At 40.0% G+C, this 72,089-nt stretch overlaps 1 long non-coding RNA gene across 1 annotated transcript; it reads left to right on the plus strand.

The window, feature by feature from the left end:
• Window positions 1-11,051: 11,051 nt before the first annotated feature.
• LOC114095334 (uncharacterized) lies at window positions 11,052-54,118 on the plus strand. The gene is made up of 4 exons (XR_003583229.2): window positions 11,052-11,112; window positions 42,063-42,246; window positions 44,734-45,051; window positions 53,895-54,118. It is a non-coding gene; the product is annotated as an uncharacterized lncRNA (long non-coding RNA).
• The last annotated feature ends 17,971 nt before the right edge of the window (window positions 54,119-72,089 follow it).

Genomic DNA, 72,089 nt, shown 5'->3' on the forward strand with positions numbered 1-72,089 from the left:
ACTTTTTAAAAATTGGATTCTCATCTCTATTTTTTTTTTTTTACTGTGTCATTGACATTTTTTAGTGTTAGGCTGCAACATTCACTTGTGTTTTTGTTTTAGAGTCAGGGTATCTCTATATTGCTCAGGCTGGCCTCTAACCCCTGGGCTCAAAAGATCCTCCTGCCTCAGCCTCCTGAATAACTGAGACTGCAGATGCACACCACTACACCCAGCTAGCCAGTCACATTTTTTTTCCCTATAAGCTCTGCAGTTGTTATTGCACAATGTGGTTGTTATTGCACAATGTGGTTGTTATTGTACAGTGTGGTTGTTATTGTGTATATTTTGCATGACACGGCAATTTTTAGGAATATCAGGTCATATGATTACAGAATGAACTGTATGGTACTTAAGACCATAACACTAGATAAGATCATTCAATGGTGAGTTTAGACATAGAAGAAACCAAGGGTTTGTCCAAGGACACTCCAACCTGATCAGGCTAAGGACAGGAGGAAACAGCCAAGGGACTCTCTAGTGAGGCAGCAGAGAACCCAAAAAACTATGGAGTTCTAGAAGCCAAGTGAAGAAGGGGTTTCAGAGAAAACCCAACCAATTACACCCAGTGGTGCATGGTGCAAAGTAGAAAACTCACTGAGAAGCGCTTACTCAATTTAGTAACGTGGAGGTCTTGAGTGATTTTGATTAACACAGCTTTGGTCAAGTAGCAGGGATGAGCCTTATTGAAGACAGTTTAAAAGAAAAAAGAGAAAGAGCACATTTTAAAAACAATCATAGAATAAATTTGATTTTACCAGAAGTCTGTTCAAGTATACTTCTTTGTGTTTTGCATAGTATTTTATAGTTAGGGTCTGTTTATAATTTTTAAAGGTGCTATGAGTTCTTACCTGTCTGATTGTACTGCTTGAAAGAGCAAATGCTAGAACTGAGACAGACTTCACTAGTGAATTCTGGTTCCACTGCTTACCTAGTTTTCTGAAGGAAGCCTTACTCTTTGGTTTTCTAAAATGAGGCTCATATCCTAACTCAACAGGTCACGGTCAGGGTTAGGTAAGAGAAGCCCTGAGAATGGTGTAGAACACACAGGATAGGCTCACAAATGTTATTCTTAATATTTTCACAGTGATGTACAGTGAAGTTTGGCCTTGAATTTACATGAATTTGGGCAGAGAAGATAGGAAAAAAATTAAGGAAGTATATAAAAGTACAACTAGTACCAAAGGGAAGCTGAGACAGCCCGGATCCCAGTAGCCAGGCAAAGTGAATATTAAAATGGAACTTAAAGGAGGAATAGCTCTGAGGAAGGATGTGTGCACTTTTCCTAAACACCTGCCACTCTGCATAGGCCACATCTGCCACTCTGTGTAGGTCACACGTACTGTCACTTATTTGACCCTCACAACCGCTATGAGGAGGCATCTTCCCTCCAGTTAATAGAAGAGAAGACTGAGGCTCCCAGAGGCTCATTATCTAGTTCCAGGTCACCAGTGAGTGGGATGGCTGGAGTCAGTCTGTGTGTGTTGTCTCCAAAGTCTATTCTTGGTGACAGAAAGCACAGCTGCAGGGAGGTGTGTGCAGTTCTACTCCCTTCCTCTGCTACCTGAAAGTGATAATAAGAAACAGTCGACTAATCAAGAACTCCACCTCATTGGAGCCTGGCATTACATCATCTAATGAACCACATTGAAGCCACAAACCCAAAGGGAAGCAAGTCGCACATTCTTCTTCTTGACCTTTTAGTAAGCATTAGCTATGTGTCGAAAGGGGTCCCAGGGAAGGCAAGGGAGGGCCAAGTTGGGAACTCTTAGCAGGTGCATATCAAGAGGTGATTTTGCTTACAGGAACCGCTGCAGGGTGGGTGTGCATTTGGGTTTCTGAACAGGCTGAGCCTGTCATTCAGGCTCAAGTTGGAGGGACAGTTGTAGTCCTGCAAGCACTCTCAAGCACTCTCCACTCACAGCTCATCTGGAAGAGATATATTCTGTTGCCTGGCATCACTTGGCTGATGAAAGCATAAGCAAAGAACTCAGTCCATGTACCTTCTCTCAGCTTGTAAAGGCTGTGACTTGGAAGAATAAACCCAGAATGGATTTTTTTAAATTATTTTATTTGGGGGTACCAAGGATTGAATTCAGGGGCACTCAACCACTGAGCCTCATTCCCAGCCCTATTTTGTATTTTATTTAGAGACAGGGTATCACTGAGTTGCTTAGCACCTCGCTTTTGCTGAGGCCTGGTTTTAAACTCTCGATCCTTCTGCTTCAGCTTCCAGAGCCACTGGGATTACAGGCATGCACCACTGTGTCCAGCCAGAATAGATAAGTTTGGATGGGCTGAGAGAAAAAGGAAACATGGGTCTTTGGAGGGCATGTGTGGGTCTTTGTAGGAGGGCCTTGATGAGGGGGTATTCGCTGCCCAGGGCTGTCATGACAAATCACCACCAACAACAGGGTGACTCAACACTACAAAAATTTAGTCTCTCACAGTTTTGGAGGCCAGAAGTCTGAGATCAAGTGGCAGGGCTCGTTCCTTCTGGATTTTGTGAGAGAGAATCTGCTCCATGCCTCTCCCCTAGCTTCAGGTGGTTGCCAGCAATCTGTTTTTCCTAGACTTGTTGACCCATCACTCCAGTCTCCGTCACTGCCTTTAGGGGCTATTTTTCTTCTGTCTCTGTGTCTCTTCTCCTCTTCTTATAAGCACACCTACTGTATCCCATTAAAAGCTTACTCTCATGATTTTATTCTCTTTTATTGCTGAGTAATATTCCATTGTGTATGTATGCACATTTTAAAAAATCTATTCATCTATTGAAGAGCATCTAGGCTGGCTCCACAATTTAGCTATTGTGAATTGTGCTGCTATAAACATTGATGTGGCTGTGTCCCTGTAGTATGCTGTTTTTAAGGAGCATGGGAGAAATAGACGAACTCTAGATAGGGCAGAAGGGCGGGAGGGGAAGGGAGGGGGCAGGTGGTTAGCAAGGGTGGTGGAATGTGATGGACATCATTATCCAAAGTACATGTATGAAGACATGCATTGGTGTGAACACACTTTATATACAAACAGAGATATGAAAAATTGTGCTGTATATGTGTAGTAAGAATTGTAATGCATTCCGTTGTCATATATTTAGAAAATAAAATCAATTATTAAAAAAAAAAAAAAAACAACTTTCTCTCCACCAGTATGACCTCATCTTAACTAACTGCATCTGTAATAAGCCTATTTCCAAATAAGGTCACATGGTAAAGTTCTAGGAAGGATGTGAATTTTGGGGAAGACATTAATCAACTTAGTAAAAGAGGGAAGCATCAAACCTTTAGGTGCTATTGTTAGGGAGTGGAGAATAGTTAGGAAAAATCAAAGAGTCTTAAAGGCATGGCTGAAAGGTAAAACAGGCAGAAGTGTAACAGGTAACAAAGGCCCCATCAAATGCAGAGACTGAGAGCTTAAAGAGGACACACCCAGTAAGTGTCCAGGTTAAGTAAAAACAAACAGTCAAACAAACAAATGGGGTGGAGATGCACCCAGAGCAAAGATGGCAGGATTTCCTTCTCACACATCTTCTCTCCCTTCTCCTTCCCAGAGATGCTCTTCCTTGCCTTTTCCAGTGGTCTGCTCCCTGATTCATCTCAGGACCCAGCCTGGCCTACTGTGATGCTGTGACCTGGGCCACCTCTGGAACTCTGCTGGCCTTTGAGTGTGCCTGATCTGGATGTGTGGGGGAGTGAGTAGGGGCAGACTGCCCTCTCCCAGGATGAGGGATGTAAGCCAGTGGGTGCATGCTTCCCCCATTTCTTCCCCACAGACTGTTCTGAGTTGTATTTCATAAGATTCTGAGGAATTAACAGTGGCCAACTCAATAACTCACCCCCCTCCTTTTTTTTTTTTTTTTTTTTTGCTTTTAACCTTCTTATTCATTCTCTGGCTCCTTATTCCTGTTCTCAGGGATAAGTTCCCAAATAAACCTTGTGCCTACAAGGAGTTTGAGGAGTTACTGGGAGGGAAGAGGCTGAGGGAGAGAGCAAGAAGCGTGTTGGGGAATAAAACAAATGGAAGGCTTCTTAGGGGCGTAGCCACTCAGCCCTCCCGCCAGCAGACCATAGGCTGGGGAGACACATAGCCCAGATGAACTCTCCTCCCACTGGCTATCTCCTGCTGCAGCTTTCTGTGGATGCACTGAATCCCAGAGTGTGAGGAAGGGTTGATGTTGATGCAGTTCACGGAGGTCCAACTCCTGGGTCCCAGAGCAGGTGGAAAGAATGGACTATAGAACTGGAAGCAAACAGAAAATTTCCAACACAAGGAGGTTTGTTCACACTCCGGTTTTCTCTCCCACTGACCCTGGATCTTATATAATTGGTACAGTGTGGACATTATTAAAAAGTGCTTCTAAGATGAGCTGACTTTCCCACTACATCAGAATATCTAGCCAGCTATATACATTCCTATTTACCAGGAATGAGTGTAATGATCATAATAATCTTGTTCATCCTTGGGATTAGACAACCTAGAATATTAGTAAAAACATGGACTTGAATTTAGAACATCCTTAGGTCAAATTCCAGCTCTACTACTAACAAGTGATGTGCCCTTGAGCCAGTTTCCTAGTCCCTCTGACCGTTTCTCATCTGTAAAATGGAACTGAACTCTCAACCCTAAATCACAATGTTTTTGCAAGGATTCAGTGAGTAAGATATTGCATATGGCAGCTGTTTTAATTACTGCTCATTTGAGTAAGTGCCTTTGTTTTCTATGTATATCTATATACGGTAAAAAACGTTGTTAGTAAATTGTACAGAATTGGATATAATAGTTTCAGAAATCTAAACAACCCTCTAAACACGAGAGGATTTTTTTTTTTACAGTTGGTTCATTGCAATCTTTGTCACCCCTCCTGTCTTTTTGTTATATTTGTATAAAATGCTCTGGAGTGAATAGTAAGGACGGAATGAGCTAGGTATCCCCCAGTTGCAGTCACACTCCAAATGGTCTTTCAGTCAGCACCAACAGGGGTGAAGTAACTTTTGCTCAGACTTTATGCAACCCTTTGTCTGATTGCTGTCGGGGATGAATCATAGATGGAAAGGCCCACATTTCTGTGTTGTTGGAGGCTTTTCCTGAACTCTTCAGTCTGCTGGGCTATGTACAAGTTCACTGGCAAAACGACTTCTGCTTTGTGATCTGGCACAAAGGTGCTTCTCACAGGATTTGTCCTCAGGTTAAAATGTGAGACTCTCTGACTCGCTGTGCCTTAATGGAGGAATGTGCTCTGTCTGGGGTGCGATCCATCTTCTTGCACCCAGGAATTTGTAACTTTGTAAAATAGAACTTATTGAGCTCTTTTCTTAGCCTTTGAGAAAAATATCCACAATGCTTGTTGAGTAATGGTACCATGTGAAAAAAATACCTCTCCTGCCTTAAAACATTTGCCCTCTTATTTTATACCTCTTTCTCAAATAATATATTTTAATGTGAGTAAAAATAACAAGAAAAAGAGAATTTAATGAAAAAAAACATGGATACATGTTTATAATACTACTCATCTTAGTTTTTCAAAAAGGAAAATAATGAAGTTGAAGCAAATTGGACAATCCAAAAGAAATTCAATGTATTATCAAAATAATAATGTCTATGCTTTCTCTCTGGATTATACAGTTGTTAAATGATATACTTAATTTGCCAATTATTTTGTGGTTATTGCTTTGTTTGTACAAATGATTGCCAACTTGATGTCACTTAGAAGAAGTAGCCAGGAGGCCTGTAATTGATAGGTACTAATCTAATCCTAAAATGGTATTGAAACCTGGGGGCCCCTTAGCAGGTCTTGGGTGTTATAACCAAACCTTAAGCTACCACAGAATTCAGAATGTACCTTACATAGGAAGTTTGTTCTCAGTTGCCTACATTTTGAATCTGTTTTCAATGAGCAGAGAGGCAAGGTGCTAGGGGATGCATTTCTAATCAGGGAACTCTGAATGGACATATGGAAGGAGACAGGTTAGGAGAACAATCAAATCTCTCCCTACTTGAAATTGCAGACTGGGCACAAGGAATACTGTTGCCTTTGGACTTTGGTCTACAGGACTCAATTTACTACCAATAATAAAAATTGCTTATGCTTATGTTTATATCATGGTTTGAAGTATATATACATTGTAGAATAGCTAAGTGAGCTAAGTAACCTCGATAGTACCTCATAGACTCGTAATTTCTTTTGTGGCAAGAACACTTCAAATCTACTAAGTAATTTTTCCAGAATACAATAGGTGATTAACTATAATATTCGTGTTGTACAAGAGACCTCTTGAGCTTATTCCTCCCATCTAACTGAAATTTTGTATCTTTGGCCAACATTTTCATGTTGCAAAAATTCAACAGGAATTTTTTAAGCATGAGTACTCAGGAAATAAAAAAAAATTGACCAGGCTCTTCACTGCCCCAGACCGCTCTTCTGCACAATAGTAAGTATGGGCTGCCATAGAATTGGTTGGCTCCACTCTGCTTCTTGGATTTTGAGAGCCATCGTGGGGAAAAAAGCAGGTGTAAGGATCCACCCAAGGCTCACTGGAGCTACTGCAGCACAGGGTGGCACCCAAGAGTTGGCGCTTCTTTCTGTTTTGCTTCCTAGTTGCTTCTTCTGCTTCACCCTGGTTCTGGCCCTGAACACCCAGCATTGTCTAGAGGTCTGAGATTTAGGCAAGACAACAATTTGGGCATCTCAAAAGTGCAGGAACTGAGGTGAAAGCACCCCAGCTCAGGAGCTGCAGCAGCTCCAGGAAGAGAAAGTGCCTGTTGCTGTGACTTGACCTCAAATGTGTAAAGTGGCAGTTTACCCTGTGACTAAAATGCTCCTAAAACACCCCAGATGCACCTGCAACTGATTAGATCTCCCAGAGTCAGCCCCTGGCTAATCCACTGCCTGCCTGAAAACTTTCCACAGCTGTCTAGAGAGACTGCTTCTCAAGAGGTGCACAGATGGCTGGCTGGGGCTTCAAGTACAGCCTGCCTGGCCCCCATTTGTCCCACTTCTGTCCATCTGACCAATGTAGGGGTCCTGAGACCCACTCCTCTGTTCTGTTTGGTGATCTGGTCATAACCCTTGACATCCAGAAGGCTGGAAGCCTAGAAGTCTGTGTCTTCCCCATCTGCGGGAATGAGGTTATTTCTGGAAGACTGTAGCACTTAAATGTCCTGACTTCTTGGAGTTAGACAAGTCTTTTCTTATACCCAGATAGAGCTCCTTCCTCTCTTCCCTGAGCATTTTGACTTACTGCTTTACCCACAGTGTGTGGCTTACAAGCCTTGCCCTCAACAGACCAAGGCACTGAGAATCCAGGGCCAGTGTCTCCTTTAGCTTGGGTCTGCACAGCATGGAATCCAGCATCTGGGGACTTACTTCAGAAAGAATTCTTGCCAGAATAGAAGAGTGAATAACTGAGTGTTGAACTAACAAGGAGAATTCACAGGAATGTCTGCTTCTCATTGGACAGGAAAGTGTTCTTGGTATTCATGCTTCTCTTTTGCTAGCATAGGAACTCACTGTGAAGACTGAGGCATGGCCAGAGGGAACGTGAACACAGATCCCAGGAAGAGACATTGTCATGAGTCACACATGGGCCTAGTTTAGATGATAAAGGGTAACACAAGTTAGCAATGGGGTAGACTAGACAGTCACAAAAGTACAAAATGAAGAAATAATTGTTAGTTGGGAGCCTGTTGCTTTAGAATATATGTAAAATGTGGGCAAATTGTATTTATATTGGATGAAACCCTTAGGCTCTATTATTCAATATATATTATAATTTTTTTTTTTTTTTATGACTTAGTGTAGTGTATCTGTGGGGTTGAGAGAAGTACCGCAATGCAGGGACATTCTTCAGTGTGTGCTCCACCAGCATCTGGTTGGCTGTTCTTGAATGAGGCTCATTTTTGATATAGGAAAAAAAAAATAGAATAGGCTAATTGATGATCTTTCCAATCTCTGAAATGTAATTATTTTACACTTTTAAATGGTTTCAAACAGCGCATGATTATTCAGTGTTCTTTACTTAAAAAAAAAAATCCAAGTGTACTTCTTTCCATAAATATAATGTAAATGTAATTTGTTACATGTTCAATGACAGATTTTAAAATAGTAATATTAATGAGAAATTAATTAGAAACTCTGCATTACGACAATCTCATTACAATTTTCTGGGTACCATTTTCTAGGGCTGGCAGGAGGGGGTCACTTTCTCCGCTCTGGAACCTTAGCAGCCTCTGCTGGAAAGCCTGGAAGGGAAAGTGACGAGCATGTCACAGGCATAAGTAGGCAAAGGGGCAGAAGAGAAAAGGAGCCATTAATGCCTGAATCCCTCGGTGGCCTTGTTCCTCTGCCACAGACACCTCCATAGGGTCAGGAGAAACCCCAGAGAAGACAGATGAGTCACCCATGTGTCATAAACAAATGAAACCCACTGATGCCCCAACCTCTGTCTCCCATCATTTCCCTGGTGGTTCCCATCATCAAACATGGTGTCCTAACTTCAGACACACAAGGAAGAGGGAGTTTTTCACTGACTTAAGAAAAGCTCCTGGGGAAAATATAATTAATTTTGCTTTACAAAAAAAAAATACATATGTTCTGTACAAAAAAAAAATATATTCTTATGGTGTACCTAGAGTGTTAAATTCCATCGATACACCACAGGTGCTACAAAGTTGTTTTAAAAGGATATTCTGAAGGTTTTCTAAGCTTGTTTAATAATGAGGAAGATGGTCAGGCTTGGCTTTTCCCTGTCTTAATGCTAAAACTGGCTCTGATCAAAACAATACAAATCGACTTCTTCTTTCCTATGTTTCTCCTCTTTCGGAACTTTGGAGCCTTCCAGAACATCTGTCATTTCAGATTTGGGTGAGATTCCTTTGAGACAACCCCACACATGGAAAAGTAAACTTTTGATGGTTTTTCATCTCAAGACAGTTGTGTTAAATGACTTGTATTCATGAGCTCATGATTGCCATGTCAAGATGTTTATGTGGTGTGAGGTCTCCGTGATTGGAGTCAACATCTTATGTTTATGTCTATGACTTTCTAACCACTATTCTTTTCCAGGCAATTCTGCAACTGACATAGGATTTTGTTTCAGAGGGAACCTGAGATATGCATGCATTCTTTGTTAACAAATTCTCCCTGAAATCCCAGAAAGTCCAAACCATCTGACCTATGGTTGCCTTGGCTTAAGATCTGTGATTAACCTGGTGTTATCTGATGAGTTGCTCAGAGTGTAAATGAAGGTGTGGCTAGGTGGCTGATACAGGTAGAAGGCAATTTGATGAATGATAGTTGTAAAACAAACAAGGAAGGAACAGCACAAATTTGGTTCAAGCTACTCTGTGCTGTGAGGAGGGGGCCCTATCTTGTCAGCAACAAGCTGATAGGGTCAAAGAAATTAACTACAAACTTTGGAAATGTCAAGGTTGGCCAGGGTTCTCTCTGAAAATAAAAGCTTGATTGTACCATCAACATTGATTGGAGATAGAAAGGAGGTAGAGTTGGATGAGCGTTCAGAGAAAAATTGACTTGGTTTTACCAAGTAATCAACTTGGTATTACCTTTTACCAATTAACATAGGCCATCCCTAGCAAAACTCTTGAGAAAAATCACACTCTCTCTCAAGTTTCCCCTCCTAATTTGCATTGTCTATCAATTTCATGATAAATGTGGTTTTCTTTGTCCTTTGTTATAATGTATTTTCCCTTCTTTCTCTTGATGAGTACTTTATGGAAGAATGGGAAAGAAATGAGAGTCTCAATTTTTCCTTAAGGTACAATACAAAAAGTGAAAGCTTATCAATTCCATGAAAACTAAAATACTGAATCTGTGCCATTTTTTTAAAAGAGAGGCGGGGGGGAAAGAGAGAGAGAGAGAGAATTTTTTAATATTTATTTTTCAGTTTTCGGTGGACACAACATCTTTATTTCACTTTTTGTGGTGCTGAGGATCGAACCCAGTGCCCCAAGCATGCCAGTCGAGCACGTTACCACTTGAGCCACATCCCCATCCCCTCTGTGCCATTTTTTTTTAATTTGTTTTGTTTGTGTATGCCAATCATAATGGTGAGGTAGGTACTTCAAATGAGCTTGCAAATTCATTGCTTTGGGCAGAAGAATATTTGGCCTGCTCTCTCTCCTGACAGCTGAGGAAGACATCCAACCTACAGCTGTGTGAAACAAGGTTAGTTGGAATAGACACAATGACACCCACACCTTCCTGTCACAGTGCTGTCGCTCTCACTGGTGGCTCCTTCTGCTCTTATTATAAGCTTTCTAAATCTTCTTTGCCTTCTCTGACTAACAGGCACTTCCTACTCTCTGCCCTCCCCCAGAGAACCATTTTCTCTATAGTATGTTTAGACTTTGTGTATATCTCAAAATATTAAAATCATCAATATGCCTTTTGCTTATCTCTATGACTCTCTCTCCTAGTAGCATGCAAACCCCAACAGAGAATAGATGCTACTTTGCTAGTAGCCTCACCCCTCACAGTGAATAGCAGATTAGGAGCCAAATAAGTGTATGTTTAAATGAGCTGGCTGTAGTGATTTTGGCATAGCGCATAGGCAGCTCTTTACCAATATATTATTCATTTTCAGACTGAGCAAAGCTCCTCAAAACCAGCTCTGATCTATTGTGAAATGTCCTCTTGAGCCACTTCCCCTTCCATCCCGTGAACACACATATACACATACTGCAGGCAGAATGCTTCTCTGTGGCTTCTAGGCAGTGACGGGAAATGAAAATACCATATTGCATTAATTCTAAAACACAGATTTTTTTTCACCTTTTGAATTGAAATTAGGAAGTATTTCATAATCAATGACGGTATAATGATTGGTAGTATTTTTTCTTTCAGAATAGTACCTAAAATAATGTCTTACAATTAAGACTATCTTAAATTTTCTGACATGGTGTACTTACAAAAGAAGCTCTACTGGTGGCCAACTGAGACCTACCAGGTTATATAGCAAATTCTGGATACATTCTAAGCGCCCCATTAAAAGCAAACCAGAGAAGAAAGAGACTTTGTTTAAGAGAGTGAGGGCATCAGACCCGAAGGATCAGAGGGTAAGTTCATGATATTGATAGGTATGTGTCTAGCATTTCATCTACTACATCTCTAGCAGATGTTGGTCACTTAATGCATAAAAATCATTGCTAACAGCTTTTGAGTGCTTTAAGTGTGGCCATGCATGATCCCACTAAGTTCTCAGAACAACTATTTTTAGTGGGTTTGATTCTGACTCATTTTCAGATGCATAAAGTGAAGCTGAGAGTAGATAGAGTTGTTCCAAGAGCTAGAGATGGTAAATGGCTGAGCAATGCTGGGTCCCAAAGACCATGCCCTCTTGTTCTTTATGGTGCTTTCTCCCAATGGATATTATTATTATTATTATTATTATTATTATTATGTGTGTGTGTGTGTGTGTTACCAGGGATTGAACTCAGGGGTGCTTAACCACTGAGCCACATCCCCAACCCTGTTTTTGTATTTTATTTAGAGATAGGATGTCTCTGAGTTGCTAAGGGCCTTGCTAAATTGCTGAGGCTGGCTTTAAACTTGCGATCCTCCTGCCTCAGCCTTCCGAGTTCCTGGGATTACAGGTATGCACCACTGCGCCTGGCTGGATATTGATTACGAAAATGTGAATGGATATTGATTTTGAAAACATAGGATTTCTGCTCTTTCTTGAGGACCTTTCTTTTGTTAGCATTGTTGGTTATCAATTTTCTTTCCAAACTTTGAAATTTCAAACTTCCAAGTGGTTTTCTAACCAAACTTTTGGGCCCCTCTCCATTGATCATTAAATAAGATTTAATATTTACGTGAATATTGCTTACTTGCAAAAACTAGCCTGTTAGGAGAATATTTTCTTTATTTAATAGTTACAGGCAAAAATCACACAAAAATCAAAGGTCTCCTAAGAGCCATTTGTGATTATGATAGTGTGTATTTCACAGTTATTGTGAAGGGTGAAAGTAAAATAAAAATTTTCCTGGGTAGAAAAAAATTCAACCTCCATTTCATAGGATTGTTACCCTTGAGTTCCATGAGAAAAAAATTAACTTCCCTAAGTTTAACTTGCTTGACTGAACTTTTGGGACTGAGACCTATTTCTCTTTTAAATACCACAAATCTTAAGTATAATCTTAAGAGGTTACTGGAGAAATTTCATTCAGGTACAAAAGATTCTGTTAGACAAGTTCACTTTCTCTTTTTATTCCTTGCAGCGAGGCAGAACTAGAAGTGGTTGAGGGACACTTTGTTAGCCTAGACCACCAGCATCCTCTAGAGGGCCAGTTCAAACACAGTTTGCTGGACCTATCCCTAGATTTTCTCATTGATTAGGGCTGGGTCCTGAAAATGTGCACTGGAAAAAAAAAAAAAAATCCCAGATACTGTTGGTCCAGTGCCATACTCTGAGACCCACTGGTCCCATTATTAGAAACTCTGGGTTTGAATGCAGGACCCCTCACTTTACTAGCTGTGACTTGAGGGATTTAAATTATCTGGATCTTGATTCTTTATTTGGTAAACTAAACTTTCAACTACCTGCTCTACTAATTGTATAAGACTTTTGTGAGAATGAAATGAAATAAAATATATGAAAATTATTTTAAAGTTTATTAATGTTCTCATTATGTGTAATGTGGTGAAAGAAGATATAGGTGTCTGTCAGCCCGGCTAGGAGATAGGACATCCTATCTCTAAATAAAATACAAAAAAAGGGTTGGGGATGTGACCTGCCAAAGGAATTCACAGAATTCAAAGTGGATGTTGCATCCTTCAGTGTACAACACAGAGGTCCCGGGAGTCAGGTCCGAACACATATGGAAGGAGCGTGAATTCTATTTTTCTTCAAACCTACATGTTTTATTTTCCTCCAAACCTGACTTCACAGAACTTGAGTCTGGTTCCCACGTAGACAATGGAAAAAGGAGAACCCACTGTCCCTGCCTACAGTGAGGGCTATTTGAGAAAATGCATTGAAAGAACTAGCACAGTGCCTGGCACACAATAAATATTAGATCTTAATGCCCTTATGAGAACTAAAGCCAATAGGGAGAAAACACAGACTAATTTGGTGACATAGGCATGTCCTAAACACCATATTCCAGCAAGGCTGGAGTAAGCAAACTGGACTCACTCTCCTCCAAGTTTATCTCCAAATGAGATTCTAATGTCAGTACAAAGCAAATGCATAGAGTCAGTTGCCAGCAACAGGGGCTCTTTCCCGTCATCTTCCTTAACGAGTGACCCACACCACTCATTTCTTTGCCACGACCTACCACGTAATCATTATGCAACACTTTCTGGAATTCCCTTGCACTAACAATAGAAAAATGGAAATTACATGGAGATTAGTGCACAGAGCTCTTCATTTTCCCCCTGGATTATGTGACACTTGAATCAAGCCTAAACCAGACAATGCATGACAGTACAGTGATCTCTGCACTAATAAATGCCAGATAAGCTTCAGCAATCTGTTCTGGGTGGTTGGAAGTTCCAGGCTTGCAAAACCCTGTAGTTAATAGAAGCAACAACTGGAGTGCAATTGCTGACCCAGCCGCCGAACCTGATGTCATGTCATGGGGCTGGAATGCAGCCCATGGTGCCACCCCAGACAGGCTTCTCTCTTACACCTGGTTCACTCAGGCTGCATGTCTTTGCACATTACCTGCACTGACACTTGGCCCACTCAACGTGACATCACAAGTGGTATAGCTAGGGAGGGTGCCCTTGACCTTGAAAGCTAGTTTCCATGATAGCAAGTGATTTACAATAAAAATGGGAGAGAATTTTCTCAGCTTTGGTCTTTCCGTTCTTCCCTGGGTGTATGCAGACTGGGTGGGTCACAGGACAGGTGGGGAAGGGTGAGTGAGATGGTCCAATGATATATGACAGTATTAGTTTTCTCTACTTGACTTCTCTTGCAAGCAAATATAAATGTAGATTTTTATGTGACTTTCTAATGTCTGATTCTTTTCCTAATTTTTAAATTAGGGCTGAGATACTCCCAATTTTTTTTTTTTTTTCTGATGGAAAAGGTTCCATTGAGCGCAGAGCAATGCATTGTTTAGACAACTCTTTTCCTCCAACTCAACATAAACTGACTTCTCTTCCCTTTGTTCTGTTTCCAAATCACCCTTAATTACCTCTGATTCTGAGGGATTTTTCTCATATTCTTCAGTGGGTTCAGACTCTGGAGAGCTGACTGCCTTTCCAAGTAAGTTACTACCAGCTTCTCTGGTGACTCCAGACTTATGATCTTCTGGTTTCTTCCACTTGGATGCGCTGTTTTTGCTGCTCTCTGTCCTCCTCCCCAGGAGGCCACACTATGTGCCTGGTAAACTCAGATCTGCTGTACTTTCTTGATGGCAAAATCTGAAATCTCCCTCTGCATTAGTTCATTTTCTGTTGCTATTAACATAATACCACCAACTGTTAGGTTTTATAGAAGAGATTTATATTGGATTAGTGTTCTGGCCCAACTTTGAGTGACCTCCTATGGTAATGACCTTTTGGCATGGCCTTGAGATTATCTCATGGCAAAGACCAGGAGAGCATGTGTGAAGCTATCCTCTGGTCTCTCTTCCTCTTAAAAAGTCACCAGTATTCAATCATGAAATGCCATAGTTTGGATCTTAAGTTTCCCCTAATAGCCCATGTGTGGAAGGCTTGACTCTGTTGGGAGACTATGTAACCTTAAGGAGGTAGAGACTAGTGGGAGGAAGTCAAGTCACTAGGGATGTGCCCTTGAAAGGAATATTGGGGCCCTTACCCATTCTTTTCTCTCCTTTTGCTTTCTGGCAGCCATATTGAACAAGCCTCCCTCTCCACACACTCCCACCATGGAGTACTTGCGGTCAAGAGCCCAAAACAATGAGGCCAAGAGACCATGAGTTGAGACCACAGCTGAAACTGTGAGCCAAATAAACCTTTTCCATTATTAAGTTTATTGCCTCAGGTATTTCACCACAGTAACAGAAATATGACTAAGACATGGGGCTCCACCCTGATGACCTTATCTAATCCTAATCATCTCCCAAAGGCTTTACTTATAAACAACATAGTTGGATTAAGTTTCCATTCCTCTTTGTGTTTACAATAGGGATAAAATCCCAACATGAGTTCCAGGAAGGATAAACCATATTTAAAACTTCATCATGTTTCATTTCCACCTCCTTTCTTTACTTCTACTTTGGCTTTCTTCTTTAATAAGACCAGTAACTCATGATCTCTCTCAAATCAGACCACTCAATTGCCTGGATTTTGTTTCTTTTCTTCTACATCAATATGAATTCTTCAGTGAGTCATTTCTCTTCTGTACCATTCTATAATCCCCTTCTGTGATATGTCTCAAATTTATCTTCCCTTTCTATTCCTGCTGGCCCTCCTGGACACTTGCCAGTGTCACCTACTGATCTCTCCATCTTCCAATCTTCTTGGTCTAATCCATACTGGTTACAACTTCCAGGACAGTCATCCTGATTTTAAGGCTCCAGGAAATCTTGTCCAACTCTTACCTCCAAATCCCTTTCACTTTTACTTCCAAGTTTTCCTTTTCTTTTTCATTGAAATGTTCTTTCTCATCTCTATTTGAAAAATACCATCTATTCTTTCTAAAGTCCATCTCAAAGAACACCTTCAGATTCTCCCTACTTTACCTGATCCCTTCTCAGTATTATACGACCATGCTAGCTAAACTGATTTATATATTTGTCTTACCTTCCCTGCAATGTGATCCAGTATAAGGCATATGGACTTTGGATTTAGAAAGAAATCTTAGTTAACTCCCTTGTATTTCCCAGTTATGAGAACCTGGACAAGTCACTCCACTTTGCCAAGACTTTGAGTTTTCTCCTCTGTATAAAGGAGATGATATTATCTGCCTCTTGAGATGATTATGAGGATTGAGTGAGATAAAATGACTGCCTTGAAGTATAAGAACAAGTCAAATTCATTTTATATCCCTTAGACTGCCAAGTGTTTGGCCTATAGTAAGCCATCAGTAAATATTTATTGAATTCACATACCATACCATGTATCTTTTTTTCCTTAATTAAAGTCAGAGCTCCAGAGAAAACACATTTTTCATTTGCAGTTTATTTCCTACTTAATTCCAGTAAGTTTGAAAGACAATATTATTTATATCATGAGTATATGGTTAACAGATCACTTTAATGCCAATAATTCTCTCTTGTCCATTGAGAAAGACTAGCAGCTATTTTCCTCACTATCTGGGCTAGTGTTAGCCTAGCTTATAAAGAAAGGGGATGTATTTGGCTCATAATTCTGGGGTCTAGAATGTCCAAAATATTTCACTGGTATCTGATGGCCTCCACCTGGCTGTGTCACATCATATGGTGGGAGCTTGAATGCATGAGAGAGAACACATAGTGAGAGAGAAAACAAGAGACCAGGGAGGGTCCAGGCTTGCTTTTTTGTAACAATTCATTCTCCCGGGAACTAACCCACTTCATGAGACCTACGTGGAATTCCTTCACAAAGGTAATCATGACCCAAGCACTTCCCATTGAGTCCTACTTATTGATGGTCCCACAACCTTTCAATACCATTTTATTAGGGATCAAGTTTCCAACATGAGAACATTGAGGGGACAAAAAAATATCCAGACCAGAACACTGGTGATACTATAGAATTACTGACTAAGAAAGTGTTTCTTTTTGGAAAGCAAAGCTTCAAGTGGATGTCTTTGTTAAAGATGTCATGAGGTAGTAAAAACGTCATTGAACTTGGACTCGTGCAGAGGACTGGATTCAAGTCTGAGCTCCACTACCTACTAGCTGTGGAACCTCATGCAAGTTACTGGGGCCTATTTACATTTAAAAGGTGATCACAGGGACTGGGGTTGTGGCTCAGAAGAAGAGCATTTGCCTAGCATGTGTGAGGCACTGGGTTCGATCCTCAGCACCACATCAAAATAAAAGTATTGTGTCCACCTACAACTAAAAAAAAAAAAAAAAAAAAAGGTGATGAGAGTATACACATCAAAGGTCACTGTGAGATTGAATAACATGACATTGACACATCCAGCAGAGTCCATGGCATGTGCAGAAAGAGTAATTAACAAACATTAGTTGGAGTATCAAAGGGTATAGAGGAATTTCTCATAAAATACCTCACTCACTTTATAGACATATAACAGTATTCATTGTGAGCACATTCTCTGCCTAGAAACCTGTGTGGTAGTTTTTATGTGTCACCTTGTTTAGACTGATGCCCGAATATGAGGCCAACATTGTCTTGTGTTGCTACAGAGGTATCTCTTTAGCTATGACTGGCATTTAAATCAGTGGCTTTTGAATAACGCAGATTACCCTGTATAGTGCGAGTCAGCCTCATCCTAAAGGTCCCCTGAAGAAGGTCAATTCTTCCTCCAGACTGCCTTCAGACTGGAGTTGCAACTCCAACTCTTTTCCTAGTCTCTTTTCTAGATTTTTGGTGTGCTCTGAAGATTTTGGCTTACTAACATCACAATTTCATGAGTCAATATATATATGTATGTATCTTCCTTAAACTTAGAGAGTGAGCGCCCATTGCTTCTGTCTCTCTGGAGAACCTTAATGCAGGCTACATTGCTGACTAGGTTGTTACTGAATGCCAAGGATTCTATTTAATTCCCCCTTACATCTCAGTATTTAGTACAATGCCAGACCCATAGTAAACACTCATGCTTAGGGAACTGAAGAATAGTTCTCACGTTCACTAAAGTATCCTCTTTAAAGAGATAAAAAAAAAAAAAAAAAAAAAAAGGTGCTTACATGTATGGTGAGGTTAATTCCTTCCCCTATCTAGCTGTTCATCCAACATTAGAGGGGAAGCTTATTCCATGTTGCTGTGCATCAATGAGGCATGGAGAAAAGGTACAAAGTGTCAGTTTTTAGAGCTTGTTTGGAGGTTCTAGCAGGGGAGCGCAGCTACTCGTATACCCTTGACGGAAGAACGGTCCTCCTCTATTGGGGAAGGTCGTCCTCTTCGACCGAGCGCGCAGCTTCGGGAGGGACGCACATGGAGCGGTGAGGGAGGAAGGGGACACCCGCCTAGCCAGCCAGATCAGCGGAATCAACCCTGGCGATCAATGGGGTGACAGATGTCGCAGCCAGATCGCCCTCACATCCCAAAGTGTCAGTTTTTAAGTAGAGGGTGGGGCGGGGGAGTGGGAGTAGAAACAGAGGGTAAATTTGGACCCTGGGAACCAGTTTGTCCAGGTGAGGCAGCATGAGAACCTGACATCAGGCAGGGGCAGCTGGGAGGAAGAGGAAGGGATGATTCAAGAGAGTTAGCGAGATTTAGCAGGTGGAAAGAATGGGAGATGAGAAGTAGGGAGCAAGGTGTTTCTGTGACTCCCTAATTTCTGGCTGAGGCATCGGGAACATGGAGAAAGGTCAGAGTTTCTCACCATCTTATCTGATCCTAAAATTCCTCAGCATCATAAAACACAGCTCTCTCATTTTCAGGATGCAGGACCTGAGGTTGAAGGAACGCAGATCTTGTGCCCCAGAGCTCGTAAATCTGGAGCCCGAAGAGCTAGTGTCAGAGCCCAGGCCTATGTGGTTGGGCTCACTGACCTCACTCTGATCCCTGCCCTTCTCCCTGGGTGAGAGGAGGATGGGAAGCAGCCCAAAGAGCCCGGAGAGATTTTTTTTTTTTTGGTGTAGTTTCACTCTCTGGAGCTGTCAGCCCGTCACCCTCTGAATGGACAGCTGCACTTCAGTGACCCAGGAGTAACCCACTTCCTTTCCCACTAACTACAAGAGCCTGGCTGAGTTGTTGTGTTGTCAGGGTGCCTGACCCAAGTAGGAAAGGGAGGACACCTATCTGGTGAAGGGGAAGAAGAATGTTAATGGGAGAAAGCAAAAGTGCATTTTCTTCAGAAGACTGAAATAATTCTATATTACTTTTTTCCTCAGAAGTGCCTTAGACTCGTGTGGGAACTAATGTTTCCTTTCCAGTAAATGACAGCCCTTGACTTGTTGCCCTTTATAATCTGCCTACCCATCCTTACCCTCCTTCCTGCTTGCTCTGCTGTCCACAGTTGCCAAACCAGGAGCCATGAATCAAGGAATGCAGAAATAGCCTGAGCCTTCTTTCTGGCCTGGTGGGCATTGAGCTGGTAGGGAGAGGGTTGGCCCCTCTATCCTGAGACAGGAGGCAGGAACTCAAAGCTTATATTTGGCCTCCCATGTCATTTTCCAATTCCTCCTATACCCTCTTCTTAGGTCTCTGGCCTTTGTACTCTCAAGATAGCCCCTAAGTTGGGGTAGACTGCAGACCACTAGTCTGTCTTCCAGGGCACTGGTCACATGGGTGAACCTTTACCTTAGTTTTGGTGTCTGAATTCTTCATGACATTGTGACCCTCCAAGCACAGAGGCAGAGCATTATTTTCCTAACACTTTTCCACACTCTCCGCCCTACAGGACTGCCAGGTAAGTTAAGTGGAATTTAGAACTCTGTAAGGCAGAGTATACGCTCATGAAAGGTTAGTTGTTTTTACTAGTGCGTAACTTTCAAGCCTGACTACCCTGAAATGCCTGGAGGTTTGTTTCAGTGGGATGCCTGGAGTTCTGGGACATCTTCAAATTGTGGCCATGGGTAGCTTCTGCATTCCAGCATGAGTTGGGTACAAGGGACTGAATCTGGAGGTCGACTGGGCCCTGATCCAGCACCTGGCCCATTCCAGTTGGAGGATGAGTCTAATGCCATGTCTCAGTCCCCACCTCCACACCCAGAGTGTTCAGCTGTGAGTTGACAATCATGACTTCCTGAATCCCAAGGGACAGTAATCAGATCCATCCCAGATGGCTAGGCAGCTGGATGCTATTTTTACATGAAATTACTGCAAAGCCTGTGACCCACAGAACTACCATTTTCATGAAGACTGGCTGAGCCCTGCTAACTTTGCAAATTTAGATCATCCTCAGCCATTTTATCCAGTGAATGCTCTCCATACTATATTATTATTATTATTATTATTATTATTATTATTATTATTATTATTATTATTCAGCATTAGGGATTGAGCCTAAGAGCATTTTACCACTGAGCCACATCCCCAGCCATTTTTAATTTTTTTTTTTCAAATTTTGAGACAGGGTCTCACTAAGTTGCTGAGGCTGGCTTTAAACTTGGAATCCTCCTGCTTTGACCTTCCAGTTATTGGAATAACAGGTGTTTGCCACAGCATGCTACATTATTTTGAGTCCAAATTCATGGTTTACTTTCCATCGTTATGAATGGGAAAGGATAAAGGAAAAATTAGCTATTGTCTTCCACCATCAGATTATTTGTTGTGTACTAGCATTCCTGGACAGGAAATAGTTTGGAGAGGATAAAACAACCTCTTAATCCACATTCTTTTGCAATTCTTTTTTAAATTTAAAACCAATGATATAATTGAACTTCAATATTCTATTGCTTAATTGCTTGCTTACAACTGCAGTCTTTGAGTTATTCATTTCACCTTGGGTTTCCTGTATGGACAGCTGAGAGCTGCCACCATGCACATAAAATTTTCCACTATTGTGGAAGGTCGTGGTGCTGCCTGATAGCCTAGGTTAAGCCCCAATCTATTTGTGTTGTCCAGAACTCTCTGTTGTCCGCTTAGCAGAATGTTTGCCATCAGCTGGGTGGTGCATTCCATGAGGTCAGAGGCTGTGGCTGCTCTGCCCACTGCTCTGTCCCCAGCACTGACTCAGAGCCTGGCACCTAGACACTACAGAATAAATATTTATGGAGTGAAGGCCTTGAGACTGAGAATTGACCACGAAGTTGTGTTCTTTGTCCTCTTCTACAACAAAGGATTCCCAAAGGTCAGGAGTGAGAAGATGAAGATAGGATCCAAGCAGAATAAACAGAGGCGTGACATAATCGCCCTGACTCTGTGCATCTGCAATCAGGGCTATTCCCAGATCTCAGATCCTCATCAGAGAATCTTTCCCTCAGCTTTAAAAACACAAAAACAAAAACAAAGAACAGTTGAGAACCCTGTGCAGTTACCAGGTAGAATGTGGGGCATTGGGGGACTTTGGGGTTTAAAAGGAAAAGTCTACATATCCTCTTCCCTGTGGAAATAATGATTATAAGAATAATAAAAAGACTAAACTGTAAGAAGCACTAACAGTGAGGCTTGTACTTTATTATTTTATTAATTCTCAGAGCGAGGCTATGAGGTAGATATTACAATCGTGCTCATTTGTGGAGAAAAACATGGGAATTTAGAAGAATTTAAGTAACTTGTCCAACAAATTGGTAAGTGGAGAAGCTGGGATCCTGCTGCAGATCTGAGTCCAGACTGTCACCAGCAGTCCTTGTGTAGCTGGTCGGATGTGTAAGAACAGGTCCACTCATCTTTGTTTAACTCAGGGCACTTGGCCCAAGGTCATGCCTGCCATGCAGTGACAATAACTATTTGTTGGTTCAAAGAGAGAGATAGTCCAAAGCCCCAGGATGGGGTCATTTTACCAGAAAACAGGGCTGCATGAAAGGAAATTCCAAAGCTGAGAAAGAGCAGAGGGGCACAAGTGGTCTCAGATCCTTCGAAAGAAAGAATCTATCATTTAATACATTTGGGATTCATAGCATCAAGTTAAAAAAATATTTTAAAGTGGTTACAAGAATGATAAATCATAGGAAATAGCTGGACGGTCCAGTCAGAGTGAATTCTTACAATAGTGTGTGAGGAGATGGTTTCCCCAGCAAAAAAAAAAAAAAAACAACAAAAAAACACAAGACACAATTTTCATAACTTTGGGGGGGCATTGGCACCCCGGTCTTCTATCTTGCTGTTTCTGCAGTTTCTACTGGACAAGGCTGTCAGATGAGCTTCCCATGGCTTTCTTCTCTATTGTCTTGTTCCATAGCCTTTGAGTGGTACATCTAGATCCTTCTCAGAATGCCATCTCATCTTCTTCCCTGATATTTAAAGAAAACTGAAGGAAGTGAAATTTTCAAAGAGAAAATGAGTAAAGCACTTTTCAAACAAAACATGAAGTTCACTTCCAATGAAGTGAGGATTAGCTCTTTCTTAGCTCCTTTAAATCCCACACGCAGGACTGTATCTTGCTATTGGTTTATATTTACTGTATATATTTATTCCTCAGATGCATGCGTGAATGAATGTCCTCTGGATATTCCTTTTGAGATTAGTAAGTATAGCTTGTTGTGATGATATACTCATCCCCAGTGATCCAAAGAAAGGCCTTGGTTTCAATCCTAGCCTGCATGGTTGGGGGTATGTAGCAAAGAGTCTTACAATCATAGTTACAAATGATTAAATGGGTCTTGAAGGGAGAGTATGATGAGTTTTCAAGGAAAAAAAAAAACACTGTCAATAACTTCTTGATAAAAAGTGTGCTAAGTAGCATTTACTTAAGGGATAATGAATTAATAGTCTTCCATATACATCATGATAACCTGGCCGTGCCTCAGGTTGAATAGACTCCAAAATATTGAATTTTCCCAAAGAAGCCCTTACTTCTATGTCTTCATTTTTCTGTTAACCAGCTCCATTCCCTAATCACTGGGCTTTAGAATGCCACCACCTGTGAGCTAATCTTGACAAATTTATTTAGTTTCCACAACCTATTGAATTTTTTTCTTTACCATTTCTCTCTGACCACCTAAACCTTCCTTTTCCTTCCTCTAGCCCAACTCTCTAGATCAGACCTGGTGTTCTCAGCCTCTAATATCTTCTCAGTATTCAACTTGTCTCCTGGCCTAAACTTCTCTTCTATCAGCTGTTAAAGACTGAATTGTGCCTCTTCTCTTCCCAGTTCATACATTAAAGTCCTCACCCTAATGTGACTATAGTTGGAGATAGGGCCTGTGGGGAAGTAAGCAAGGGTCAATAGAAAAGGAAGGGACATCAGAGAATACTCTTTCTTTGCTCACATACTAAGAGGCCCCATGAGGACAGTGATAAAAAAAGAGTTCTGCAAACCAGGAAGAGAGGCCTCACCAGAAACCCAATTTTCCAGCATCTTGATCTCGATGCCTAACCTCGAGAACCATAAGAAATTATATCTTAGTTGTTCAAGTCACCCTGTCTGTTGTTCTAAGTCAGTGCCTACAGGCCATCCTGCACAGTATTTCCAGGGTTAGATGCATGAGAAACTAAACGGATTCCAAGCTTTAAAAAAATATTCCTGGCTCTCCATATCCTCAATGACTTCCCAGTCCAGACTTTTTGGCTTGGAATCTGAGGCCAACCTCCATGGCCCCTTGTTAGCTGCCTGCCCGGCCTATAGGCCTTTACGTTGTTTTAGGCAAATGTTCTGCTCCAGGGATCTCACTGTCCTCCAAACAGACTTGGCATTTTCTGAAGCCACAGAGAAGCGTGAAGCCTTTGGGGAAATGCCCACAGTTGCCATGGCTAGCAGATGAGTCACCCAGCAGGGGTGACAGGATGTGAGAGCCAGGAGGCACTTTGCAGACATGGGTGCTTCCTCCCTTTCTTCCTTGTCAACAGAGCTCTGAGTTTGGGGAGAGCACACATGCCTGGATTCAGAGTGAACAGCAACATTTAAGTTAGGCACCAGCAAACTTTCTTTGTAAAGTGTTGGGTGAAGGTGAACATGTTGGACTTTGTAGGCAATATGGTCTCTGTCACACCTCTGCCATTATAGCATGAAAGCAGCCATAGGCAACATATAAACACAAGCATGACTGTGTTCCAATAAAACTTCATTCACTAAAATAGTCATTGATTAGATGTGGCCTGTGGAGAATAGTGTGACCACCCCTGAACTGCCAGGCCCATAGCACTGACATTTATTGATCTTCTGAACCAAGTCTAGAAAAACTCTGACATTTCTAATTATATGAGAGGTAGAAAACTACATTTTGAAGCATCCACTATTCAAAACATAGGCCTTAAACCATAAGAACTGGCATTACCTGGGAGCTTCTTAGAAATGCAAAGTTTCAGGCCCCACCTCCTACCTTCTAAATCAAAACTTGCATTTTAATAAGAAGCTCTGGTGACTGGAAGGTGCACCAGACGTTGAGAAGCACTGGTTGAAGCCACTGTGATGAATTGGTCTGTGGCTCATAGCTGAAGTGTCCCTAACAGGTAAGAACAGCCCGGAACATTCTTTCTGCTTTGCTAAGGACTTTGTTTCATCCTGAAGGACATTAGGTGTTTCAAGTGGGAGTGAAATGATAGATGTTTGGGGCATACATCTCACCTCTCCTGTGAAACAGACGGCTCCTAAAAGTCAGAGTAAATACCAAAGAAATCCTCAGGTATTGATGGAACTTTCCAAGGCCAAGTAGATTTTCCACCGTCACACTACCAGATGGAGTTTCAAAGGAGTTGTCTCTGTAAGACCTGTGCTCCTGCCCAGGCTGCAGGAGACTTCTCTACTTCTGGCATATTCATGGAGCTTACAGTGGTTGCTAGGCTGTGACTCCAGCACCACAATTTGGAATCGGCAACTGAAAATCTTTAATTTTAGTTCCATTTAAGATTGTCATCATCTAGCTTGGTTCCTTTATTTTCACTTCTCTCATAAGCTAGTTGATTATAAACAATTACATTTTGGGATTTTTAAATCCTTTCCACCAACCTTGCAAAATGCTTTGCATGTGGCATATTCCTGATGAATATAAAATCAATTTTTAAAAATTTGAGCTATCACGTATTTCTTTTTCTTTCTTTTTCTTATTCTGTTTTGTAACAGGGATTGAACCAAAGAGTGTTTAACCTCTGGGTCACATCCCCAGACCTTTGTATTTTTTGAGACAAGCTCTCACTAGGTTTCTTACAGTCTCATTAATTTACTGAGGCTGGCCTTGTACTTGTAATCCTTTGTCTCAGCCTCCCAAGGCCCTGGGATTACAGGTGAGTGTCACCACACCCAGCATGTATTTATTTTCTAACATCCTCAAATAATACTTAATTAGGATAAGCATCTTGAACATGAATATTGCTTACCAGCTGAGTTAAAAATGATATTCTTTGTGTTTACATTCTAACCAGGAATGGTTTTATAAAGAATAAGGTACAAACATTTGCTCATTTATCACGTCACCACATCCTCCTGTGGTTCATTTATGAAGAGCTAAAACCCAAACAAGCGCCACCTCTGCACTGTCATCCAGAGTGTTTGTTTGTGTTCACACTTAGATTGAGCACGTCACTAGCCTCTGTAAAATTCACTCAGTCCATAGGAGCCCCTGGAAGTGGGTAGATTGTTACTCTCGCGTGATGCAGAAACCAAGGCTCAGGGCATTGACGTTAACTTGCCCAAGATCACGCAGCTGGCAGCTGGTGGTGACAGGAGGGGAGCAGGACATCACATCCAGGCAGCCAGGCCCCTGAACCCCTCAGCAGCATCTTCATATACCCAGCTTTGGTCTATCAACAGCCTTCTAAATTTTCATCTGCAGGTGTAAACAACTAGGATTTTCATGGAACAAATAATTTAGGTTAAGCCCAAATATTGAAAACACAGTGTTAGAAGCCACTCATTCCATGGTCAAGTCCAGTGAGTAACAATTTCTATATTTATAGCTCTTTGCCAGTAGAAGTTAATGATTTAATCTATCATTACTAATACTAGGGAAATACCTTTGAAGTCAAATGAGGTTTTACATTTTCTTTTTCTTAGCATTGTAGTTTTTCAGGATCTGCAGTAAAGACTGTTGAAGGAATACCTGTAATTATGATCTTATTGATCTAACTACATTTTAGAGGCTTTATTAGAAAGACAATATCCATACAGTTCAGTTAAATAGAGCATAAAGCAATACTTCAATGACTCTGGGGAACATAGATAGCCATAGGGGATTACTGAAGCCTACAAGTGGGTAGTTTGTCTTTGGATAATTCTGGTCATTGGTCGAAATTCATGAGTTCAACTCTTATTTCCCCTTAGATTCCAACCTTGACTGTCATATTCTGAATCAGTGAGGCGTCAGGAACCTCACAGATCACCATGTATCTATCTCTAGAGAGGATCTTCACATAAAGAGAACAATTATGATAGCTTGGATTGAGGAAAGAGTGATAGAGATGAACAGAATTAGATCTGAGATCTATTTTGAAGGTCTAATCTGCAAGACTTCATTACAGAGTATATTTCAAGAAGGATAATGCCAAGTTCCCTGGCTTGAACACCCGGGTGGTTGGAGAAAAAAGGAATTTCTGGAAGAAAAGACTGTGACAATAGGAAAACCAAAGGAGGAGAGCCCCACATGATGTCACAAGTGAAAAGCATCATACCACCAATTGGTGTACGCATACAGCACTGGAAAACACTTCATTCCAAAAAGAATATGCACCAATAATTAGTGGCACATAACCACTGCCTCCTGAAAGACAGTATCTCTTTACTAAAATCTGAAATTTCTGTTGGCAACTACTTGAATTAGGGCCGTGAATATTTCTCTACACACTTTCCTAATGTAATTCACCGCCATTTAAAATAATTAATGCCTTCTGGCTTTAGATAGGGGAAAAAAATCTCTAGGAACAATTACGTAATTCCAGAACATACACAAGCTAGTCCTTTGGTGTCAACTTGGTCAGTAAAAAGTCATAGTTATAATATGTTGGGGAAGAGAGACCCTTCATTAGATTTACTGTTCTAGACCCCTGCAGTTGTCTCTTTGATTAAACTCTTCTGTCTACTTTTGCCCCGTTATGCATTGTTTACATGAATGTCAAAGTGGAATATGCCACTCCATTGTTGAAATCCTCCCAAAGGCTTCCTGTTGACCTTGGAATAAAAACCCAAACGCAGGCAAGATCTGGCTTTTCTCCAGCCTCACCAAGACCTCTCCCTGCACGTTAGCTATGCTGACCTTCTGATGTCCCTCCAATGTGCCAAGTTCTTTTCTATTTTGCAAAATATTAAAGTCCTATATCTAAAATTAACCTCTTGCAGTCAGCTCAAGTGATATTTGACATATCCTTCTTTAATGTTATTTTTCAATGCAGAGCACATGTTGTAAGGACTTTTACATATATAATCTCATCTAACCTTTGAAGCAGGTAGCGTTATCTCTATTTTAGTTCCTGCAGTCATCAGTAGACTATTGGCTCTTGGCTCCAAACTAAGCCATTTATACTGGAGTTTTGTGATATTGGGCTGGTACTCTGAAAACCTTGGTTTGCCTTGTTGACTTCCTGTTGAATTCTGCTCAAGGAAACCCTGCAGAGAGGATGGAAGGCAGGAGGAGGGAAGGACTCCATCCTCCTCATTTGCATGCTAAGCTTGGCAGAGACAGCAGCCCTTCACCAGGCAACAAGCCTAGGCTCATTCCAGCTTCCAGCCTCATTCCACTTAGCCAAACCAGCCTACTGCACAGCTCAGGAGGTCAGCAGCAGCCTCCTATTCAGGGGTCCAAAATATCACTGTGATTCTTTAAAGTTGTCTTATTCACTTGAACATCAAGTCATATCTTAGCAACTTTTCAATATGTATTAAGCTGGTATCTCATCCAATGATTTAAATGGGAATTAACTTTTTTTACTGTGGGTTTATTATGTAAATAAGTACTGCCTGTGCAGAGATGGGATCTGCATTGTCCCTGTGCTTGTCACGTGACTATGATCTGCCAGCAAATTGGAGTCAGCCTGCCTCTTCCACTTCTAGCTGAGGGGTGGAGGTAGGCTCAAAAATCTCCTACCACTTTTCTCTATTGAAACTACCGAATGACCTTATCTGCACAGCACACAGGTGTGCCAAGGGCACTGAAGTAGCATGGCAGTGTTAGCTACAAGGTACTCATTTAGACAATCCCAGATGAACTTCCAATACATGGAGTTAAGGTGGAGATTTAAGAAAGAATCATGGATATTTGAAAATATGTCCTTAGGCCTCTAGGGGCCTATGAGCCCCAATTTTATTTATTGGATGTTTATATAGCTCTTTTCTTTTCTCTTCTTTTTCTTCTTTCTTTCTGTCTTTGTAGTAATGGGGTTGGATTCCATGGCCTCTTGCTTGCTAGGCAAGTGCTCTACTACTGACCTACATCCCCTACCCCAAGGTTAGCACTTTTCTAAGCCCAACACAATCCTTAGCTTAATTCTCATGACAAGGTTATGTGGTAGGTCCCACTAGTAGCCACATTGTCAGAGAGGAGAAAACCAAGGCTCAGTGAGGTTAAGTAACTTGTCTAAGGCCATGTTGCTACATGTGGTGGAATTTTGACTTAACCCTGGAAGGCTGGTTCTCAAGTCCATGCCTACAAGTGCTAGACTATTTCTATGGTTCAGATATAAGGTGTCACCCAAAAACTCTTGTGTTAATGTCCAGTGGTGAAATGCAGATGGAATGTGGCTGGAGGAGATGGGTCACTGGGAGTGTGCCCTGTTAGGATTTATCTTCTCTGCAAGTCCCTTCCCCCCTCTTTCTCTCCCTGCTTCCCCACCATGAGATGAGCAGTTTTCTTCTGACCAGCCCTTCTACAGTGATACCCCTCCTCATCTGGGACCCAGGGTGATGGACTTGGCTGGCCCTGGACTGAACCGCTAAAACTGGGAGCCCAGATAAACTTTTCCTTCTCTAAGTAATTCTTTCCAGGTATTCTAATTACAGCAAGGAAAAGTTGACTAATACAACTATCTACCATTTCAGGATGATGAAGACTTTGAAATGTAATTAAGGATGCACGGTTGCTTAGCTAACAAATGGTAGGAGCTATCTATTGTGGATATCCTTCCATGCAAAGTAGCAGGAGATAAAATAGGGGAGGCAGCATGGTTCACCCATTGTTGAGTTACATCCACTGATTCTGACCAGAGTCACACAGGTGTGGTGTACTGGAGCTCAGAACCTCCCAGACATCTTTTTTACATAAATACTTCTTCCTCTGATGGCCTCACCCTTCATCTGCTAAACAAACATTCCCAAATACCTGGGGGAACTTTCTTGAAGCATACCCAGCTAGGGAACAAGTTTCTCCATTTTCATTTGATGTTCACTTCATTTCCACGTGGTTCTTCCCTTTATCACATCTTTCATCTGGGAGGGGTGTCCATCACAGAGGCCACAGTCCTCAGGGACATGATTGTGTTCAGGTTGGTGACAGACTGTCCTTCTGCTGCACGGGGTCAAACTCCAACTGAATTCATGGCTCTTCCTGCTCTAGTGGTGGCCAGAAGGCAAATATCTTGCAATTTTTTTCCTCCTTCTTCTCATTTTGTACTTTTTTCGCCTCAAGGTCTTCATGACCTAAACATGTCCTTCTGATTTCTCTGTCTTTTCATTTTCTAGTTCCACTAACTAAATTTGATACTCTTCCCTCCTCAAACATTATAAATTAACTTCTGAGCAATGCTATTTACTTAACATTCAAGACTAGAATTCAAGATCTCCAGGCCTTCCTATCATGTGACATTAATTTTGGTGCACTTCACAAAGGATTAGAATCTTGTTATTCAAAAATATGTCTCTGGTGTTCTCTGTGAGACAAACATTGCTAGCAGACACAGGAAGAACAATTTGTTTGAAAGATACTCTCACGTAAAAAAAAATAAAGCCTTGCTGCTCTTCTTGGCCCCTGCATAATGCTAAGGGTCCATATGAATGAAAATTGATGCTATTAGATTGTTATGGCAACACTGGGCAAAAACAAAATTACTGTAATGCTGTAATGCAAACTTTGGATATGTTGACTTTTTTGAGAGTCTCTGAATCATCTTTACATTATATGCTTCTCACTTGGGTCCATACTCCTTGCGGTCGTCAAAAACCTCCCTTCCAGAGTGGTCATCCTTAAAGGCCAAGCTGTAAATCTCCTCTGTGAAATCTTTGGTCCCCGTAGGAGCCCTAATTAGCAGCTCCATGCACTCTGCACCCATTGCTCCTTGGATCCTTCTCTCTGGACACTCTTTCTGGCAAGAGCCTGGAAATGACCTAATTTGAATGGATTCTTAGCTTGAACAGTTCATTTCCTATTTGAGTTTGGATGTTATTTAAGTTTCAGTTCCTTCATCTATAAAATGATACTAACTTCTCCTGAAATCTTTCCTCCTTCATTAGGCATCTCCTGTCTCTCCGGTTCCTAAACCGAAGTCTTGGATCATCACTGGCTCCTCCCTTTCCCTTACACCCTACATCCAACCCAAGGCAAATCCTGTTGTGTCTATTTTCAACACATGACCAGAGTCTCCTCACTTCTTACCACCTCTACTGCCTGACTGCCCCCCTGTTGCAGAAGCATTTTGCATTGGTGGTTCTCCACATCTGGAATGATCTGCTTCAAGACAGCGGCACGTCTTGCTATGGTGCCTCCTTTAAGTCTTTGTTCAAATGCTACCTTCTCAGTCAGGCCCTCCCTGACCGCTCTATTGGAAATGTAAACCCATCCCCGACATTCCCCAGTTCCCTCCTGTGCTTTATTTTTGATGCTGCAGCACATTTTGTACTTGCAGTGCAGAAAGTTATTTCATTGCAATGGTAGTCTCTAAGCCCATAATCAGGCGAGCTCTCCCAGAAGGGCTCACAAATCAAATTAAGATGATCAAATCACACGGTTTATTAAATCAATTTAAAACTCATACTAGGAGAGCAGTGGGGATAAGTTCCCATGCTTAACACAGCACACAGGTGGTGAGAGAGCCACTGTACCTGGGCCACAGCTCTGGCAGTGTTCAGGTTGCTTTTCTATGATACCAGCCTGCCCTGATAATCAGAGAGGCAGAGCTGAGCTTGATTAGTTGGTCTCAGCAGACAAGAAAGAGGCCTGGGACCAGCAGGTGGCCATAGCTGATGCTTGCCAATTAGCCTGATGAGCAGCTAGGATTCTATTTGTGTAGTTTTTTTTTTTTTTTCAGCAAAGGTTATTTGAAGTCAGAATGAATTTCACAAATGAGTGATCAAATAAAGAACTCACGGATTCTGAATGGCTCATGTATATTACAGTGTCATGAATGTCAGGAATCCTGGCTGTGCCATCCCTTCCTACCCATGTTCCTGTATACATGTTCTGCTTGGTCTTTCTAATATGTCTCATATGGCGCTGATTTACTTACATATGCTTAAATATGAGTCTAATTCATTTCAATTGTTTTCTTCTATACCAAAATAGACTCTTCTTAAATAGTACTGCCACTCAATGAGCATGACATCTCCACCCAATTAGAACACCTTGAGCATAGAATTTTCCTCTTTCTTCTCTGATGTGCCTTAGCGCCTAGACATGTGCTTGTCACAAAGTCAGTACTTAAAACAGTTATTTTAAAAAATGAATGGAATCCTGAAAATCATGGGGATTAAATCAGATCAAGAATAAAGTGCTCTAGAACAGGAGGGACATCAAGTCAGAGCAGGAAAGGAAGAGAAAAGCGAAAGCCCAGGTCTGTGGCTGAGGCCTTGGCCCTGCTGATTGCCAGACTCTCTTCAGGCCCAGAGGATGGGAGTGACTTGGATGCAAACTCTGAAACACTGGCAATCACCTTTTTTTTTTTTTTGGAAATGGTCAAAGTTTCTTCCATGCCCTCCAAGTAGCAGTTCTTTTTCCCATTTTAATCACAAACTGGTATTAATTACATACCTTGAAATAATTGTTGAATGAGTAAATACCCTGTCACCGTTGTACAGAGAATTCAAGGCCATGATGAAGACTGATGGCTACATGACTTCTGACATTTACCCCATAGGTTGTGTTCATTCCATCTGAAGGACCACTGGAGTGGAGGATGCAACCTACAGGACCTGGGCATATCCAGGCTCTAGGCCTCATATCAGCCAGCCCCAGCTGCTGTAACAAATGCCACAGGCTGCATGGCTTAGGCAATACAAATTTATTTCTCACAGTTCCAGAGACTGGGAACTCAAAGATCAAGGTGCTGGCCTACTTGGTTCCTGGTAAGGGATTTCTTTCTGGCTTGAAGTCATCTACCCTCTCAAAAGGTGCTTACACAGTCTTTCTGGTGCTTATGGAGAAGTGGGGTTGGGGGCAGGGAGAGTGAGAGCTCCCTTATAAGGCCACTGGTTCTATGGGATTAGGGACCCACCCTATGACCTCACCTAACTTTATTTACCTCCTAAAGACCCTGCCTCCAATTTCTATTATATCAGAAGTCAAGCTCTCTGCCAAGCGACCAGCGCTGGCTTCATTAAAGAAGGTTCGATTCATGAGTATAACGCTAGGGAGTTTTAAATTAAAGAGACAAGACTCTAATTACCTTTAAAACCAGCTCCAGGAAGGCTTCTCCTAGCTCCAGCCTCCAGCCACCTAATGCCGTAGCCAGGTTTACTGAAGAGGCGAGAGAGAGAGAGAGAGAGAGAGAGAGAGAGAGAGAGAGAGAGAGAGAGAGAGAGAGAGAGAGAGAAAACATGCCAGGGAGTGGACTTTTATTGGGGAACAAAAAATTCCGGGGAAAATCCCATCCAATGAAGGTTAAGGGGGGCAGCATTCCAAGGTCAGGCGCGACAATTGGGTCTTCAGGGCAGTGGCCAGACTCGCCTCTGCACAGACAAGCCCTCCAACCTGGAGAAGGGTGGGGAAAGCTCTGACACGGCTGTGTCTAAGTGCCTCTCACCCAGCCAGGGAGGTAACTCAAATCACATGCGAGGATGGCCTCCCACAAAGCTCCATCATATGAATTAAGAGGGGAAGGAATACAGTCCATCCATGCAGGCCTGGTTTCTGCCTACACTGTGTCTTTTAAATTTTTCTTTCTTTATGTAACTTATCAACTTAAACAAAACAAAACAAAACTATACATTTCCTACAAAACCCACATTTTAATCCTTTGCTATTCCTGGCCTACTTCACTTATTTATTCCACCTGCCCAGCTCCCTTGGAATTGAGGTTTTGACCCAGGCCTATTAGCTTAACCAGGCACTAGATTTTTCCAAACTGAAATTTAGGACAGAGAGCATCTTATGTATGCAGGTGATTATGGAAGAATAGGAAAGAATGTTAGAAGTGGAGATTGTCTTGGAAAATCATGGCTATGTGTGAAGGATGATGATAAATATTTTAATTCTCCTTCTCTGTAAACCATTGGCTGAGATGTTTAATTCAGCTTACTCATCTCAAATTGTACTTGTTAAATTTGATGTTTTGGTATTGAGGAGCTTATTGGTGTTGGACTACAAAAATTACAAAGGTTGAAAGCAGACACAGTCCCTCCATAGCAGGGTTTTATAAATTTTCTTTGGTCATGATCCACAGTAAGAATTTTTTCTTAGAACCCCATATACTGTGATACACTCTGATCTGCTTCACTTCATTCCATCCCATTGCATTGTGTAATATATTGCTTTATAATTTAGTGCTATACAGTCGATTTCCCAAGCACAAATTGATTGTGACCTATGGTTTAAAAAACAGTTTTAGTGAGTCAGGTCCTACGTTTTGGTTTCCTTTCTGTTAAAAAATATTTTGGATAACATGAAGGTTTTTTTTTTTTTTCTTATTGCTTGATTGGCTTTTGTTTTTGTTTTTTATTACATGCAGTTTTTTGCTTAGGTTCTAAAGAAGATAATTTCGTTCACTAGGAAACTTATTTGCTGTTTATGTGTGTTGTGTAAAAGCTCTCAGCGTTTGGACATAGTATAATGATTCTGAATGAGCAATTCACAAAAATTGATCCCTTTGTTTTTGACTCTTCTGTACATTACTAGTCTCCAACTTAGTTTTCCAACTAACTGCCTGCTGCTGTGATCTTGTTCTCCCTTGCAAAGTATGGTTTCTGTTTTGTTTTGTCTTGAGTTTCCTGGCTGCTTTTTCCAGGTCACAGTACCTCAGTTGATTTCGTGATTGTGGTTTGAGGTCACCAAAAGACTCTAAAGGAGGAAGGGAGAAAGCAAGATTTTATTGCACACTTCAAATTACTGTCTGGTAACAGGAGAGGGGCCAAGGAGCTGAAAAGCCAAGCCCAACTGTCAGTGGCCATTCACCAGCAAACATAGGGTTAAGCCACCAACTGGTGAAGCTGAATCGTGTGCTGCCATCTATTGGCCCTGCTGTGAAACTGCAGGGTTAAGTTGGGGCAATTTTCAGTGCCACTCTATTTAAAAGACATTGTTTGGCAACTATAAAGTTCATCTCACTTATTCTCCAAAATTCTGTTTCCTAAGAAACCTGAATCAAGCTGAGAAATATGAGGATGAGAATGGCCCATCTTTAATCCTGATGAGGCATATCTTTACAGGAGACCAAAGGGGAGGGAAATTCCCACACCATGTCATTATTGTCCAAGCTGTCAAGTTTCCCCTTTAGGATGGTTTGAGGGAAGGAGGAACCATCTGCCTGTCAGAGGGACTTCAAGAACACACTGTTCTCATCCTTTAGATCTCTGATTGCTTCATGGGCCTTCTGAGATTACCATATGTTATGTGCAAAAGGCAATTTTTAAACAAAACAAATGAGTTCCTGCCTGATTTGAAGCTTGTTGTTTGTAAATGCTCCACCATCTGGGTTATTCATCAGTAAGAAACTGGACATCAAGTATAAACCACTTCCATTTTTAAAGAGACCCTCTTCACTTTTTAAAACATGAGTTGATGCCTAAGTAGAGTTAACAAAATTTGGTATTTAAAAATGTTTAGAATTTTAGAAAAAAAAAATCTTATGGAAAATGCAATGTGATTTAATTTGTGTTAATCATTATATAATTGTAAGGTTTATTTAAAATATGAGTTTTTAAAATACCATAGCAATAAAATGAATAGCCATGGTTTTATGATTCATTAATGTGTATTATGTATTATGTATGTATTATTATATATATGACATAACACACACATATGTATACACACACACACATACCATGTATATGCTAAGCACTTTCCTGGGTGCTTGGATACATAATTAAACAAAGAAAACTAAAATGTTTACCCTAAATGTATACATTCTACTGGGGAAGATAAACAATGAATGCACTAAGTCCATTATACACGCAGCGTGAGCAATAGTAACAATAGTGTGGAAAAGAAGGATTCAGGGAGTGAGAGTGTGATATACGCTGGAGGAGTTTGTAATTTGGAGTTGGGTAGCAGGGTATGCCTTATGAAAAGCTGTCATTTGAGCTGTCATTTGAGACTGGCAGTGTGTGGAAGGGTTAGTCTTCTTGGCATGAGGAGGAGGTACATTCCAGACCAGGGGAGCAAGCAGCCTGTGTAAAGACTCTGATGAAGGATATGCTTGGAATCCTAGAGACCAGTGTTTGGGTGCAGGTGGGAGGGAATTCAGGGAGACAGGTTGTGAAACACCTCTCAGGTTCCAGTGAGGACTTTGGTTTTAGTCTTGAGTACAATGGAGAGTCGTTGGAGGAATGTGATCTGACATAGCTTTTGTAAGAATTATCCTAGCGGCTAATTTTAGAATAGACTGTAGGGAGCGAGGACAGTTAGCTGACTATGGAACTCAGCCAGGTAAGGGAAGTGAATGGTTTGCACTGATCTCACAGTAGAGGTGACAAGAAATGACTGGATTCTGAATGTCATTTGAAGACAGAACCATCAAAATGTGAGGACATTTTCATTGTGAACTCTGAGAGAGGAGTCCAGGATGACCCAAGACTTTGGGCCCAAACACTGGAAGGTTAACCTGTCACCAATGGGAAGACAGAGTACAGGGTGTTCTTCAGGGGTTGGGGAACTGAACTTTATTCTGTCCCTTTAAGGATGTTTGCACCTAGATGCATGACCTCATTTGCTCTTATTATCAAGAGTCTACATTTACAGCTTTTTTTTTTAAACCATAAATACCTATTCATTAAAAGAACTTCCTGACCCATTTCACAGGAAGGCTCCTATTTTCCCCCCATGGCTAACAGTACAGAAGACCCTTCATAGTACAGAAGACCCTCCTTATCTTCAGAGAATGGTTCCAGGAGCACCCATGGAGACCAAAATCCACAGATGCTCAAATTCCTTAGGTAAAACAGTATTTGCATATAACCTATGAATACCCTCCTGTGTACTTGAAGTCACCTCTTTGATAACTTACAATTCCTAATACAAAGTAAGTGCTATGCCAATAGCTGTTATACTGTACTGGTTAGGGAATAATGACAAGTAGAAAAGAAGTCTGTCTTATTCAGTACAAATGCAAATTTTCCCCCAATATCTCCATCTGCTGTTGGTTGAGCCAGATTGTCGAACACACGAATACAGGAGGTCTGTCTTGCCTCTCTGCCTGAAGGTTTTGCTCTCATTCCTTCCCATTCTGAGTACTCATAATGATCTTCACACCAGCTCACTTCCACTCACTGTGGAGTAGATGCATTAATAAGGCCAGTGGCCCCCTCTGCTCTGTGCCCTGCCCCAAGCACCTGCTCCCAGGGCAACCACTGATCCTAGATCTGGCCTGAGTTCTGGGTCATTGATGCTTCTTAGGGATGGGAGGTCCACAGGCTTCAATAAAAACTGTACCTTCCCACTCTCTTCTCTGCCTTAAAGTTACCCCCTTCCTTGTTTTTAACACCTGTGTTGAATGTCCTCTTGATCTTGGTCTTGTCCAATCCCAAGTTTACTCTAACACAGGGTTTTTCAACTTCAACACTATTGGCTTTGGGGGCTAGATAATTCTCAATTGTGGGGTGCTGCCCTGCAAATAGAGCAAAATGAGTAAATAAAATCTGTTATGAAATATTATGTACAATATGTGGTTATGTAGTGATAGAAATAGCTCAGCTTTCTGTATTACAATCAGAGAAGTGGGAGCTGAAAGAAGTTTAGCAACATTCCTGACTCTACTCACTAGACATTGATAGCTCACTACCTCATGTTTTGGACAATCAAAGATGTTCCCAGATATTGATAAATGTCACCAGGGAGGGGGAGAATATGGCCTTGGTAGAATATGGTTCTGATGGATAGCTAAAATCTGTGAACTCTACTATGACCTCCTGTCCTGTACAGTCCCACTTTTACTGTCCTCCCCTTAGTCTAGCTTCTGTTTGCTCCATGACACTTTCTGTGGATTGATCAGTAGGGAGGTATTGGCTTCTCTCAAAGTCACCACCATCCAGATCTTTCCCAGGTCCTCAGTGTGTTTACGATGCGAGGAAAGTCCTGTTCCTTTATAGACTGTCTGTACTTTTACTTATTAGGTGATTGTGTCTTTATTATCTTTATTCAGTATTTTCCTTGTTAACTTAAGAAATATTTTGTGTTGATGATAATGCCGATGATGGAAAACTAAAAATGTTATTAGATGCCAAAATAATCTTTGGCAGAAAATCCTGGGAAACTCCCGAACTAGTGGGAAAATTACTGGGTTTTGTATGATATTACAAACCTCCACTAATCCAAGGCGGGGGGGGAGAATTGTTAGCTGGGTTGCAAAGGGGGAAACCAGCAAAACAAAATTTGTCACGAACTATTCTCTCACACGTATGGTCATCTAAAAGAGAATCAGAGCTGTTTTCCACATGGTAATCAGAGAAACCTAGGGTTCCTCAAGACGTCAGGTAATAGAATTCTCTCAATTAGGAAACAAGACAAAGGGCAGAGAAAAGTGTCGCTTTGGCCCAAGAGACATAAATAGCATTTCCAAGCCTGGGCTTAAACTCAGACCTCCTAATTCTCTGTTCAGGTTTGTGATGAAGTTTCAACAGTCCATTGCAAAATGAAATAAATAAATGAAGACAATTTAGAGAGTTTTTTTTTTCTTCCTGAATGTAAACGAGTTAAAGAACATCTTTTATCTTGACAAGTATGCCCTTCTAACCCTTCTACCTTTTATGGTGAAAAAATATTGTCTCTGTTAGGCAATAATGACTTTAAATGTATTTGGAGTTTTGGGGGTTTTCTTAATGCCCTTATTTTGGCAATCATAATGCAATTTGTCACCAGTGCCCCTTTTTTAAAACAAAAATATTCTGAGAACTACTGAATTCGAGTACCTATAGCCAAAGAACAATGGAGATTTTCTTGTTCTTAAAGAGCAAGGCAGGATGCAAGGCCTGGTGGGTAAGAGAAGGTGGAGGCATACAGATGAGTAATCTGCATTAACAATGGTAGCCCACATACCCAGGCTTGGGATTTTCTGGAATCTCCCTCTTTCCTCCTTTTTACTCCCTCATTCCTCAGGGAATGAGAACTTTCTGGAGTCTTTGGGCATGACTCTTGGTATGAGGCCTCTCTGGGTCACCACAGTGGTGATATCTGATGTAAGCCAGACTCCCAGGTATATCTGGCGAGAGTGGTGGGAATGGGATGCTCAGACCCCCATTATTCTTTCTGGTTGTGACTTATCCCAGAATGTGAAAGACTCAGAACATTAGTTCTACAATGTTCTTAAGTCTTCTGCCTGAGAAAAGAATACCAAAGTCCAAGGGAAGACTTTTAAATCATTAATGGAGGCCGGGCATGAAAGCACATGCCTGGATTCCCAACAGCTCAGGAGGCTAAGGCAGGAGGATCTCGACTTCAAAACCAGCCTCAGCAACTTATCAAGACCCTGAGCAATTTAGTGAGACTCTGTCTAAAAATAAATAAATAAATAAATAAAACAAAGCAGGCTGCGGATTTGGCTCAGTGGTTAAGCACCCCTTTGTTCAATTTCTGTTACAAAAAAAAAATCATTATAGGGAGCTGGACTGAAACTGCTCCCCCTTTGTCATTGGCCTCCAGTGTGTTCCTGCCCTAGAAAACGGGAGGCCCACGTTATTGAAGTTTCATCAGGTTTGAGTCTGTGTCAAACTGTCCTGGTGTACCAGTTTGACCGGATTATACAGATTCCACATTTACATTTCAACAGAGGCTTCTGAAACTCTCAAAAGATTCATCTGAAGATTTCTCCCTTGGACCCCTAGGAGCCTGGACGTGCCCTTCAGATCGTGGGCCTCACAGCTGCTAACCAGAGAGAAGGATATGAAGAGTTTTGAAAGAGGAAGGCAACAACGGGCTGTCCCAGAGATCTAAAAGTGTTTTCAAGGGAAAAGGAAACCAAAAACGGAAAGACATATGTGGTCAACATTCATCTGTATATCCTCACATTCTGGTTGCACTTCTGTCCATTCGTGTCCGAGTCTCATGTTGTGTGAGGGATCAGATGTTCTTCTCCTGGGCAGACTTGATCAAATGAAATTACACCTGGCCAAGAGGAACTGTCTTTACATTTAGACTGTTTCAGGTGGTCTCACGTGAGTTCACCTGGAAACTCTGTCACTCCAAGAAGCAGTAGTTACAGAGAGAAGAAAAGGAACTAGCAGCAACTGAACCACTTCGTGACAGGCAGGTTCTAAAGCTTTATGTGGTTTCTCATTCATCTCCATGACAGTCTCACATGGAGAATGTACAGAGGAGGAAGCAGCTGCTCAGAGAAGTTAGGTAGCTTGCTCCAGGTCACTGGGCCTTAAAGAGGACAGAACTGGTCCTGCTCGATCCAGGATCAACCCACGATTCACACCTAAATCCTCTTGGTGCTGCTGTGATCTTTTCCCAAGATTGCTGCAGTCCACCTGGTCATCTGGTGCACTAGGGAGATGGGGTTGGGGATGTGGTTCCCCAGACAAGATGTGACATAGAAAGAATATAAGGGACAAAGGCAGAGAAACATTCTAAGAAAGTCTCTGTCTATCCACAGGATGGATTAACCTGTTAGCACCAGGCTTCCAGTGGCCCTCTGTCTTTGCAGTACTCACTGGACAGCTGTGCTGGGCAGCAGAGGCATTTTGGCAGAGGAAGAAAGGAGTTTGTGTTCTATTAAAAAACAAAAACAAAAACAGGCTGGGGAATGTAGCTCCATGGTAAAGTGCTTGTCAGGCATGTACTAAGGCCCTGGTTTCAACCCTCACTACAGGGGGAAAAAACAAAAATCAAAAATAAAGTAAAAAAACTTGCATCTGAGCCAATGAAAAGAGGGTGTGATAAGCTTGTATTTCTAACAGTTTCTAGGGTTGATAAACATTAAAATTGTTGGCATGATATCTTTATTACAGTATTATTATTGATTCATTCTTCCATTTCACATAGTTAATATTAACTGATGTCAGTTATATCATATATTTAGATACAAAATACGAAATACACCTGATGAAGTAGAAATATATTTTTTAATTTTTTAAACATCAAATCTTAGGAATCTAACATGTGGACTTTGCATGGCCCAGGAAATCCTCTGGCTTCTGCTACAAGAGATCTGAAGACTGTTTACATTCCAATGGAATTCCTGGGAAAGTCCAGAGCTCTCTGAGCTTTGAAAACAATGGCTTATGGAGATAAACTCCCAACTATGCAACCTGAGAGGAGGGAAGGCCAGAGAGGGCCCCCTGGGCGGGACTGGGTCAGGCCAGCATTTGCTCCTTCCAGCTGAGGCACTTGTCTGGAAGAGGTGACATGCCCTCTCCTGCCTGCTGGGCCTCACTTGAAAGATTACTGCTGTACATCTTGTGATCAGTAGCAACTATTGTTAATGATGTCTACAAATGTTCAGAGATGCAACCACACCCTGAGCAGGCTCAGCACTCATAAAGTGTGGGTAACTTCTTCACTCACTCATGGAGACAGAGACAGCAATACTTAGCCTTGAGCTATACTAAATCCCTTCTTTTGCAGAACAGGCAATAGAGACCTGAGTAGTTCAATCAATATTTTAAAATTATATAACTGGCTAATGGCAGGCCCAAGGCAAGAAGCCAAGTTTCATTCATCTATTCAACATATAATAATCAAGCTGTATATCATATTCAGGAAGTCAACCTAAAATAACAACAGAGAGGACAGCTTTCATAAAAAAAAAATGGAATTTATTCAGGAATGAGTGACAGGGTATTGCAATCTGGGATACATGGGTAAGGACAAGTCGTATGTGTTTCCAGACAGGCTGAGATGATAGGAAGCTTTTGAACGGCAAAAAGGACAAGTCCACTTGAGCTACTCTGAATTAAGATTCATTAGTCTCAGAAGTACCTTGCAAGGAGTTTGTGGGGATACATTGCTAGGCAAGTGTCTCATCTGAACTTCTGCAGGCTTGATGAATTTGTTTTGGTAAACCTTGGCACATAAATACAAGCAGATGTGCAGAATGAGCAAGGTGTGGGGGGCAAATACATCAGAGGCATGTAAGATGTGCAAGAATTTCTTGTGGGATTTGAAATCTCCTTGTGATGGTTCTTATTTCAGACCCATAAGCATGAGTTTATCTATATCTCCTTCATGATCTCCTGGCTCTCAGTTTTGCTTTTTTGGGGGTCTGACAAAAATAACTTCATCTCTTGGTATGGGCAACTGTCAAATTCAACTTTCAGAAGGGAAGAAGCAGTAGGGAAAACCGTTAGTTAAGGTGGATGGTTTGGAGAGTAAGTCCATCCTCCAATTCTGTTCAATTATAAGCCTCTTCAGAAAGAAAATGCAGTTCTCAATTCAGTCTAAAAGACACCAAACATGGAAAGGATTTGGGGGTGAGGGTGTGATACAGCAAACGCAAAGGAAAATTTGTTATAGGGCTTGGAAATGTCTCTAGGAACAACAGAGAATGTTCTTCCATGTGGATATGCTACTGGCACGATAGAAGCTGCCTGCTGAGAGGCTAAGACTGTTTGAGAAGAGAGTGAGGAAATAACCTGGGTCCTTGAGACACTGAAAAACCAAAGTTGGAGGCCCTGAAAGAATCCCTATAGATATGTGATCTGATAAAATTACCTGATCAATCCAGTGGAGTTAGGTTCTGTAATACTTGCAACTGAAAACTTCCTTCAATGATATTTGAAGGAAAAAATTGTTTTGTTTTTTTAAAATTTTTTATTGTTGGTTGTTCAAAACATTACATAGTTCTTCATATATCATATTTCACACTTTGATTCAAGTGGGTTATGAACTCCCATTTTTACCCCATATACAGATTGCAGAATCACATCAGTTACACATCCACTGATTTACATGTTGCCATACTAGTGTCTGTTGTATTCTGCTGCCTTTCCTATTTTTTTTTTTTTTTTTTTTTTTTAGTTCTACATGACAGCAGAATCCATTTTGATATAATTACATAAGCATGGGACTATATTCTAGCTAGGATCTCATTCTTAGTGGCAAGTCATTACTTGAGTTTCCATCCAATGGCTTCTATTTTCTCTTAGGAAAGTAGGAGGAAGAAAGGTTGGAGGAAAACAGAAAATTGTCAACCAATTCCTTATGCAAATTTGGGAGTGCTGATTTGGGAATGCTGATGTCTGAGACCAGGAGATTACAGCAGGACCAGTGCATTTACCAGGTGGCTCTTCTCCAGCTGTGTTTGGCAGCCCATGAACAGCAGTGGAGAAGGTGGGTCATTGCATTCCACAAAGTATGGGGGTTTCCAGGTAGGTGCTTTCCTATCTCTGCTTTATCATGTTGTCTTTGAGATGTCAGTTCAGTTCGATATTCATAACTGTCTACCATGTACAAAGCAATCATAAGTTCCTGTAAAAATAGAAAAAATATTCTTTTGGTTTCCAGATTGGTCAAGATAAATTCAGAGTATCTCCCAGTAGATATATGGCTTCATAGCATAACATGATCTTCAATTACGAGATTGAAAAGGTTCCTGTGTCTTTAAAGACTTGATAGCAAGTAAGAGATAAATATTTTCAAAATGGAAAACAAAACAACAACAAAAAAATCACAAGAAAAACAACATAAATCCCCGTGAGCTACTTTTGAAATTCTTTGGGTTAAAAACTATGGAGATTGGGGTGATCCAATGCTCCATGTTGACTTTTATAAAAAAGTACAGTGTTGATTTCATTTATTCCACCCTTTGTCACCCATGCCCACCCACTACATGGCAACTGTGTATGCTATGAATAACAATTTGCTCTCTGGAAACTGAGTGGAGGAATCTGATAATGTTTTCAACAAAATGTAGAATTTAAATCTGGCCAAGGGAGACGTAAAAGGAAGCCCTCTCTTCTCTTTGGACCGAGGTGGGGCAGTGGGGTAGGCAGCCAGAGAGGTTTTCAAGGGAGTCCTAAATTCCAAAGGCAGGAAGGATGGATAGCATGGTCCAAGCAGAATTCTCAGCCTGCCTGCAGGCCTGGGAATGGGATGAAGAGTTGGAGGAGTGGGAGTAGAGGGTCAAGGACATTTGGGAGACTTGAATTTGATACTGCTGCAGAGAGGAAGCCTCCAAGGAGCTAGAGAAGGTCAATAAAGCAATTAGATTTGTTTCTTAGAAAAATAGCCCGTGATTTTGCAGGGGTTAAACTGGGAAGGAGGAAATGAAGAGGGAATGATGATGGGAGAGGCACTTCCGCCTGTGATATAGATGTCTATTCTAACAGGAATGAGGTTCAACTTTTAAAATAAAATAGGCTCTGATATCTTGAAAACAGAAAACCTATAAACCATCACATTTGGATTTTCAAGTTTAGAAGTTATTTCTGACTCCTTCATCAAATTAGGTTCTGCTTTGTACTTTCTTAGAAAGGTGGCATAATTTCAGAATTACAGTCCAGTAACCAGAAGTTTTTGAAAGATTACATTAATCCTTGATTTGAGTGTTTTGAAAATAACTGTAGGGGTGGGGCTGTAGCTCAGTGGCAGAACTCTTGCCAAGCATGTGTGAGGCACTGGGTTTGATCCTTAGCACCACATAAAAATAAAATAAATAAGATAAAGCCATACTGTCCATCCTCAACTACTAAATAAATAGATAGATAGATAGATAGATAAAAATTTAAAATGTATTTAAGAAAAATAACTGTAAAAGGGATTCAAATACACTACCATGGCCACTCTGACAGCTTCCCTTTCCTCTGTTACATTCCTCAGACTGTTTTGAAGATCTGCTCCATAGCAGTTTAGATCTGGGAGTAGAAAGGATGTTGAATTAGCTAGAGAGATGACAATGTTTTTCTCTGAATATGGTAAGAAGCAAGCAGCATATCATAACTACCTCTCTCCTTAACACACCAATCTTTCCGCCCACCCCAACCCCAGGTGACTCTTCTCTCCCAGACTCTCAACCCACCTCTCCCCGATTCTCCCTGTGCACCTCCATCGACCAACTTTCCCAGTTAGGAAGACCCTATCTTCTCCAGGTGGGAAAATGGCACTAGTAGTGAGTGGCTCCTCTTTGGAGGGCCATAGAAAGGAAGAAGGCTGGAATCCTGCATTCCTTCCCCTGGAATTAAGACCTCTAGATTAGCAGAATATAAAGTCATGAGAACAGAAAGCAAAAATTTGGTAGTGGTTCACTAGGGGTAATAGTGAGAGGTGCCACTCCTATTTCTTCTCCTAGCTTCCTAAACCCATGAACCCTGGCTATGGGAGAGACAACATTATAGGTTTTTCAGAACATATGCATTCTGCAGGAGACCCTTGTGAGATATACCTGAGATAAAACTCCATTGATTGCTTAGCCTCCATCAGCCTCCATGGAGTAATGTGTTGGGTCTCCTAGAATTAGGGTCAAATTAGAGGCAGTGTCCAGTAGTTCACAAAATATCTGATTATTTCTCTTTTCCCAATACATAATTATTACAATGACACACAGAAAAAAAAAAACAAAACATAGGTCCCCTGGGGAAGATGGGAAGAAGTTTAACTGCATAAGTTTTTGAGAGTGTATCAGATCCTCTCTGAGGGGAGTCAAACTCACCTTCATTCATAGGGTTCTGGCCTGTAAACTGGCTTTAGCTTGGGAATTGATTCAGGGCATATGACTATGTTTCTAGGATCTGAGTTAAACCTTATTTACTGGATTTAGAATTTCACTGCTTATATAGATCAAGTAAGAATTTATTGGGCTATTGTTTTTTTCATTTTTAGGAATGCCATGATTAACTGGCCAATGCCACAGGTCTACGGGAGTTATTCCATTCTGATTGCTGCCTCTGTTGTGCTATTGATAACAATACTCACCTTGCCTTTGGCAGTTGACTGCCACCACTTGGCTCCTGTCACCACCATGCCCAATTACTCCGGCTGTATTTAGGTGTTTCAGTTGTGTGGCAGCTGTTCCCACTGTAAGGTGTGGCCTTCGGAGAAGAGCCATCATGGAGCTCATGGAAGATGCCAAACTCCCCTCACAAATTAATTTCTCAATATATTGGTGAAAAGCATATCATCTGGACCCTTCCAATGTAGGTGAGTAGGTGCTGGTCTTACCTAACAAATCCACTCTAGCATTTCAGTTTCCTGAAGACTTTGAACCCTTTTCTCTACTTAAACTAAGGGAGGTCCGATATTTTCTTCCTTCAGGGTGAGCCATCTTTTGATCTGTGTTTTAGCCAACCCACCAGCCAAACTGTTGGAGCCCTTTCTAACTCCCCACGCTGCAACATTTAATGCAGAATCTCTGCTTAGTGAGTCTACATCAATAAATACGGCTTGATCCAACATTATCAACATCCTTTCCCATGAAGTTCTGCTGGCATACATTAGAAAACTTGAATAGTTCTTTTGGTATGTAATATACCTTCTCATGATTCACACTTTGTACCTCACATTTAGGGGCCTGCATCTTGTTATAGATCTAGAAGCAGAGAAGAATGGTGAGGAATGGATCCTTGGAAGAATTGACATTGTCTTACTTGACAACTGCCTTATGACTATTATTTCCTTAGGTAATTCAGGGTTAATCCCCTCAGCAGGAGGTAAAAAGGCTGGTAACAATGTAGGTGGGGTGGCTGTTACCACTGGTGGGGGATAGGTGGTCACGTCTGCTGAGTTTGTGAAAATCATTGCTGGGCGAGGAGAGACTAGCTCTACTGAGAAGGGGGAGACCACTTTTACTGGCAAAGTCTCCAGCTTCATCAGGTTTTTCCCATATACCCCGATATATTCTCAAACTCAAGTATCCCATTCTTTTCCAGTCAATGTCCTCACTTTAACCACCGACACTGTTCTGGCCCTGAGAAATTCATTAATTTCCAATTTTAGTCCTCTGTCTATAGGGCATAAGGCTATCTTTCAGGGTTCACCTAGAATTCCCTATGCAGTGTTTGAGGTAAAAATCAAATCTTTGAATTCACCCTTTTCTTTCCCTACGTTGTCCAGCAACATTAGCACCAAACAACCAAAGTTATTATAGTCCTTAGTTTTACAAAAAATGTTCAAAAGTATATAGAGAGTCACTGCACTCATTGTTTCATGTAAGTAGTTGATCAAGAATATTCATTGCAGATATTGTGTGTCTATATAAACATTTCATGCCAGGATGGGGATGTAGTTCAGTGGTGGAGGCCCTGGGTTTGATCACCAGCACCACACAAAAGCAAATGAACAAAAAATATCATGCCATGGAATATCAGTGCTCTTTTCACTACTGGAAACAGAATCATTAGCATCTTTAAATCTAATATGATTAGAGAACCATTCCAGGAACCTCATAAAAAATTTTAAAAACTTTCCTTTAAAATTTTGCTCTTCTAGAATTACTTGTTAGCATAGGCAGATTAACTAGAGATGAACAGGAATGGGAAATGAGTGAGAGGGGAAAGAGGGGTCACTGTAAAAGGCCCTTGGCTAGTAATTGACCCAGAGGTACCAATCCTGCTCCACATTCCAGAAAGAGGCCCAATACACTCTCCTGTGGATGTATGGACACACATCATGTTCCCAGGGCCACTCATGTGCCCACAAGCCACTCTGAGGTCAGTTCACTATTATATAACCTTCTGTCTGAGGCACTAGGCTAGAAAAGGCAAAGGGGCCCAAAGAACAAGGCACATGCTCTCAAGTTTTACACAGCACAGGCCTGTGACTTTCTCCAAACAGGCAGCAACAATACAAAGCCCAGGACCCAAAGACCCATGACCACCTGCCACTCTAAGGTTTTGCTGCCACTACATGCTTTTTCCACATCCTAAGGAACACCTAAAGCTTAATTATTTCTCATGCATCTGCTCCCTAGCTGATCTTCTTCTCCAGGGTCTATCTCATTTCCTCTTGTTTTTTCCCTCTTCTTGCAACAATAAACCTGCTCTAATTGCCATCCTTGTCTTGCTGGACTTCTGTATCTGTACTGGGATAATTGTCCTGATTTTAGACATTACACCCAAGAACCCAGAAATAAATCACAATGAGAGTCTATTCTCAACCTCTGGGAACATACTCTTGCTATCAAAATCTATGCTAATCAATATTCTCCAGAGAAAAGAAATGAATAAGATAGGGTTAAATAGATATGTGGACAGACAGACAGACATATAGAGTTATTATGAGACTGGTTCACAAAAATCATGGGAGCCAAGAGGTCCCACAACCTGTTGTCAATAAACTGGCGGGACGGCAGTAGTATAATTCACTCATAGTCCCAAGAACCAGGGGAGCCAGTATTACAAATCCTGGTCCAATACTGAAAGCTCAAGAATCGGAAGCTCTGATTTCCCAAAACCAGATAAGATGGGTGGCCCAGCTCAAACAGAAACAACAAATTCTCCCTTCCTCCATGTGTTTGTTCCATCCTAGAACATCAACAGACTAGATGATGTCTGCCCACATTGGAGAGAACATCAACAGACTAGATGATGTCTGCCCACATTGGTGAGGGTGATCTCTATTTAATCTATGAATCCAACTGCTAATCTCCCCCAGAAACACCCTCACAGACACATTAAGAATTTTTTACCAACCATCTAGGCATCCCTTGACCCAGTCAAACTGACACACTAAATTCACCATCACAGGTTTGATGACTTCGTGCACAAAAGTTGACCATGTACTTCTCTCTGGGCTGTGGTCCCTTGGGTAGAGGTGCAGGAAACATAGGATCTGAATGCTGAGATGTCTCACTCGTGGAGACAAACTCGGACACGGGATGGGAAGAGGCCTGAAGCCCTAGATGGTCAGCACATCTCATAAATCGCATTTTCTAGAATCCTGGCATTCTCTTTCATCCCCACTGTTCAGCACTACTAGGAGGGGTAAGGCTTCAGGCCCTGTTATTTTCCTAGAGAAGGATGTAAAGGAGGGGACAGTGGTTCCTGAGGCACCATGGTGGTGGCAGTAAGGAAAACAAGAAATTCCTAAGAAGATGGAATGAAGCAGAGCTACGAGGTCCAGCCCTCCTTCTGGATATGAGGTTCTTTCTCCATTGCTAATATCGGAAAATCTGGATGTCTTTTATCATGATTGGGGACAGTAGCCTTTCTTCCAAAGGACACAGCATAACAACCAGAAACTACAAAGTTTCTTATCCAGAAAACAAGGCTAAAATATACTAATCTCAGAGACCTTCTATTCCTCTACACACCTTCTCACCCTCTCTGCTCTTTAGAACCCTCTTGGGTTGATATTAATATCTATGTTAATACCAGTGATTTCTTTTTCTAATCTTTGCTTTCCTGAGTCACTGGTTCCACAAAACACTAAATTCCTCAGTCGAGTGGCCCCTTGGGTATACATGACTGGTCATAAGCTTCTCATGAACAGGCCCAATACAAACAATAAATGCTAGCAAATTCACACGTAACATCTCACTCAATGAAAAAGAAATAATGAACATTGAAAAATCAGCTCAAAGTGACTTTCCTAAATTTTTTTAAGTATACCAAAAACATCAGGAGGGACTATCTTCATGCCCATAGGATTTTCTCTCATAAGCAACTTTTAAGACCACACAGTAACAAAGATAAATCTAAGAACACACACTAAGGGTAAGAGAACTTGAATCAGATGTAGGGAGTCTAAGAAAAACACTGAGAGTATCTCCACTTGGATTCCAAGGCATTCCCATATTCCTTGAAGGGGGGTTTCTCAGACATATTTTCACCCACACAGAGATGATGACGTTTTTTCCCTGACCTTTCTACTTCAGTTATTTCCAAATTAGTCTCCGTGTTTCCATTGCTGTGGGACACTGTGCTTATCATTCTGCTCACATCTGTTCTGGCCACCACTTGGCATGGGATGTTGGGGAGTTCCATGCCCATTTCCTAAAAGCTTATGATGTGCTTCCACATTGGTTCCCTTTGGGAACAAAACATCCCATAGAGATTTGACCTTTGATCATCCACTAATACAGCTTGCCTCCCTCTACCTTCCAAAGTTTCACATGTAAATACTTCTTTGTTCATAGATTTTTCTGAATACCACAAATGAAAAGCCTGTCTCAGGGACTGTACTTCCCAATAAAGCCAGGAATGTCCTGTGTTATAATATGCCATTGTTGATACACCCAAGCATCTCAAGACCTCTGGCAGCCCATTGTCATGGAATAAAATTGCAAATAGCTTCAAAGAGGAGATACTGAAGAGAAGATGAAAATGAGGGAGGCATTCTGGCCTATAAGACAGGTATTCCTATGGGAAAGAAATTTAAATTGTCAAAACAGACCATACTCTGGTATTTGGGGATCAGAGAACATATAGTCTCTCAGATTTGTAAATATCTGCACTGTTTATTCTTGGAATGGTGTCTTATTTGTAAAATTATAGTCCAGAGGCTAACAGAAATTTCTGAAACTTTGCTTAAAACTGAAAACTGAATGGGGAGAGGGAGGACTTGACCTTATATCTTTTTGATGGAAAGTCTATAAACAAAAAGAGTGCATTAAAATCTCATCTTTCATCCAAGGCTACCATAAGTTGGCACTCAAACATGGCGTTGTATGAGATGCAAGTACTCTTAGAAGGATCCGGAAAGGTGTGTGTGACATGTTGTATGTCCAGCTGTGGATAAGGTCTGAGCCAAAAAAGAAAAATTCATAGAAATAAATTGGAGTCAGTAGGCGAGGTCTGAAGATGCCTATTTTACATATCGCTCAAGAAATCGATAAGCAGAGGGCACTGTGATCCCTCCTATACTTCTTGCTTCTTCCTGTCACTTAGGAGATGTACACTTGGGCTAGAGACTGACAAGTATATTTTGCCCCACAGGGAAGCTGAGTTTCAGACCTCTTAGGATAGGTGGTCTGTGTTGCCTGGATTAGGTCTGTCTTGAAAAAGACATAGCAGCGGGTAGAAAATGAACCAGAAAATAAACAAAGAGAAAGTGACACATGTAGGGGTTAATGCCTATCCCACCCAAACCCCAAAGGGCAGGCATTTTTAAGTAGAGGAAGTAAGAAAAATTAAAGGAAGATTTGAATAAGCAAAATACCTCTTCTCAGTTTTGAATCTGGAAATGAAAGAAAAATAATGATGATGAGGAGCCCAAGACAAAACCACCAAGCTCAGATCTGTCCCTCAAAATTCCAGGTGTGGGGTGGGGCTGCAGTTGTAGCTCAGTGGTAAAGCACTTGGCTAGCATGTGTGAGGCACTGGGTTTGATTCTCAGCACCCCATATAAATAAATAAGTTAAATAAAGGTCCATCGACAAAATCATCTTTTAAAATTCCAGGCATGGCTAAAGAAAATCTGTTTGGGGCCTCTCCATAAAACTTTTCCATCCAAATTCCTTAGACCTGAGCACTCTAGGGTGAGAAAAGTCACCCCTGTCCAGTAAAAGATGGTCATGTTTGGGAATATAAACTCAAGAGAAGCAAAGGGCAAAGGGTGGAAAATATCTTCCGTATTTTCTAATTATTTTAGACTTAGTTCTTTTTGACACCTGTCCAGATGGAGGCAAAGATTGAGGTTATGACCCAGGTTGCAAAAGCAGCAGTGAAGGGGGATTTCTACTGTGCAGACAGAGCTTGATTCATCTAAGCTAAAAGCAAAAACCTGATAAATTCTCCACTTACCTGGCTGGACATTGACCTCCCAAAAGGAACAAAAACTCATGAGAGGAACTTCTTTCCTGAATGAATTATGAAAAACAAGTGAAAGCAAAGCTGGTGAATGGAACAGAAAGACAGGAGAGGCAAAGAGGAAAAGGACAAACATTGCTTCCCTGTCCCCCGTGTATCAGATATTACTCAAGGCACTGAACACATATCATTTCATTTATTCATCTCACTGGCTCTGGGAGGGAATGCATGACCATCTCCCCTTAGCCTCAGAGACAGTAAGCAACTGACCTTAGGTCACTTAGCTGCACTTTTAAGCAGCTGCAGGATTCTAACAAAGTTCTGACCCTTCTACTATCACCTTTGAGAAAAAGTATCCATGTCCTCTGGAGAATGTCAGTCATTTATTTAAACCACACCTGGAAAGACAGTAAATTCTGGGTATGAGTCTATAATTTCAACTAAAAACTGAATAACTTTAAAAGGTTTGGTGTCAAGTGATGTCTACCGAAGGGGGGAGGGGGAACAACCCTGCCTACATCTGGAAAGATCAGCAATGATGCTGATGAGGCACTTGAGGAATTCAGCTCAGATTTTAGAAAGATACACAGGAAAGGTACAAGAACTCATAATTAAGGGGTAATATGCAAGTAAGATGCTACTCAGAACTGGGAATGCTAGAGTTTAGTAGGAATTAAGGCTTGTGAAAAGTGGGGTGTGGGTCAAAGTAGAAGTTGAATGAGAGGGGCAAAGACCTGTTCCAGCGGAGGATGGCGTAATGTCAACAGGAAATGGTGGGAAAAACCAAACAATTCCACTTTTATTTTGCTCCCATAGTCTTCATCACTGAGCATGATCTTTATCCCTGAAATGTTAACTCAAACTTTGGTAAAAAGACTCTTAAAATCCAATTTATTGCTTTAACTAATAAGGTAGTAAATTAATTGACCTCAACTAATGAACTGCCTGAGAAAAGTGGTCAGAAAGGTCTTGGGGCTACATTGACCTGTGAAGCTGAAGAATGGTACAGACTCCAAAAAGATGGAATTTTGCATTTGATACCTTGATTTTTCAAGAGGGGAGGAAGATGGAGTGTACAAACCACAGTCTGGCAAATCTGATGCTGCAGGCCACTACCAAAGAGGAAGCAGCAAAGGTTCATTAACAGGAGCTATAGGAGACTCATCTCCTTTATCTGCAGAGTTCTTCAGGCAGACCAGTGGAGGGCTGCAGGCAGATAATGTCATCAGGCTTTAATGTCTCTGGAGGTAAGAAGGAAATTGGGGGCTAGATGATAACAAATCAGTTAAATGCACTTGTAGCCATAAGGGAGCATATCAGGGAAATGCTGCTCATGAAACCACATCATCCTGGAGAGATAACTGGATATGAGCCAAGCTGGCCTTTTGAAGTTTCATCTAAGACTGAAACTGGAAACCAGATGTGGGGTTCCAAAGGAACTCTATAGATTAGAACAAGGAAATAAGAAAACATGTAACATTGTTAATGTTTCACACTTAGATTAAGGAATTAATAGGTATAAAACAGTGGCACATGTAGAGTATAACTTTAGGTTGTGTTGAATCAAACAAGTCCAGAGTACGAAGGAGCTACTCAAACCTTGACGGTGACCCTTGGTTGCATCTGTGAAATATATCACCTAGATGATCAGTGTCAATAGCCTTTCTACCTGCTCAGGTTAGAGGTGTCTCCTAAAGGGGTTCAGTTCAGGGTGCATGCTCAAAACAGGGCTGTGACAATTGGGAACATGAGAAATTAGAAACAGTCACAGAACCCAAAAAGGCTTGGCCTGGAGAAGAACATGATAAGAAATGGTGTTTCTTCTAGACAGTTTGAGAAGGAAGATCAAGGGGAAGGAAGTGGATTTTGAGCTAGTTGTCAAGAGGAATATTCTAAGAATTATAGAAGTTCACCCAAAAAATTAGCTGACCACAGAACAGTGGCTTTACTCTTACTCATAAGATATAGGCTGGACAATCATTTGCTGAGGAAGAGGAAGAGATATCTTTGCTTTTAAATCACATCATCCCCAGTGTCTGGCCATTTTCTTGAATACAGCTTGGGATGGAAGATTATTATCTAATGATAATTGCCTAAACATTTGAGTAAAATGTTATTGAATATTTTCTCTCATTTATTAGCTTACTATAGATCTTAGGTGATTGCTATAATGTCCTTCAGAGTTTGAAACTGTCTCTTGGATTGAATCTAAGATGAATTCCACATTCCATTCACTGCTTCAACAACTTAATTTGGTCTACCCTTATCTCTTTCCCCAAACATAGCAATTTTTATTTGAATGGGACCTCCTAGTCTTTAGTCTTACGTTCCTTCCAAGGTACTCTTCACTCTGGCCACAGTATTCTTTCTAAAGTACACATCTTATCAAGTCATTACCATCTTTAAGACCTTTAGTGACTTGGTTTCTTCAATAAATCCATGGTATACTAAGAGAGGGAGAGGAGGGAAGGGGAGCAATGGGCTGCTGTATAATCAGGGAGACTTAAAAGGCTTAGCCCCCAGATTCAATGTTTGGACCTTGGATTCTGATCTATATAAACCAAACTTTCTTGTACATCCTAATAAAAATCCTTTGATTTATTTCTTAAATTCCCCCCACCCTTGTCCTACTTTGCCTTTCCCCACAAGCAATCTAAGGCAAATATTCTCTGTTTGTATAACCAGAGAAACAGACTAGAAGCACTAGCTTGACCTCTCAGTCTCACTGATTATGTGAGAGAAGAGGGGAATAATGTGTTACCATCTGCACAGGCTGCTCCATAGCACTCTATCCTTTTATGGAGAAATAGTAAAGTCAATTCTTGATTATCTGCTAATGAAGCAGATACAAATATCATCAATCAATGAATACTTTATTTATAGGTACCACTGTCATAGCAATATCTTAAAACTTCATTATGAAAAGCCTAAGAAAAATAACCAGGAAGCAGTCTTTGAGAAATGTTTGGGGGAAAGATTAACATTAGATGTTAACATTTACTTTGCTGTTATACTTGGTAAATTGTTTTTCATCAATCAATGAATACTTTATTTATAGGTACCACTGTCATAGCAATGTCTTAAAACTTCATTATGAAAAGCCTAAGAAAAATAACCAGGAAGCAGTCTTTGAGAAATGTTTGGGGGAAAGATTGAGTGATGAACTGGGACCCTCACATTCTCTTTCTTTTGACAATTGTTCCTAAATTGTATCTTTAATAATAATTTATCCAAAAATAACAGTTTCACACTCTCTCTCCCACAAACGAATTTTAAGTTGGGATCCTCTCTCTGCAGGTGGCGGAAATGATACATTTGGAGCTTACACCAAAGCAGCAGCAGAAAACCTGGGAAGAGGGAAGAAAATAAAGTAGAAGGCTCAGGCGAAACAGACGGAGGTGCTGAAAGGAAAGCCTCAGAACTTTCTAAGCCTTGTGGTTGCTTCTTGAGGCCTGGCTGCCTTTCTCCTAGGGGAGTTCTTCAAACACACTTCTGTTCTTCTAACAAATCTTCCCTTTTGACAATAGAAAGAGAAAATAAAAGAAAAACCACAATTAGACCTGGTCATTATCTGAACATCCTTCAAGCTCTTACTCCTTTTATGAAAACTTCCCTGATCACATCAATGCAAGTGATGGTATCTTCTCAATTCCTGTAAGTGCTCATTATCTTCTCCACTCACTTAACACTCCTTATCTATCATGTTGCATTGTGAGTCCTATTCACATGCTCCCTCCAAGCACATTACACATTATTTGAAACCACAATTTATTTTTTACTCCTTCATATTTCCCACTGCACTAGGCAAAGCATAAAATAGACAAACCCTTAATAAATATTTGTTAATCTGATGGGCCTGATCCCTGCTCAAGTTCACTGAATAGTTGAACAACTGAAGTTATCTAGGCTTCGGTAAACTTCGGTAAACTAGAGACTAACTTTATAGAAACTAAAAACAAGTAACACTGAGAGAGCCAGGAACATGGTACATGCCTATAATCCCAATGACTGAGAGGGCTGAGAAAGGAGGATTCCAAGTTCAAGGCCAGCCTGGACAATTTAATGAGACTCTGATTCAAAAGAAAATGTTAAAAGGACAGGGAATGTTGCTCATTGGTAGGGCACTTGCCTAGCATATGTGAGACCCTGGATTAAATCATCTGCACTGCAAATAAATAAATGATAACACTAGGAGGAATTCTAGATTATATACCAGTACAGAAAACCCTTAAAAGAGGATTTGAGCCAAGATTTGCTACCTCAAGAAGTTAGGATGCCAGACCAGCTTAACAAATGTAACCAGTTACTGACTCAATAATGTATGCTATATAATTTGCCTGTTCACTTGCTGAATTTCACGTGTTGAGAATTATCTGTGCTAAGTCTTTCCACATTTACATCATCCAGAAAAATAAAGAACTCATTGTACAAGTACAGGTTTGGGGAAATGACCTCACAGGCATTATTGTGAAAAAGATCTGGGAGCTTAATTGATCTCTAGTTTAATATGAACTAAGGGTTTGTTTTCATTTCCTAAATATGCTAATTTAATCTTAGACCAAGTTAAACAAAGAATCACATTAAGTTAGGTTTTGTTCATGTTGTTGTTGTTGTTATACTATAGAAGCCCAGTCTCGTGCATGATGCTGGACTGTGTCTATCAAGAGTCATCCAGGGTCTCCTTTGGCATTAGGGACCCCTGAACTGTCCATTCCATGTAGTACAGCACTGTTGTTAGTAAATACCCTTGTTTTTTAGAAGTTACTCTTCTATTGACTTCCCTGGCATTTCCGCCTGCTGGGCTTAATTCTACCAATTGAGCCCCAGAGACCAAGTCTCACTCTCCTCTCCATAACAGTGGAAAAGCAGCCATGGAGTACCAGCCCACGTCCTCAGTCTAGATAACATCTCTCCACTTCTCCCAACCACTCCTTAAGTCATAAGATTTCTAGATCCTTCATTTTTCTGCTTTAACCTTCTTGTGATGCTCCATTTTATGAAGAAACTGAGGTCTTAAAAGATAATTTTCTCAAAGTCATATAATAAAAAAAAACCCACCAGAGTTGAAATTTGTATTCATTGGCAACTAATCCGCTTGCAATGTAGTGACTCCTTTTTAGTGGGAATAGTATTCTAGAACATAGCAGGGAGGGCAAGATGTGAAGAGCAGGATATCTACAGTGGGTGAGCCATTGGGCCAGACACCTTTTACATTTATTTTAAATGAAATTGTGCGTGCCTTTTCAACCAAAAGGATCGAAAAAATTTGACTGAAATCAGCGCTGTTTCTATTTGGTAGTTATTGAAGCCTTTGAAGAATATGCTATTTTCCAGAGCTAAGACATTCAAGCTGAGTAATGAGCACATTAGATTTTTAATTTCTGGCACATTAGATGTTAACATTCACTTTGCTGTTATACTTGGTAAATTGTTTTTCCAGCTGAACTTGTCCTTTTAAAGAATATATAAGAACCATGTATCACCCTGAGAAGTAATTTGATAATTGTATTGCCTATTTGAGAGTAAAACATACATAGTGACCTAAATTTGTGTTTATTGTAAATGTTGAGAATTGCGAATTGCCAAATCAACCTTACCAAGAATCCTGGAAGTGCTCCATCACGATTTGACTGTGATTTCTCCCTCAGGTCAGCTCCGGGTCACTGAATTCTGAACCCTTCTGCCACTTAGTCATGATGGGAATTAAAGTTGACCTGGATTTCCCCATTGACATTTCCACTTGATTAGCTCTGAAATACAAAGGCTATGAGTTCTGTTTCATTCTCTAGACTTAAGTAGCAGGAAACTTCTGCTTTTCTTCCCAACATACTCCCTCTAATTTATAGAAGTCAGAAATCCCAGTAGATTTACACAACAGATGTTTTCTGGCATGTGATTTCCCAAAGGGACCACGTAGGTATCATTACAAGACTTTTTCACAGACCCCCGGGTACTACTCAACAAATGACAACTATTTCTTCTTAATTCAAACTAATGGGATGAAGAACAATTTGAATCCGTAAAATCTTTTATTCATATGCATAAAAAACTTTTTTGTAATAATTCCAAAATTACAGGAAAGGTACAGACTGGTACATAACATATCCATATATCCTTTACCCAGATTTCCAAATTTTTACATTTTTAAATCAATTCTGTGTTTCTGTTTGCACATGTCTGTGTTCTTTTTCTGAACCATTTGAGGGGTTGTCCCTTTATATTTCCTTGTACTTCTTAATACTTGTTAAATATTTCCTAAAATTAAGGACATTCTCTTGACCATAGTAGTTATCAACTTTGGGATATTTAACATTGATGCAATAGTTTAATCTGTTATTCTTATTTTCCCAATCACAATGTGCTTTATAACTTGTTTCTCCTTCCAGTCAGGTCACAGTACAGGGCCACACTTAGTTGTCCTGTCCCTTTAGTCTCTCTTACTCTGGAACAGTTTCTTGGTATTTTCTTTGCCTTATATGACAAAAGCCAATGATTTTAAGAAATGCTTTTGCTTTGGGGTTTGCTGATAATTCCTTAGGCGTCCCTGGCCAGAAAACTACATAATGATGATATGTATCCTTGGATATCCCAGGCATATGATGACCATCTGCCATTACTTCTTGGCAGTAACTTTGATCTCCTGATTAAATTTGTTCATTTTCTCCACCCTAGGTTTCTGTTGTCTCCCTCACAACTAGTAAGCAGTCATGTGGAGACACTTTAAGCCCATACAAATATTCTGCTCCTCTTGGCTCTTTTCTTCCTTACCTGGATTCTCACCCTAATCAATCTTCACTATGATGGTTGTAAAATGTTTCTTTTCCATCTCTACCCACTCTTTCCATATTTATCAGTAGGTGTTCTTTTTTTCTATAAGAAATGATTCTTTCTTTCTTTCTTTCTTCTCTCCCTTCCTTTTATCTTATTTATCAATTTTTAGTATGTATTTAGGTATTCTGATTTTATTCCATGGGCTATAACTCATTCTTGTTATTATTACTTTTATTTAATTTTATTTAATGTTTAAATTGTTCCAGATTTGGCAAGTTGGAGACCCTTTGAGTTGGCTCCTTGTGATTTTGGTCTCCTCACATAATTTTTTAGAAAAGACTTTGTTTTCTGGTTCAGCAAGATGTTCTAGACTCATCAGGAACCTTACTTACTCCTGCCATTTCTACAGGACCTGTTTCCTTCTCATGGGGAATTGTGCCTATAAACTAAGATGTGAGTGTAGCTATTTTCATTGCTACTGAGGCATCTTTGCCTCTAGGCCTCTCCAGAGAACAGATCTAGGAAAAATATACACAGACACCCATGGATGCTCACAAACATACACACACACAAAGACTGCTCCCTACATGGAATAGAAATTCTGAAGTTATACTGATATCTTTGATATCAAACCCACTCCACAAGGTTCTGTGCTGCCTTTCCCCACTCTACCTTTGAATATAACTTCTTTATAGTGAGAACCCTGACTTCCAACAACATCAAGATATGGACTCATTTTCCCCATTTAACAACAAATACTTCAGGATTTCTATATTAAAGTCACTATGTACATCAAATTAACTAAGAAGAAATTGATATGCACTTGCAGTTCTTTTTTTTTTCTCTCCTGGAGTAAGAGAATATTATCAAAGTATTATGTTTAAAGTTACTTGAATGTATTTTTCACCCCCAACCCCACTCTAATGTAGTCATATCCATTTCCAAAAGGTATACTCGAAGAAGGATACTGCTTTCCCTATCACTTCCACCTTTGTAGGAAAATAATTTCATTGTTTTCTGTTTATTCTTCCTATATTTATTTTTTTTCAAAGATAAGCAGATTTATATGTTTTCTTAATTTCTCCCTCTTGCTTGAAGGAAAGGTAGCATATTGTAGATACTTTTTTGCCTAACTTTTTTTTAAACTTAATATCTGTTGAAATTGGGTAAATCTTATTTTATAACTGTATGAAAGTGTTGAAAGGTGTTGAGATAGTCCCCGTATTTTACTATTGCAAGTAAACTTTAGTTAAGAAGCTTGTGCAAGTGTATTTTCTGATTTCAAAGGTCACTCTTCAGGATAAATTCCTAGAAGGAGGAACACTACATTGAGTGAATGCCTATGTGGTTTTGTGAGATATTGCAAATTGCCCTTCATGAGGGGTGCCATTTTGCGTTCTTATTGTAAGTGGATGAGAGGAGCTGTCCATACAGTCTCACCAACAGAGTGTGTTGTCAAGGTTTTGAATATTTGCCAATCTAAAGGGTGAGAAGTGGCGTAACTGTGTAGTTTAATTTTAATTTAATGAGTGAATTTGTACATCTGTTCCTATGTTTAAGGGTCATGTTGATCTATATCTCTTTGGGGGAATGTATTATGATGTCTTTTGCTCATTTTAAGAAAATATTTTAGTGTTTCCTCAAATTTAAATGTTCTTTTTATGTTAGAAATATTAGCCCTTTATCTGTAATGTACATCAGGTTTATCAACTATTTGCTCCTAATTTGTCTTTTATGTTTCTTACAATTTTTATTATTAAATGGTTTGTAGTCAAATTCATCAAGCATTTCTTTTTCTGTATCTGGGTTTTGAGTCATAGAAATCTACCTACACTCATATGTTAGAGGAATTCATCTGGTGTTTTTCTTGTACTTGTATAGTTATATTTTGATTTCTATTCCATTTGATAACCACATAGATATTTATTCAATGTAGTGATCTTCCTTTTAGCAATTTTTCCTGAAGAGTGATCTTATTTTATATGCATGAGAAGTGGACATAATTTTACCTTTTTTCCAAATGTCCATCCAGTTGTGCTGCTATGCTTATTAGTAAGTCCACTTGAACCCCAGTGATACAATATCATTTTTATTATATTCTAGATTTCCATATATTGTTTGTTTCATTTCTGGACTTTCTTTTCCATCTGTTCATGTACCAGTATGACAGTTTTCAAGGCAGAGAATTTACAATGTGTTTTAATGTCCCATAGGGCCAGTATCTCTGTTCTTCCACCCCATTCTGCACCCCCATGCTATATCTGCTCCTTTTCCTGGCATCTGAACTTTTCCATGTGAACTTTGGAATTAATTTATCTAGTTACAGGGGGCAAAGAGGCTTATTGTTTCATTGGAATTTTTTTTTAAAGTATCTTAGTGAGAGCTGACATCTAACTACCATTAAGACATCCTAACCAGGGGCTGGGGTTGTGGCTCAGCAGTAGAGCGCTTGCCTAGCATGTGAGAGGCGCTAGGTTCGATCCTCAGCACCACATAAAAATAAATAAACAAAATAAAGGTATTGTGTCCAAATACAACTAAAAAAAAAACATTTAAGAAAAAGACATCTTAACCAAGAACTCGAATGGAAAGAACTCTTTCTATTTGTTCAGCTCTACTTCTGTATCTTTCAGAAATGTTTACAATTTTTCTCCATTTAGATTTTGAACATTTTTTCTTAAGTGCATTCCTAAATATTTTTTTCTTTCTTGGTGCTATTGTAAATGTGAGTTTTTTCTTCCAACATATTTTTAGCTAGCTATTATCTGTATATGAAAGTTATTGATTTATGGAATTGACAGACATTTTAATGTAATTGATTTTATTGCTTATGATATGTAATCTCAACATTTTTAATGCTTTGGAATTTACAAAGTATTTCTGCTGTATACCCATGCATCAATAATTTAATCTAGCAAAGCAAGACTTTCTAGTAGAACATATTGCTTCAACAAAATGACCTATAATTAGTTTATCAAGTTCATGGTGTTTCAAATGAATGTAATGATTATTTTACATAGTTTGTTTTCTTAGGTACTTTAAAATAATCTACTTCAATGATACTAATTTTTATTTTTAAAAACATAATTAAAAGGGCTTATAAGCAGATATAAGTTTCAGCCCAGATCCTGTTTAAATTCTCTCAAAGGTACAAAATTATGAGCTTTTTAAAGAACATACGCAGTAGATGCCCAATAAATATTGTTCTAGGGACATCAAACATTCATGTTTGTTTTATGGACTGACAAAGCCAGAGGGTGATACACTTCTCCAACTATTTTCAGTTTCACTTCAGTGGCTCCATTTATTTCCTCTCTGTGCTTGTGGAACTAAGAGTATTTATTGATACAGAAAGTCCATAATATTAAAAGTGACACAAAATCTGTAAAGCTTTTAGACAAATTATACTGTAGTTCTGGCCAAAGCATTTGCATACATTTAAAACACAGTTGTAAGCACAGTCCATGCACCACATAATGAAATCCTTGCGTGTGTTTGTGTGTGTGTGTGTGTGCCCATGTGGTGCTGGGAATTGACCCCAGGGACACTCTAGCTCGAGCCACAATCCAGCCCTATATATTTTATTTTGAGACAGTGTCTTGGTAAATTGCCCAGGTTGGCCTTGAACTTTGGATCCTCCTGCCTCATCCTCCAGAGTTGCTGGGTTACAGGCCATAATGACAGTTCTGTCAACACTGAACCACAAACATGGCGGTGATCAGCCTCATACATCTGGTGTACACCACATCTCTTGATTGCATCATGTTGTCATGTGCTTGAGTTAGTCTCATTGCTTTGTTCATCATGGCCCCTAAGCATTCAAAATCCATTGCCAGTAAAAAGCCACGTCAAGTGATCAAGCTGAAAACAAAATTAAACATGATTAACAAGGATTACCAGAGTGTCAAATCAGTAATGGTTATTCCTTGCTAGTGAGGCATGTTCCAGGCCACCATAGCTACAATCTTTGAAAAGTAAGAACAGAAACCGTTAAAAGACCTGCTTCATTGAAGGTAACCACACTAGTACAGTGCTAGAAGAACCTATATCAAAAATAAACAAATTTATAATATTCTGGATTGAAGATTGGACACAAAAACATGTTCCTCTTAGCATCAGAATGAGTATGGTCAAAACAAAAATTTGTTTGCAATCTTCAAAGAAAAATTGCACCTGGTTATGATGTTGAATTCACAGCTAGCTCTGGGTAGTTTAAATGATTTAAGGATTGTTATTCATTCCATATGTGAAAATGAGTGGTGAGTGTGTGTAAATAGGTGTGTATCATTTAGATTTGTGTAAAGTATGCTCTGTGATGTTTGCACTACAAACTTTCCTAATGACACACTTCTCAGAACATATCCCTGTTGTTAGGTGAAGCATGACTGTACATGTAGAAGTTACTTATTTGGTCATTGACAATGTTTACTATACACATGGATTTAGAGGCCTTTTGGAAGAATTCACATCCTTCATTCCCTCAAGACTTCAGGACCCGTAAGTTGGGCCTCCCTGAATAGTTCAATGCCTTCAGGAGTGTAATCCACAGCACCTTTTGGACTATCAGACAGATATGGCTGGAACATGTCAACTTTTTCAACAGCAATATGTTCCTTATGGATAGCATAAATTCTTCTTTTATCCAGCTTTATCTTACATGAAATTTAATAGGCTTAGATTTGAGCCATGTTTCTACCTTCACTTGAAGATTTCCTTCAACTCATTCATAGCTATAGTCTATGGATCAAGAGCAACTCCTAGGCCTATTTTCTAGATGTTCTTTGTTAGAATATTTGTGTGTGTGGGGTGTGTGTGTGTGTGTGTGTGTGTGGTGACTGAAGATAAAACCCAGGACCTTGCAAATGCTAGGTGCTATGGTTTGAATCTAGACTGTCCTCCCCCAAAACTCGTGTGTTGAAAGCATGCTCCCCAGTGCAGCAGTATCAGAGGTGGGGATTTTGAGCCATGAGTGGATCACGAGGGCTGCAACTTCATCAATGGATTAATCCATTTGATGGGTGGAGGTAGGTAGGGTGTAGCTAAAGGAAGTAGATTACTGCAGACACATTTCCTTGAGATTATACTATGTCTCTGACTGCTCACTTCTCTCTCTCTCTTTCTCTCTCTCTCTCTCCCTCTTTCTTTTTGCTTCCCAGCTGCCATGAGGTCCTCAGCTTTCCTCTGACATACCCTTCTGTCATGATGCTCTGCCTCACCTCAAGCCCTGAGCAATGGAGTCAGCCAACCATGGCCTGAGACCTCTTGAGATCATGAGCCAAAATAACTCTTTCTTCCTCTAAGTTGTTTGTATTAGGCATTTTGGAAGCAACAATGTCAAACTGACTAATACCCTACGCAATACGCAAGCACTCTACCAATGAGTTATTCCCCTGGTATTCAGGACTTTTTTTTTTTAAAGAGAAAGAGAGAGAGAGAGAGAGAGAGAGAATTTTTTAATATTTATTTTTTTAGTTTTCAGTGGACACAACATCTTTATTTTATTTTTATGTGGTACTGAGGATCGAACCCAGCACCCTGCTCATGCCAGGCTAGCGCACTACCACTTGAGCCACATCTTCAGCTGTATTCAGGACTTTTTTTTGAGGTCTATATTTTTTAATAGTTTAGGAAACACAAATGAGTAAAAAGCCATAATTGTAGTTATACTGTGAGAGTTGATTTTCTATTTGACAAAAACAAAAGAAATCCAGGAATTTTAGTTTTGAAAACCATATCCACCAACATGATAAATCATATGCTGACCATATCCATCTGTAGAACTTGGAGACAATGTTCAGATAATCATTCCAATCCTCAATACAGTTTAAATAGATTTACTGAAGAACCTATACTACATTTCTTATGTTATATAACAGCTGCGCAGAAAGAATAACAACTCAAATTTCAAAGAGTAAATGAATGAAAGGAACAGAATTCTTTGCTGTATTTGTTCACTCATTCATTCACCATGAACTTAGCACCGTCCTACACCAGATAAGGTCCTAGGCATTGGGGGACCTGCAGTGAGCAATGCAAACATGGTGTTCCTGGCACTTGCAGTCTACATAAAACCATTCTTGTTGCATTGACTTAAAAAAGAAAGAAATTTTAGTTTATGTGGCAAAGAAGTTTGGCAATACCATTCCTTATATACACAAGGATAAAATATAAAGATCACTTATGAGTAGTCATATAACCAAGGACATTTTAAAAATAACAAGTGTATAGATTTTTATTTGAACATAAAAATTGAAACAATGGAAGATATTTGCTCAATCAGAATATATTTTTTCACAAAATTTTCAGAGGTTTGGTAACCTGTGGGCCTCATTCTTCAAAAAACTTAGTTCCAACCAAATTTTGGGTTTATATGTGTCTCCTCAGACTCTTATCTGCCTGACAAATCTTTGTGTGTGTGTGTGTGTGTGAGAGAGAGAGAGAGAGAGAGAGAGAGAGAGATTTTTTACATATGCATATATGTGTATATTTTTACTTTTTGAAAATGTTAAGAGATGCAATTTGGTCTTAAAAGCTGAATAATTTCTTGGACTAAGTCAGTCAAATCAATTGCCAGTTCCAAACATTGGCTGGGATACTAGAACAAGCACATTTGCAATTGTGAAAAGGGCCCTGGAGTTATTGATCAAGCCAGCTTTGGGGGTTGGCTCTAACCAAGCACATTTGAAAGAGACTCCCTAGCTCTATGTTGCTATGTGCTATGTTATGCTGAGCAATTATTTTCAGGCTGTTCGTTCCATCAGTAAGTAATTTTCTACGTTCATTTTTTTTTAAATTTTAAGTTCTAAAAGAATTTACATAAAAAGACAATGAGGGACGTCTTGCAGTATTGTTCAGGAATATATATAAGAATGCATGGTGCTGCAGAAGGCTGCAGGAATTCTCCAACCTTGGCTGTGAACAGCCAAGCAGACTACGCTATACTATTAGAATGTATCACTGTCCCATGGAGGAAACAATGGTGATGAAAAAGGATTATTGGTGGCATAGTTACCACTTGTGAAACAGGAAGACTTGAACACGTTTGGGATCCATGGGTTTCCAGAAGCCCAGACCTTTCCACACAGCCAGAAGCTGAGAGGGCCTGATAGGACAGTAAAAGGAGATAATTCGTATTCCTTGTCACTCAGCCCATGACCCAAAATACCTATCATAACACAAAACCCTGCTCATTCAATGACATCAGCTGACCATGCTTAAAACAAAGGAAAATACTGAAAAGAAACATTTATAGAGTGAGCCCCAGGCAATCTGAGAGACTAGAGATAATACATTTCATAAGCTGTGTTTCCTTCTTCCTTGTATGAAGACATCGGGGTCACTTTTAATTTTTTTTTGGATACTGGGAATTGAACACAAGGGCCCTCAGCCACTGAGCCACATCCCAGTTCCATTTTGTGTTTTATTTAGAGACAGGATCTCACTGAGGTGCTTAGTGCCATTGCTGAGGCTAGCTTTGAACTCTCAATCCTTCTATCTCAGCCTCCTGAGCTCCTGGGATTACAGGTGCATGCTACCACACCTGGGCACTTTTGATCTTGCTTGGTCCAGCCCACACTCCAGTTTCATATCTTCCCCTCTCCCTCAACAGGGTCCTTAGGCCACATGTATCAGAAACCAAACAAATTAGTCTACACAGAAAACGTCATTTATTAAAATGATATCATATGGAACCCATGGAAGAGCTGACCTCCTGCAAGCTTCTGGAAGATCTAGGAATTTCCATAAAAGGAAGTTCCATTCCTCTGCTATTAACATGGCTCAACTCCCAATGAGCCTTAGTGGTGAATTCAAAATCTTGAAAAGAAAAATTCGAATGACTCAATCCATTTTTTTCCCTTAGACAATACTGACCTCTTTTCTGAGCACTACCTATTAGAAATCCCTGCAGATGACAAACCCATAAAAAATAAAATAAACTTCTTGAAGAACATACATTTCTTTATCACTTGGTTCCTCTATGTAGTTCTTGGTGCAACACAAGCTGCTGTCCTAAGTCCTCAGGGAAACATTACTCCACATCATGCCTCAAGACCCACAGAAAAGGCAACCACATTTGGATTATGTGAGGTTTTGGGAAATGGGCTTTAAAGTTTGAAGCAAATATTGCTTTAAAGTACAGAGATTTGAGCTCTTTCACATAGGGAAGAAAAAAGACCCATTAATTAACTTGTCAACTTCTTCTCCTCAGATACCATAAATAAAATAGATCCCTCCACCATGAAATACTGCTTCACAGGAGTGTTGAGCATCTAGCTCTTATTCCCCTTCATGTTATCATCTGTGGTTCAGAGACACTCATTATTCCAGGATGGTATTCACAGTAGTTGCACAGGGAAGCTGAGCAGCATTTTGCAAGGTTAACCAATTAAACTTTTAGACTTGTATATATGTAGACCTACAATATCAGTTAAGCATCACATTTATTCTTTTCATTGGCAACTAGTTGCCGTGAAATGGCAAAATTGCAAAATTTTTTTGTATTAATAAACCAATAGATATCAGTAAAATATCAAAAATTAAGATTTGGCTTGATTCAACTAATCTTGATTAAAATTGTGATACTCATTAATTATACTTTGTGAATTTGCCACTTGAGACAAGGCCTCCACTGTGTTAATGGTTCAGTAGTGATGACATGCTGTGGAAAAATCCAATTATTATATGAGATGTTTTCTATATCTGCCCAGAAAATATCTCTCTTCTCAGACATACAACAAGAATGCCAGCTAAATGCTGTAATAGCAATTATATTTTATTTAAGATAGATATATGAAGTACCTTAGAACAAAAGAGGAAACTGGCAGAATATTTAAAATACAGAGAAAAATATTGTTGAACAGAAAATGAATTAATCTTGTATTTACAAGTTTGCTATTAATATATTAGCAAAAGCTTATGAGATATCGAAACATATTACTTTGGGTTATCTTTTAGAAAAATTTAAAGTATATTTTTAAAAACTTGAGAGAAATGAAATGTTTTTTTCCAAATTTAAGAAAATGACAAGTGAAATACAAAAGTAACATCCCAATAAATAAAAAGGAAATGAGAATATTTGCATATCTATGAAGGAGATGATTCATGTACCCATAATCTCCAAAACCATTTCTATAAGCAATTGATTTCTGAACACATTATTGGTCCAGATATAGTCTTAAATGAAGAGAGATTTTAATAAATTGAGTGCTATGTTATTGCTACTTTCATTTTTTATATTATGACATTTAAATTTCCAAACAAAAACAAAACAAAACAAGAAGTACATCATAGATATTACTGAAAGAGACCATAGAAGTTTCATGATGGTGACGTATGAAACTTAAATAGGTTATAATACTTTCTATGATCATAATAATTTATTATATATAGTTCCTTAACAATAAATAAATACCTTATGTAAATTGCATTGTTCATTCTGAGTCTATTATTTTAAGAATTCTATTGACAATTCCCGTTGCTGCCTCAGGAGAATAGAGTTGACACAAACTGAAACCACCAAAAACTGTAATGTCTCTGCAAACATTGTCTAATTAGGCATCGCTGTTGTTAGACTACAAACTTTATGAAAATCTGAATTGTAACAATAAAACTACCAATTTGTCTAAAATATAAAGAAAGAAAAATACATTTTACAAAATAAACATGCAATGATTCATTAATGCATATATCAATATTTATTCATCCAAACATTGCTGAACCATCACCTGGATACCTTGACATTCATAATAATAACCTAGTTTTCTTTCATATTTTGCTGATACTAAATTATATAAAAAACCATAGCTTTACACACATATATATGTTTGAGGTGTCTTTATAGAGGAATTTATGTTTTCTAACTTAATATACCCAGAAGGGAGGACATCATACAACTTAAGCTCTGTTACCTGGGAGCATTTTCCAGGGGAACTGAGGTTGTTGTAAGCTAATCTGACACCTCCAGCAAGTTATCACCTCTCTCACTCTGTGCTAGAAACTTTGACATGTCTATTCTTTATTTGTGCTGTTTGTTTTGCCAGGGATGTTCTTACCCATGTGTTCAGCCTTGGAAACTTTCTACCCCTTCAAGTTCAAATTGGAGTCAGCTCTTGGGAAGCTTCCTTGTCCTTAATTGGTGGGAATCCCCACTGCCTTTGAGACATATCTATTATACCACTTCTCACGATACGTCAACTATTTTCTGTGTGCTGGTCCAGTCCAGCAGAACAGAAGCAATTCAGGAAGAAGGACCATGATTTTTCATGTTTGCTTCTAACATCTGGCTCAGAGCCTTATGTGTAGAAGGTACTTAAACATTTATTAAACAAATGAATTCGTTAGATTATACTTATGACAAATTTAGAGCCTCTAATACTTATATACTACATATCATATATTTTATATATAATATAATATTAATATTATGCATTATAAATTACAGTATAATACTTTAACCTTAATGTATCCGAAAACCTTATAAGGTCATTGTCATTGAAATTAAAAACAATTCATAAATAACACTTCTGCTAACGTGAGTGCTATTCACCCGTAAAGCAGTTGAGTCAAGTGAAATATGTGATGTTTTACAACTTGGAAGCCGTTTGCAAATTGAGTTTTTAAATTTAAATGCCAATTATAACAAAAGCAAACACTCAAGATCATAAAGTAAAAAAATGAAAATCTCCTGCCTTTTCCATCACATAGTTGGAAAGGTAACTAACTACCTCTGATAGTTTGATGGACTTTCTTCCAGATATTTTCGATGCTTAATTTTTTTTGTATACACACAACCATCCACAAGTAATTTTTCTTCTTTCCTCTTCTGCTTTTTTTTTCTTTTGAACCAAAGTAGGGTTTTACTCTCCAGATCGTCTTGTAACTTGTTTTTACCACTTAAAAACATACTTCCAACTCCTTGATACACCATTTTTACAATATTCCCTGAAGGACATTTCAATGCTATATAGCCAGACATTTTCAAAGTCCATTTTCAATATGAAATTACAGGTATTTAACAGAAGAGTAGTAATACTGATTGATCAATTTTGATTGATCAAAACGTCACACTTGTTTGTTCAGGCCATCTGTCAAAATGCTGGCTTGCTCTTGATGTTCTTGGTTACCCAGCTCTCTCTGACATCACTTGGGAAGTCCAGGTTTATCCTGCTGATCCATGGACAGAAATTGCCCTGGGGATTTCAGCTCCACCTCATTTGGAAAATTCAAAAAATTATGTAGAAATTACATCAAGGAAACCTTTGCTTTGAAAGTTAATCATTTATTAACTTTCCCACATGTTTTTAAAACAGGAAAGTGTGTGTGTACAAGTGTCTACTTGAGAGAGAGAGAGAGAGAGAGAGAGAGAGAGAGAGAGAGAGAGAGAGAGAGAATCTGCAGGGCCAGAAATATCATTTTCATTTTCTCTTAGTTTGGCAAAGTGTTAACGTATAATAAATTACCACGTAACTAAGTAAATATGAGCTAGTCAAGTTGCCTTAGACATTTTTTCAGTATTTTATTTTGGCTCATATGATGAGGAAGATAGCTATTTGGCTAGTTACTGTCAAGCTAACAATAGACAAGCCTGGAATCCATTACACTAAATAGTTCTCAGACTCAGTGTCTATTGGTGATGGTCACCACAGTGCACTCTCTGGCTCCTGGGGCTTCTACGACTGAGCCCAGCTCCAGGGATCAACAACCCTATTCTACATCGAGTCAGGCTCTGTGGCCCCCCTGAAATTCGCTGCTGATTATTATGTCTCTCTGGCTTCTGGTTTTGTTTTATTTTGCTTTTACTTTTACTTCTAAAATGAAGATATTGAATCAGATTTTTTTAGTGTTTTTTCTAAAATTATAATTCAACCAAACTATGACTGCAGCCAAAATTATAATCCTATTGTCAGCTGTTTCTTAGGGCAAGCTATGAGGTGTCTCCTCCAAAATTTGGAGATAACATGTGGCCCTTAGTCCCTTCTCAGAATGAAACTATGAAGAGAACACAAACTAGACCATCAAGGAAGAAGAAAGAATGTCTCAAAAGAGAGCTTTGGCCATCCTTTATCTTCTTGGCTCTTCTCAAGGGAAAGTAAGGAAAGACCCAAGGAGAGATGCAATGATAGGACAGAACAAGGGTCAAGGCCAGTGTGAGTGAGTCTGGTTGTCTATCCTGGCCCAAGGCTCTCAAATGTTGGGCTCACCAACAGTCTTGCTCTGTTCGCCTTCCCACAGGCACAGCCAGCTAACTTGGGTGATCATTTACCATCCCCCTGAGAAAGGAAACTCGTCTAGACATCTATCCAGTTGAATGACAGACACAACAAAGCCAGCAGCAACGTTTATGGGAAATATTATTTCTCAAGGGCATGCCATGAAGTCTATAAACCCTCTTCTTGGAGGGATTACTGCTGTCTTATTCATGGAAAAACATTTTTCTCTGCTATCATTGGCCATTGGAACAATTTGCGGCTTGAAATTCTATGATGAAGACATTCCATTCCCTTCTGGAGGATTTCAGTCTTTTACATGGAGAAGCAGCCCAACTTCTGACCCAGATCCAACACTTTGGACAGAGGTGCCTAGAGACAATATTCCACACATCAGTCTCAACTTAGAGATTTTCAAGGAAACAGGACTTGAAGCTCATGTCATGGTCCAGACTAGACCTTTACCTGCAGCCTTACTTAACCATTAGCCTATCAAAGCACTGCTTCATTTAACTGTCCCTTTAATTGTAGTCCTCTCTCAAATCCTATAATAAGTCATTTCTTTGAAAATTGTTTAATAAATTTGATTTTTCAGACTTCAGTTCTGTCAGTGTTGGTCTTAGGTAGATGCATATCTAATAGGTTTGCCACAGCAAAAAGTTCTCTGTGTGCCTATCATATTTCGCATTATAAATTGATTCTTTGAATGCTTTAAATAGTTTGATTCTTACTTATAGTAGATCTTCACCATGAGATAAAGCCACTATTGGTAAAAAATAAAGTAATTTACTTTTTAAGCCTACAAATCTGCCAAGGGACTACCTCATCAAATAAAAGATGAAACCTAGTAGATATGTAAGAAGACATGCCAGGGACCACCGGGTGTGGACAGGTACACAGTCCTCTAACTGTCACACATTCCAGCATGTTTCCTTGGGTGACTGCAGCACTATATACTGATATATTGTGCAGAAATTTGGCAGCATTTTTGCCTGTGGAAGTAATCATATTGGCATCATAGTTTTGGAAGAGAAAAATACTTCATATTTTGGAAATCAACTCATAAAAATGCAGTTTAAACAGAGAAAGACATTTGCAAAGGAAAACTTCAGGTTTCTCTAAACCCAGAAACCCCTTAGAATGGGGTCTTTCAAGTTGGCCATTGTTGAGGGTTTTGCTTCTGCAGAGATGCTGCAGGGACAGTTGTAGGGGCAGAAATGAGCCTTGGCTTCAATCTAAGCAGCTACTTGGCTACCACAATCTTTGTATTTACCAATTACATAAAGTAGCATGCACTGATTTTAGAATCAAAATAGACAAATGTCCCCAAATGCTGACATGGGAAAAAATACACATCTCAAGAACTTTGGCTTTGCACAGATGGTTGGGAGCCCCCTGAACTAGAGCTCGGTTCAAACCTTTCTGATTTACTTAAATTGGCCTGCAAGAAAAACATGATACAAGGATGAAATTCAGTCTCTGTCCAAAAGAGGGCAGTAGTACAAACATGACCTTGGGATGCAGCCCTGGACAAGCATGGTAAGTTTAGAAACTGGAAATGAGTATTAACATTGTTTGACTTTGTCTTTTTGCCAGAAAGAAAGGAACAACCACATTGTTTTGCCCACTTCCCAGCTATTTGGTGCCCCTTTGTTATGTGGACACTGGCGTTCTCTCTCTGACATCCAGGTAAACAGCTGCCCAGAAGACCCCAGGACTCTGTGGAGCCATGGACCCTGCTGCGATGGCTCTCTCAAGCACTTTGGAATATGTGTGAGGTGCTCTCGGGGACCCAAGTGGAGATCCATGCTGGCCTTTGTACCTGGGACCAAGAGCTTATCACTGTTTACACCTCAGTTCAGTCTTGAAAGAAGCATTGAATTTACAAAGAGCTAATGAGCTCTGCAGTGAAAACTGGCATCAGCTGGAAAATCAATTTGTGTGTTCAATCTATAAAATCTAGAGCACGAAAGCAAAATTCCAAGAAAAATCTTCCAACATTAACATCATTGCTTTAATTTTACATAAATATTTCCTCTAAAGGAACTAAGGAATTTCTGTGTTAGGACTGTCTCCGCTCCAGGGTCTATTAGAAATGTGTATTTCCTTTGAGAAAAGAGCTGTGGTGCCCGTGAAGAGTTCACTCATTTGAGACTTCAAACATCCAGATGCCACGCCTGGTTCTACTGTTCAACAAAAATGTGATGCTTATTGAGTCAATTTCCTTCCAATTTGGAAATTTTAGGAATCTAGAATTATTGATGCTCACATGTCTTCAAAGATCATAAAAGGCACAAAAGGAGCTTGTATATTATACATATATCTGAGTTTATAAACTGTAGTAAAATTTTATATTTTATCTGCCCTTGTTTCTTCCTCTTTCCATGAATATGGTTTTGTTTTTCCAACCAATCTGTTGTCTTTTCTGAAGTCTGATGAGAGTTGTCCTAGTATATCCACTTCATATAGGGAAAGTTCTGAGAAATGAAGACCAAGTACCTTAACCCATCCCAGA

Source organism: Marmota flaviventris, chromosome 6 (assembly GCF_047511675.1).
Source record: "Marmota flaviventris isolate mMarFla1 chromosome 6, mMarFla1.hap1, whole genome shotgun sequence".
NCBI classification, from domain to species: Eukaryota; Metazoa; Chordata; class Mammalia; order Rodentia; family Sciuridae; genus Marmota; species Marmota flaviventris.